Genomic DNA, 69,919 nt, shown 5'->3' with positions numbered 1-69,919 from the left:
ACAGAGAAATGTTCCTTGCCTCCAGGGAGCTTCCTATCTACTCAGGGGATCAAGATGTCAAAACACACACACACACACACACACACACACACAAGTATAATAACTGGTAATAAATGCATTATAGAAAAAGCAAAGGATGTACTGAGCAAGAATAATGGGGGTACTAAAACTGTTTCCAAGGAAGTGACATTTAAACTGAGACATAAAAGATGAATAGGAATTGGTCAGGTAAAAAGGAGCAGTGGGAGAATGTTCCAGACATAGCTAATAGCCCGTGTGAAGAGGGAAAAGAGACAAACCCAAAGCTTTCTCGAAGCTCAAAGATGAATCCTTCATCACTTGCAGCCAGAGCTCACAGGCCAGAGGCAGGAACAGCCCCCCTTCCCAAGCCCTGGGAGGCAGCCAGAAGCTCTGCCAAACCCAGCCCGGCTGCGGTCTCCGGGCACAAGGCCACCCGTGATCGATCGCACAGCCAGCACCCAGCTCAACACTGGCCCTGAAGTAGGACCTAGAGCCAAGTGGGGTAAGGGCTGGTGGGACCCACGGATGCATCCCTGAGGGGGATAGCCTAGGACGGTGGTCAACTTTAGATCATGGCCAAACCCAAATGAAGCCTCTAGAGCTTCTCTGATGTCTGGAAATAGCACCTTTGTGGCACCTGAGCAGGAGGGAAGAGCCCTGAGGCACTTAGGGCCAGTTGCCCTTCTGAGCCCAGGACCTAGTGCCAAGACCAACACCTCACTTTGTGCCCCAGTCGAGGGTCCCTGGATCCTGGTCCTGACCTGCAACCCTGACCCCTTCCTGGAATGCCAGTCTGTGTAGGATTTGGGGGATGCTCTTCTCCCATCTAGTCTGGGCCCTTCTCCTGAGCCCTCTGCCACCATGCAGTGGCGTGCTCATTCTGGGGTCCAGCACCACCCCACCACCCCACCTTGCTCAGCCCAGCTGTTCCCCTGGATGCCTCCCACCATCTGCCTAGAGGCCTGGCTGGTTCCTTGCAGACCCTGGCATTCTCCCACCTAGACTGGCACTAGCCCCTGTCTGGACTTTCAGCTTCCATCATCCTTCTTCCCGTAGCCAGAGTGACCTTTCTAAAAACACAGATCTGATGGTGTTGCTTCCCTGCTTCCAACATTTCCGTGAACTTTCCATTGCCCTTAGGGTAAAGTCCAAGCTCCTTCATAAAAGATGGACAAGTTCTGCATGTCCACCCCAGCCCCCTCTCTGCTCTCATCTTCCAGAAAGAAGACTTGTAGAGGAGGAAAGGACACAGGAACAGGCCTGGGGGTGGGGGTGGGAGAGTGGGAAGAAGAATGCATAGGCACAAGCTGGAACACCTCAAACCTTTGGCCTGAGCGCCCTCCCCCCACCCCGCCCTCAGCAGAGCTGGACGGAACCAGCAGCAGAGAAAGCTTCTCCAATTCTGATGGCCACAGCAAGGGCTGGGTAGCAACGGGCAAGCCTGGGCCTCTGCTGCCACCCAGAGGCTGAATGGAGCAGCGCAGGCAAGAGAGCCAGGGTCTTAGTCACACGGAGGCGGAGCCGGTGTCCCAAGACTCACCCAATGGTGAGCAAGGTCCAGTCAAGGGTGGGGCCAAAAGCAAAGGCCTCAGTCAGCAGTGACCGTGTTGGAATCCAGCCTAATGGGTCCTAAACACGCTTCTATTATGCATCTGTCATAATACTTCATAATTTACCTGTTCCTCTGTCTGGACCCTGTAATCTGAGGTCTCTGCTCACAAAGCAATCTTACACCCTCTGGTCAGCCCTCCTCTCCAGCCTCCCTTCCCCTTATTACTCTCCCCTTCTCCTCGCAAACCGCTGGGCCCTTAGGACATCCCAGGACAAGCAACTTCAATACAGCAATACCTTCTCCATGCACACTCTTTCTACCACCTGCCTGATGCAGTTCCTGCTTCTCACCCCAACACATTTGTTCATTCATTCATTCATTCATTCATTCGCCAAATACTTACTGAGGGCCTTGTATAGACCTAGCCCTATGCTAGACAAGCGGACAGACAAGATTCCCCTGTCACGGAGCTTCATTTTATTTGGGGCAGACAGACAATCAGATAAATGAACAACATAATTTCAGGTAGTGATACACTGAGTGATGTGTTAGACAGCACTTAGAGGGTGGCAGTGGGGAGAGAAATTGGGGTCAGAGAAGGCCTCTCTGAAGCCAGGTGTGAAACCAGGTTTTAAAATATGTCCACTGCCTTCCAAAAATAGAATCTGCTTTCCCTCCCCATAACCCCCACAAATGCAGGCTGTGCTTAGTTAGACATTTCTAATGAAAAGAATAGGGCAGAAACAATGGCATATTGACTATGTATGACTTCCAAGAGAGGATATAAAAGTCATTGTGGATTCCTCCTGATGCTCTGTCTCTCTTTTGGATCACTCACTCTAGGGAAAGCAGGTTGCCATGTCACAAAGATGCTCAAGCAGGCCCATGGAGAGGCCCACATGGCTGGGAACTGAGGCCTCCTGCTAAAAGCCATGTGTGTGTGCCATCTTGGAAGTGGAGGGTCCCATCTTAGTCAAGTCTTCAGATGACTGCAGCCTGTGCCAACATCCTGACTGTAGCCACCTGAAAGACCCCAAGCCAAAACTACCTGGTTAAGCTAGTCGGGGCCAGTTCCTCCACCGGACACAGTAAGCACACTGCCCAGGTCCCACAATACTTTTAGGAGCTACAGAAATGTTTTAATTTCTATTAAAATTCAGAGAAAGAAATTTGTCACAAATACGTGCAGATTAAACAGCATACTACTGAACAACCAATGTGTCAAAGAGAAAAATCAAAAATACCTTGAGACAAATGAGAATGGAAATATAATATACCAAAATTTGTGGTATGCAGCAAAAGCAGTTCTAAGAGGGAAGTTCATAGAGATATATGACTACCTTGAGAAACAAGAAGTCTCAAATAAACAACCAACCTTTACACCACAAAAACTAGAAAACAAAGCCTAAAGTTAGTAGAAGGAACAAAATAACAAAGATTAGAGCAGAAATAAATGAAATAGAGAATATCAATGAAACTAAAAGTTACTTCTTTGAAAAGATTAGCAAAATTGGCAAGCCTTTAGCCAGACTCACCAAGAAAAAAAGAGAGAGGACTCAAATAAATAAAATCAGAAATGAAGGGTTCCTGAGTGTTTCAGTCAGTTAAGTTCTGACTCTTGATTTCAGCTCAGGTCATGATCTCAGGGTTGTGAGATCAAGCCCCCCATCGGGCTCCATGCCGGGCATGGAACCTGCTTAAAATTCTCTCTACCTCGCCCTCTGCCCCTCACCGCTCTAAAAAAAATCAGAAATGAAAGAGGAGATACTACAACTGGTACCACAAAAATACAAAGGATCATAAGAGACTCTTTTTTTTAAGATTTTATTTATTTATTTGACAGAGAAAGAGACAGCAAGAGAGGGAACACAAGCAAGGGGAGTGGGAGAGGGAGAAGCAGGCTTCCCGCCGAGCAGGGAGCCCAATGTGGGGCTCGATCCCAGGACCCTGGGATCATGACCTGAGCAGAAGGCAGACGCTTAACGACTAAGCCACCCAGGCACCCCCATAAGAGACTCTTACAAACAATTATACACCAACAAATTGGACAATCTAGCAGAAATGGATAAATTCCTAGAAACATACAACCTACCAAAATTGAATCATGATAAAATAGAAAATCTGCTTGCCATTTGCAACGACGTGGATGGAACTGGAGGGTGTTATGCTGAGTGAAATAAGTCAATCAGAGAAAGGCATGTATCATATGACCTCACTGATATGAGGAATTCTTAATCTCAGGAAACAAACTGAGGGTTGCTGGAGTGGTTGGGGGTGGGAGGGATGGGGTGGCTGGGTGACAGACATTGGGGAGGGTATGTGCTATGGTGAGCGCTGTGAATTGTGCAAGACTGTTGAATCACAGATCTGTACCTCTGAAACAAATAATGCAATATATGTTAAGGAAAAAAAAAGAAGAAGAAGATAGCAGGAGGGGAAGAATGAAAGGGACTAAATCGGAGGGGGAGACGGACCATGAGAGACAACGGGCTCTGAAAAACAAACTGAGGGTTCTAGGGGGGGGTGGGGGGATGGGTTAGCCTGGTGATGGGTATTAAAGAGGGCACGTTCTGCATGGAGCACTGGGTGTTATGCACAAACAATGAATCATGAAACACTACATCAAAAACTAATGATGTAATGTATGGTGATTAACATAACGATAAAAAATTTAAAATAAAAATAGAAAATCTGAACAGACCAATTACTAGTATGGAGATTGAATCCATAATCAAAAACCTCCTAACAAACAAAAGTCCAGGATCAGATAGTTTCACTCGTGAATTCTACCAAACATTCAAAGAAGTAATACCAATCGTTCTCAAACTCTACCAAAAAAACAGAAGAGGAGGAAACTCTTCCAAACTCATCTTATGAGGCCAGCATTATCTACCCTGATACCAAACCCAGACAGGGACACCACAAGAAAATTACAGGCCAATACCCCTGATGAACATAGATGTAAATATCCTCAATAAAATATTACCAAACTGAATTCAACAATACATTAAAAAGACCATAATCAAGTGGGATTTATTGCAAGGATGGTTCAACAAATGTAAATTAGTCAATGTGATATACCACATTAACAAAATGAAGGATAAAAATCATATGACCATCTCAATAGATGCAGAAAAGTATTTAACAAAATTCAGCATCCATTTATGATAAAAAACTCTCAACAGAGTCAGTATAAAGAGAATGTACCTTGACATAATAATGGCAATATTATTGCCATATATGACAAATCCACAGCTAACATCAGACTCAATAAAAAGCTGAAAGCTTTTCTTCTAAGATTAGGAAGAAGACAAGGATGCCCACTCATGCCACTTTTATTCAAAATAGTATTGGAGGTACTAGCCAAAGCAATCAGGCAAAAGAAAGAAATAAAAGCCATCCAAATTGGAAAGAAAAGTAAAACTGTCACTATTTGCAGATGACATGGTATTACATATAGAAAGTCCTAAAAAAACTCCATCAAAAAACTGTTAGAACTGACAGACAAATTCAGTAAGTTCTCCGAATACAAACTCAATACACAAAAATCTGTTGCTTTTCTACATACAATAATAATGAACTATCAAAAAGAGAAATTTAAAAAAATTTATTTATAATTGCATCCAAAACAAATCTGGGAATAAATTTAACCAAGGAGCTAAAAGACCCAATATTGAAAACTACACAAGACATTAATAAAAGAAATTGAAAGACACAAATGAATGGAAAGATATTCCATGCTCATGGCTTAGAAGAATCAATATTATTAAAATGTCCATACCACCCAAAACAATATCCAATATCCATAGTCAACACAATCCCAATTAAATTTCCAATGGCATTTTCATAGAACTCGAACAAACATTCCTAAAATCTATATGGAAACATGAGAGATCCTGAAGAGTCAAAACAATCTTAAAAAAGAACAAACCTGGAGGATATCATGCTCCCTGATTTCAAACCATATTACAAAGGTATAGTAATTAAAACAGTATGATATAGGCATAAAAACAGACACACAGATCAGAACAGAGGGCCCAGAAGTAAACCCATGCATATATGGTCAACAAATTTATTACAAAAGAGTCAAGAATATACAATGAAAAAAGGACAGTCTCTTCAATAAATGATGTTGGGAAAACTAGACAACCACATGCAAAAGAATGAAACTAGACCATTATCTTACACCATACACAAAAATTAACTCAACGTGAATGACAGACTTGAACATAAGACCTGAAATCATAAAACTCCTAGAAGAAAATATAGGTTCCTTGGGTCTTGGTGATGATTTATTGAATCTGACACTGCAAACAACAAAAACAAAAAATAAACAAGTGGAACTATGTCAAACTAAAAAGTTTCTGCACAGCAAAGGAGCCTGTCAACAAATAAAAAAGGCAACCTACTGGGTGGAAGAAAATATGGCGGATTCAGTCCCAGCCCACTGTAAGAAAGCTAGTATTGCAATAAAGCGAGTCAAAAGAATTTTTTGGTTTTCTGGTGCATATAAAAGTTATGTTTACACTATAATGTAGTCTATTAAGTGTATAATAGTATTGTGTCTAAAAAAAAAATGTACCTACCTTAGTTTAAAAATGCTTTGTTGGGCACCTGGGTGGCTCAGTTGGTTAAGTGACTGCCTTCGGCTCAGGTCATGATCCCAGGGTCCTGGGATCGAGTCCCACATCGGGCTCCCTGCTCGGCGAGGAGTCTGCTTCTCCCTCTGACCCTCCCCCCTCTCATGTACTCTCTCTCTCTCTCATTCTCTCTCTCTCAAATAAATAAATAAATCTTTAAAAAAATAAAATAAAATAAAAATGCTTTGTTAATTTTATTTATATAAAACCTTAAAAGCTATAAAATTAAAAATACCTAATATCTATATTTTGTATTATGGTATATACATTCAATGAAAGTTTCTATTGGCCATTAAAATAAATTCTTTTGAAGAACATATAAATGGAAAGGTAAGCAACTCACCATCATTTTACCCAGTGAAAAAAGCAGGATATCAAATTCTGTAAATAATATAATCATATTTTTATATGTTTATATTTTTGTATGCTTAGGAAAAAAGATAGGAAATAAACACACCAGAATATTGTCAGTAGGTACCTCTATGTAGTAGGATTACAGGTGTCTTTATTTTCTTTTCCATACTTTTCTTTCTCTCTGAACTATTCTATAATGAGCATGATTCATTTTTTTGGCCAGGAAAAGTTCTTTAAAGACTATATGAATAATATATTCCTACATAACAAGTTCTGCAAAGTTGCATTTATATAGACTGCTGTCCACATGTTTCTATCCTCACTGCTTTACTCAGAGGAAATATGGCAAACCAGACCTTCTGCATAGCCTGTGTCCAAAGCACCTTTTTTTTTTTTAAAGATTTTATTTATTTATTTGAGAGAGAGAGAGAATGAGAGATAGAGAGCATGAGAGGGAAGAGGGTCAGAGGGAGAAGCAGACTCCCCGCCGAGCAGGGAGTCCGATGCGGGACTCGATCCCGGGACTCCAGGATCTTGACCCGAGCCGAAGGCAGTCGCTTAACCAACTGAGCCACCCAGGCGCCCCTCCAAAGCACCTTATACCACACACCCACTACCCATTTCACTAGGATTTTTGTGGGGAGGAGAAAAAGATGTCTTATGTATTTAAGATATGTATTTAAAATATGCTTCAGTATGCTTTTTGAAAGGATTTTAAGAATTGTTTAAACTAAAAAAAAAAACTTTGTAACTTAAATGTACACTGGTTTGGTTGACAGATTGCTTTTATTTAGTGTCTTTTATTTCTCTAGAATCTTAATAGGTTTAGTTGTGAAGAAATTCTGATGAAAAGTACAGTAAGAGCAAAATGTTGGTAATTATTAGCAAGTATACACCACTTTGAACTTATAAACTTTTATATCAAGCATATGAGGTCACACAAATATATTTCAAGTATCCAAATATTTTAATGTATGTTTGTGTATATATACATAAACAATCATTTTTTAATCAATAGAAATGAAATTTCTCATGAAATTTTTTTAAAAAATGCTTTGTTAAAAAATGCTAACCATCCTCTGAGCTTTCAGTGAGTTGGAATCTTTCTGTTGGTGGAGGGTCTTGCCTTGATGCTCATGACTGCCCACTGATCAGGGTGGTGGGTGCTGAAGGCTGGGGCAGCTGGGGCAATTTCCTAAAATAACAGAAGAATGAAGTTTGCTGCATCCATTGACTCTTCCTTTCAGGAATGATTTCTCTCTAGCGTGCGATGTTGTTTGATAGCATTTTACCCACAATAAAACTTCCTTCAAAATTGGAGTCAATCCTCTCAAACCCTGCCGCTGCTTTATCAACTCCGTTTATGTACTAGTTTAAAGCCTTTGTTGTCATTTCAACTGTCTTCACAGCATCTTCACCAGGAGGAGATTCCATCTCAAGAAAGCACTTTCTTTGCTCACCCTCATCCATTCAAGTTTTATTGTGAGATTGCAGCCATTCAGCCACATCTACAAGCTCCAACAGTAACATCAAAGATAGTGATTGTGGATAGCCATAGCAAATATAATAATAATGAAAAACTGAGATATTGTGAGAATTACCAAAATGTGACACAGAGACATGAAGTAGATAAATGCTGCTGGAAAAATGAGGCCAGTAGACTCGCTCAATGAAAGGTTGCCACAAACCACCAATTTGTAAAAAATGCAGTATCTGCAAAGTGAGGTGTGCCCATATCTTACAAGGGGCTAATATCCAAAACATATAAAGAACTCATACAACGCATTAGTAAAAAACATATATAGTTGTATATATGTAGAACATGGATAGATGGCCAACGGGTGCATGAAAAGATGCTGAACATCACTAATCATCAGGGAAACGCAAGTCAAAACCACAGTGATATATCACCTCACACCTGTCAGAATGGCCATTACCCAAAGACAAAAAAATAACAAGTGTTGGCGAGGATGTGGAGAAAAGGAAAGCTTTATGCACTGTTGGTGGGAATGTAAATTGGTGCAGCCACGGTGGGAAACAGTGTGGAGTTTCCTCAAAAAATTAAAAAGAGAACTACCATGCTATCTAGCAATTCCATTTCTGGGTATTTATCCAAAGAAAACTAAAACACTAACTCGAAAAGATACATGCACCCCCACGTTCATCGCAGCATTACTTACAACAGCCAAGACATGGAAGTATCCATCAATGGCTGAATGGATAAAGAAAATGTGATACACACACACACACACACACACACACAAAATGAAATATTATTTAGCCATAATAAGGAGTGAGATTTTGCCATTTGCAACAACACAAATGGACCTCAAGGGCATTATGCTTAAGTGAAATAAACCAGACACAGAAAGACAACAATCATGTGATCTCTGTTATACATGGAATCTAAAAAAATAAAATAAATTAAAAAACAAAAAACCAGGGGTGCCTGGGTGGCTCTGTCAGGCATCCGATTCTTGATTTTGGCCCAGGCAGGTTATGATCTCAGAGTCGTGAAATTGAACCCTGCTTGGGATTCCCTCTCCCCCCTCCCTCTGCCCCCTCTCATCACACACCCCCCTACCCCAGCCGCTTGCACTCTCTCTCCCTAAAATAAATAAGTAAATCTTTAAAAAGAAAACAAAACGAACAAACAAACCAAGCTCATAGATACAGAGAACAGATTGGTGGTTGCCAAAGGCAGGGGGTGAAGTGTTGGAGAAATGAGTGAAATTCTTTCAAATATTTTTAAATTTGAAAAAAAAAGTAAAGAGAATGTGCATGAGCCTGTGATCAAATTAAAGGGAACCATTTTCCCAAATTTAATTAGCTATGCATATTGCTATAAAAACCAAACTTTTTAAAAAAGAAATCTTACATCAAAGAATATGTCCTCATATATATTAATATCTCCATCTTTATAGTAGCACAATTATAAAAAAAAATTTTAATATCCTTTTAAGAAAGAAGGGGCCAGCAAGGGCAAAAGTACCTAAATCCCATTAAAGTCCTAACATAGTCCTGAAGCTGCTCTTGAATTCTTGAGTCACAGAAACTTTGAGATAATAAGTATTTGTTATTTTAAGCTACTAAAATTTAGGGTAATTTGTTACATGGCAAGAGAGCACTAATAATACTAGCCTCATGAAGATTTGAGGGCAGAGCACTGCAGACAGGGGAGAGCAACGCAAAGGCCCTGGAGTAGAAGTAATCCTGGAATGTTCAGAATGAACAGGGAAAAAAACTGTTACTTTACCCCTCTACACCTTGGTTTTCTCATCTGTAAAATGGGGATGATGGTCATCACAGCTCCTCACTGAATTGTTATTTGGATTAATTAATAGTATCTGGGACAAAGTAAGTACTGTGATTGCTGTTCAGCCTCCTCCTGGCCTCTCTTTCTCCTCCAGCATCCTGCCTATACCTGATATCTGAAGGCCTAAGCCTCTTGCCAGCCACCTTGGTCTTCTGACCCAATCTCCACCAACACCCCCCAGCAGCTGGGGGTCCAGAGAAGCTTCTAGATGAGATTCTGAGCCGGGAGAAATAGGTATTCCACAGACGGGGAGGAAAGGCATTCCAGTTTTGCAGCTCTCTCCTGAAATCACAGCCGTCTTTTCCCATCACCCCCCACTTGCTAACTCCCTTAGAGCCAGCAAGAGTATCCTACAACTCTAGAAGGTTCCTGATTCTCACACAAAGCCCCTACTTTCCACTGAAGCCCTCCATTTGCCCACTGTACTTGCTGGGACAGGAGAAGCCCTTCACCACTGTGAGAGCGTGAGCCCCAAAGCAGGGCCACAGACCAGGGTCTCAGCCACAGTGGGTGGGGGGAAGGTTGGAATTACTTCCCATGCACACGCGCGCACGTGCGCGCACGCGCACACACACAACCGCGCACACGCACACACACACTCCTGTACCCTGAAGCCTGAAGCCTCTCCGTGTCCTTAGGTTGAGTCCTTCGCATGGGATCACAAACAGGTCAGGTGCTAGAGTGTTGGAGTCTATAGTCCGCGGACTGGCTGGGTGTCGCACACGTGTCCATCGCCGCTTATCATACTCACTGCTCCCACCAAGTAGATGCGCCATATTCTAGAATGGTAGTAACAATAATAATGACAGTCAGTAGGAGGAGGGTACTTCCTCTGTGCCAGGCGCTGTCCTAAGACCTTTACAGCAAGCACACGAGGAGTGTACCATTGTGACCTCCAATGATGATTTGAGAGCACAGAAAGGCGAAGCAACGTGCCCAAGGTCACACAGTGGGGGTGGGGATTCAAACCCAAGCAATCGTCAGCAGAGTGCAGACTGAGCCCTACAGGCCTGTGTGCCCCACCCGCCCAGGCCTCAGCTGCCCGGATCCAAGACACTAGGAGGAGCTGGGCCAATCAGTTAGTCCTTTAGCAGACTGGGAGCTGTGGGCACAGAGGCCAAAAGAAACTGAGTGTCCCCACAAAGTACAGGGGACAGGCCAGTCTTCAAGGCCGGGTGTCAGAGAGGACAGAGCAGCAATGCAGACAAAAGCAAAGATGAAATGACCGAGAAGTTACCAGAAGAGGTTGGAGACAACCTCAATCTGCTGGCTCCCAAGCTCCAGGCTGCTGGAGACCTGGTGGTCAAGTGGTTCCTGCCCCCTGAGATCTGGAAGCCTTGTTGCATCTACAACAAGTCTCCTTTATGGGGCAAGCGTCAAAAAAGTCTCCCATTCTGGCTATCAGGAAAGTTCTGACAAGAACATACTGAGGAACTTGGGCAAGTTACCTAACCTCTCTGAGCCTCTTACTACTCCATGAACTGTGACTTTGTAAGAATTCAGATACTGAATATGCAGCAGCATAGGAGGCTTCTCACACATAATAGGCGTAAAGTAAATGGCAGAGATGATCAGGGTACTCTGGTGTTTCCCACCCTATCCTCCTGAACTAAATCCTGAGTGAGCACAGTTTAGACTCTGGCTGGGGCCCTAAGTGAGTCGTACTACCCTGACCAGAGTACCCCGTGTGCCCCAAGCCTTTGTGTGCCCCACCTGGCTGAGAAGGCTGCCATGGGGCTCCTGTGCCCCAGTGACCCTCTGGAGCCTGACCTCTGCCCAGCCCTGATCAGCCTCCTTCCCTGCCCACAACCTACAGCTGGGATCTGCTCTGTTGTTGTTCTTTAACAAACTATTTTGGGATCATGTAAAAATTACAAATATCTTTCAAAGAGCTCCCGTATGCCCTTCACCCGGCTTCCTTTGATGTTAACATCTTGCAGAACCACGGTGTAAAAGCCAGGAAATTAACACTGGCACGACACTGTAAACCAAACTCCAGCTGTACGCAGACTCCAGCTTGGGTGCTCATGCCCTCTTCTGCCCGATTGCTAAATCTCCCGAGCATCCTGTGCCAGGACAGAGATGTCTTGGCCCAGCCCTGGCCTCGAGGAGTCACGGCCTCAGGGAGAACAGATATGGAAATGAGACAATTACCCTGTGATGAGATCTAGAGAGAGGAAGAGCGTCTTGCTGGTGGGGTGCAGAAGGGAAGCCCGTCGGTCCAGCACGTCAGGGTCCCAGTCTGAGCCGAGCCTCGAAGGACCAGTACTACTTTGTCCCTCTCGGTCACCATTTCCAGAAGTCAATGGGAACTGTGCCCAGGTACCGACCGGCCCAGGGCTTACTGCAGACCCTTTCCCAGGGAATTCTCAGGGAAGACAAAGACCGAACCACAGAGTGAGTTAAGACCAGACGCTCTGGAGGCAGACAGACAGGGACCGAACCCCAGCATCAACGCTGTGCAACTCGAGGCGGATGACTCAACTTCTCTGGGCTTCAGTTTCCTTGCACTTCCCCTGCATCTCATGCTCCTCTGTCAGAGGCAGTGTCTCCCTGCCTCTTGTTCACCTCACCCCTCCTCCCTCAGCCTTGGCCCTCCCCCCATCCCAAACCCCTCGGAGTCCCATTAATTTTGAGAGGCTGTCTGTATGGAATGCCGCCTGGCCCAGTCCTGGGGCTCAGAGAACTGTGTAATTATCCACTTGGAGCTGAGGGGAAGCGATAACCGGTTCTCCCTCCCTCCTTCCCTGCTTGCCTTACGCTCATCCATTTCGCTCAAACATCCCCAGGGAAGCCAATTATGGAGGGGCCCGCTGGGGGAGGAGGGGTGGGGATCTTCATTACCTCAGACAAGGTCAGAGAAAGGGAATACTCAGGCCCTGACCCCCCAGCCAGGGCCCTTCAGCCTGTCCTAGACATCAATGCCTACTCTCTAGACCCCATTATCTCCAGCCAGGAGCTCCCTCTTGTGCCCTGGCTTTGTTCAGCCAACTTTCCCCGGGGGCACCTCCCACGTACATCCCACAGATCCTCAAACTCAACACTTCCAACCTGGACGCACCATCTTCCCTCCCAGACCTGCTCCCCCCATTCCTACCTTCCACCTCCCACACCCCACTCCTGATCTCCTGAAGCACCAGCCTCCCAGGCTCTCAACAAGACACCTGACATCGTCCCCTCGGCTAATGTGCCACCAGCAACCATTTCCGTTTACCTCAGACCACCAGGACCAGCTTCCGTGTCTTTTTTTTTTTTTTTAAGATTTTATTTATTCATTTGCGAGAGAGAGAGAGAACAAGCAGGGGGAGAGGCAGAGGGAGAGGGAGAAGCAGACTCCCTGCTGAGCAAGGAGCCCGATGCGGAACTCGATCCCAGGACCCTGGGATCATGACCTGAGCCGAAGGCAGATGCTTAACCAACTGAGCCACCCAGGCGCCCCAGCTTCCATGTCTTAAAAGTTACGTGGCAGTGGACCTTTCCACCGGGACAGCCCACAGTCCCTTCAAACTGGCAACACCCCAAGTCTGACTATCATCTTACCTCCAGTCTCCTTGCCTCTGTCTGGGACACCCCCCCTTCCCAATTACTGACACCAAACCTCTCCACCCCCTCCTGCTCCCTCTGCATACACCCCGACAGTCCCCATGCTGGGGCAGGAGGGCAGACTTTGGGGTTGGTAAGAACTGAACGACCATCCCAGCTCCATCATCCCGTGACTGTGTGGCCTGGAGCAGGTCACTTCACCTCTGGCCCTCTGTTTTATCATCTGTGAAATGGAGCTAAGGATACCAACCTTGCAGGGCTGTTGGAAGACAGGGTGAGAATATCCAGAATTACAACCTCAAATGACTAGAGCCAAGCAAGTAACATGCATGCGTGGAGAGTCCTGGTGGGGTCTAGAGCCGACTGGACAGGGGATGCCCCATCGGGGGGGAGGGGACAGCTGTCCGTCGCTCCAGCTGTTGATGCCACAAGGAATATGGGCCTCATCCTGCCAGAACCTCCTATTTCCCAACTAGGTTTCCATGTGGAATCTCCAAATTTGTATATGTTGGCAATTAATTGAAATGTTTCTTTAGCACCATGAAGGCCAAACAAAACATGTGCCCCCAGGGCGCCAGTTTGTACTTCTTGATGTATGCAAGGGGTTGGCCCAGGGCTCCCTCCTAACAGTCAATAAACAGGAATTCCCTTCTCTGCCCTTCTTATCGATTCTCTCAACAACAACAAAAGTCTCCCAAGCCATTCCTTCCATACGACCCTCATCCTCATTGTCTTCATGCAGACCCTAGTGGCCCCAGCCGCCCAGCCCTGTCCATCCACACACCTGGCAGGGCTCCGAGCACCCCACCTAAGATGCCTTGCCCTCCTCGGCTCCTCCCGGGACACCTCAGAGTCGACAAACCCTCTCCCTTTCATTTTCTCTCCTCCCTTTCCAGCAACCCATCAAGGTGCGTAAGTAGTCATTACTGACCTCCAGAGTAGCAATTATCGACCCCACCATGCAAATGAGGGAAGTGGGGTCCAAAGGGCGTAAGTCAGTAAACAAATAATTTAGTAAACACCTACTACGCACCAGGCTCTGTTAAATGGCAAACCCAAGGTCACACAGAGTATTCAACCGAAGTAACTGGGCTCAGGCAAAGGGACAATGTCATAGCTCAGTGCATACAGGAAGTGTAGCTGGGCTCCCGATGAGAAATGGAGCCGGAGGTGAGTGCCTTCTGGGCACTCGCCTCTTCTCTCTTGTTCCTGCTTCCCTTTCTGTCCCAGATCCGTCATCCCATCCAGCGGAGCAGCATTCCCACACAGCGGGCCACCAGCAGATCTGGAACCTCTCCGTGTTTACCATCAGATGGATGCTGCTGGTGTTCAAAAGCCCCAGGGAAGAACCCTTGAAAGACCAGCATGGGTTCTGTTGTCACATTGGGCCAATCAGCTGCGCAAGATATGACCGATTAGCTCAACTTGGGGCCAGCCCCAGCCCTGGGCGAATCAACAGTCAAGACAGCAGCAAGCTCTTTGAGTCAGGAGATTGTGGCTGGTTGGAGAAGGGAGAATTCCCCAGGAAATGGGGTTGCTGTCTGTGCACACAGGAGATGTCTGCAAACAGGAGAGTTAGAGCTCTCCCAAAAGCCAAGCCTGAGACAAGGATTTATGTGCAAGTTGTCTGCTGGGGCGGTGATCCCAGGAACTATCAGCGTGGGAATGGGAAGGGAAGCCAAGAAGGAAAGGGAGCTGATGAAGGGTGTGTGGTTGAGTGAGTTACCACCGTGGACAAATGAGTTTAATCCTGCTGGGGACCTCCGTGGGCCTCAGAGTTCTCTCAGCTGAAGGGTGTGGAAGATAGGGGATTTTTCCCCTCACTTCTATCAGTCATTGGTTGAGGGCTACTGCAGTGAGGTGTCAATTCGTTGGCACTTCCAGCCCACCCATACACAGGCAGAGGCCCCAGAAGCCCAGAGAGCCCCAGGCAGAGCGGCAGGTCTGCCTACGGTAAACCACCATGCTTGACGTCGCCCTCTCGGAGCAGGCCAAGGAGGGATGGGGTGGGTACTGACAACACCTGCCCCGTGTATTCACTACCTGATGAAACAAGGTTTAAAACCTAGATCTGTCTGGTTATTTGCAATAAGCCATGTGGGCTCCGCACCAGACCATCCCTGAGCAGAGGTCCCAGGCATTCCTGCCGGTGCCCAAAGAGGGGTCCCTGGCCCTGGAATGCCAGCACTGGGGTGGGCCCAGTGGCCAAAGCTGCAAGACCTTCACACGAGCCTCTCAATCCTCGGCAAAAGAAGCCCCACAGAGAGCTGAGATAAGCTGCCCATGTGCAGTAGGGCAAGAGGGTTACTGTGGGCCTGGCTGGAGGGATGGGGGGACAAGGAGGCATTGGGCTCCCAGTCTCAGGGATGGGGGGGGCTCACTGCTGCCATGAACCAGCCAGCCCACCCAGAGCCACAGACATAGTAGAGAGAGACCAAGGGTCGAGGCCAGCTCTGGCCCCACCAGGCTGAGCTTGGGAGCAGAGGCAGACCTGTGGGGTAGCTCCCGGGGCCCAGGAGGAGAAGTAGGTCATCAGGGAAGGGCATGACAATGAGTGCTCGCCTGGGGCCCCAGAAAGATAAAATAAGAATGTCCACCCCACCAATCAGAGAGCGACAGCCTCCAGAGCAGGGGAGTAAAGAAGGGTGGGGAGCACGCCAACCCGTAACTCCCATGCTTTCCATAGGTCCTCGCAGACTCTCCCACGACAGCTCTGTCACCCCCTCACCCTACAGAACAGAGACTAAGGCCAGGAAAAGAGAAAGGGTTTAGGCATGGCTAGGGAGTGGAAGTGGGATTTGAACCCAGGTCTGTGTGGGTTCTGTCTGTCACACAGCTCTCCCTCCTTCCCAGCTCTGCCTCTTCTCCACCCCACTTGCCTCCTACCCTTCCACCCCGACATCCTTCCTAGACTCCTGCCGTACCACAGCTCCCATCCTTCTGCAAAGGAATAGTCGAGAAGTTTTGCCACAAGTCTTTCCATTTCCAGAAGAAAGCAAAGCTTCTTCAGCAAAGGAGCAGGCTTTCCAGCTACCTCAGCCCAGGCCTTGAGACAGACGCAGATCATCCATAGAGGTAGCTCTCCAAGGATTGGACCCTGCGCTTCCCCCAGAACCAGCATGAATTGGTCTCCTCCATCCCCCTCGAGGTCATAAGCAAACAGGGAGCAGGAAGCCGATCTGTGCATCCCTGTATCCTTCCAGTGACGGTGAAGGAATGGACAGCTCAGGCCCGTGTGGCCGTTCACCTCCCCCATCTCCCCTCAGCGAGCTGAGACAGGCTCCTCCAAAGACCACCACCAAATAAGGGGAGAAAGAAATTGCAAAGCAGCATCAGCTTCGGCCTCATTCGCAGATATTGGTCTTAGCTGAGAACAGCAGCTGGGATTTATTAGGGATTTATGACGTGCCGGACACACGTTTTATATATTTTTTAAACTTTTTTCTTAAAGATTTTATTTATTTTATTTGAGAGAGAGAGAATGAGAGATAGAGAGCACGAGAGGGAAGAGGGTCAGAGGGAGAAGCAGACTTCCCGCTGAGCAGGGAGCCCGATGCGGGACTCGATCCCGGGACTCCAGGATCATGACCTGAGCCGAAGGCAGTCGCTTAACCAACTGAGCCACCCAGGCGCCCACGTTTTATATATTTTTATTCGTCTACCCTTCACAGTAAGCCTACAAGGTAGGTGCAACCGTCGTCCATATTGCAGAGGAAGAAAGTAAGGCCAACAGGGGCTAGGAAAATTTCCCAGGGTTGTGGGCCAGTACACAGGAGAGCTGGGGTGGGAAATTGGGCAGTATAGCTCCAGAGCCCATACTCTTAAGACAGCATCTCTATAACACCCTCCTGCCCACTGATTCCGTGGTGCTCTTGGCTCCTTTCCTCTTAATAAAGAGGAATGAAAATAAATAAATTCATTCATTCATCATCAAACACTCATTAGGCAGCTACCACAGGCCAAGTGTTGTGCCAGATGGTGGAGACAAGAGTGAGCACGATTCCCATGAACCAACCTCTGGGCCTGTCCTCTCGAAGACGACAGTCATAAGGAAGAGAGGACATGAAACACACAAGCACCCCCATAACTACAAGTGCAGTTGTGATATGGTCACAGAAGAGAAGCACGTGCCAAAAGAATGGATAACAGAGAACCTGATCTAGTTTCAGGGGTCAAGGGAGGTTTTTCTGAGAGGGACCTTACAATCAAAATCTGGAACTTGAGTCGATGCTAGCTCAGAGAAAGTGAGGAAAGATCATTACAGCATGTGCAAAGGCCCTGAGGTGGGAAAGAGATTCCTATGTTCTAGAAAGTGAGAGAAGGCCAGCGCAGCTGGAGCACACAGGCAGAAGGGAAGAGGCTGAGAACAAAGGGTGGGGGAGGCCTGAGCATGCAGGACTTTACAGACCATATTAGACCATAAAATATGAGATTTTATTTCAAGACAGTGGGAGCCACCGAAAGAAGACTCTGTTGTAGTGGCAACGTGAGGACAGGGAATGGTTACGTGTTTGGTGCACATAGAGCATTTGGCCTACTTTCTGGCACAGAGGAGGAGCTCAATAGTTAAGCTAGCATTATTATTCCATTTTCCAGCTTTTCCACCTCTCCCGAGTGGAGGGAGTAGGCACCGCCTCGGCCCCACAGGCTGGCTTCTCTTGCCAAAAGGACCAAAACGTTACTCTCCTTTGGGAACAGTGGCTTCAATAGTCACCAGTGGGGTAGCAGGCCACGGGGCCTATGTGGCCCTTTGCCTGCTGCATTTAGAAGGGAGCCTGGGGGTGAGGAGGCAGCTGGTCCCCAGAAGAGAGTCAGCTCCCACCCACCCCACACCCGCTAACAGGGGAAAAGGCAGGAACCAGGCAGAGCTGACCCTGCAGCGAGGCCAGCACTGTCTCCTGAAGTTAGGGCTGAGGGAAGGGCCAGTCTGAGCCAGGAGGACCTGTCAAAGATGACGAGGAGGGTCAGGAATGCCCGGGCTGAACACTGGGGGACCTGGAAGTGGAGCTGGAGAGCCGGGAAAGAGAAGAATGAGAGCGAAAGGATGGCAGACACAAGGCAGGAGCCGTCTGCGGGTCAAACGGCCCTCCAGCCTCCTCCCCGCCATCGGTCTATCCTTCCACAAACAATGCTATTTGCACCTGCTTCCTAAAATGTCAGTGCTCCCCCGAGCTCTGCCGGGACCCTCCTCTTGTCACCCAGCACGCACTCCAAGGCCACGTCCTGGGGCTCCCATTGCCCCCTTGGGGCTGAGGACTCCCAAAGTACATCTCCAGCCACTGTTGCCAACCGCTGGCTGTGGACAATCCACGGGGCTGTCCTCCAACCCGTCCCACTCAGCACAGGGAGCACTGAACTCACTAACTCCCAAACATCTGGAAAGAACCTATGCATCACCTTTCCCTCTGCCCAAACAACCTGCTTTTCCTCCTAGATTCCTTCTTTCTTCCTTTTTTTTTTTTTTTAAGATTTTATTTATTTGACAGAGAGAGACACAGCGAGAGAGGGAACACAAGCAGGGGGAGTGGGAGAGGAGAAGCAGGCTTCCCGCCGAGCAGGGAGCCCGATGCAGGGCTCGAGCCCAGGACCCTGGGATCACGACCTGAGCCAAAGGCAGACGCTTAATGACTGAGCCACCCAGGCGCCCCTAGATTCCTTCTTTCCATCAGTGGACCCGCCACCTGCCCAGTCACCCCAACTAGCAACCTGGGAATCATCCAGGGTCTTCCTCCTACCTGCACCTGCCCCCTGCATCCAGTCAGACCCCATACACTGGCTGTGCTTATCAACTACTTCCCAAATCCTTCCCTCTGGCTCCTGTCTTGCTTAAATCAATTGTGATAACTTTTACCTCGCATCTCGTGTGTCTCTCCTCTTGAACAGAGGGAGCTTTCTAAACGTACAGTCAATCCTTATTATTCACAGATTCCATATTTATGAGTTCGTCTATTCACTAAAATGTATTTGTTTAACCCCCAAATCAATATACCCAGTGCTTTCGCAGTCATTCTTGGACGTGCACAGAGCAGCTGAAAATTTGAGTCCCCCCCGCCCCCCCACCCCAACATTGAGGTTGAACAAGCAACACTTTGCCATCTTCTTCCAGCTCTGAGACTTTGAAAAAATGTCCTATTTGAGGGTAATTTATTTCCACATTTTCTCATTTTGGGGCTTTTTGTTGGTGATGTTGCTGCTTAAATGGGCCCCCAAGGGTAGCACTGAAGAGCTGTCTGGTTCCTAAGTGCAGGGAGGCTGGGATGAGCCTCAGGGAGAACACCCGTGTGGTCGATGAGCTTCATTCTGGTATGACTTATGGCGCCTTAGCCGTGAGTTCAACGTTAATGACTCAACAATATATATTAGATAAGGTGTCCTTAAGAAGAAACACATATAGGGGCGCCTGGGTGGCTCAGATGGTTAAGCATCTGCCTTCGGCTCAGGTCATGATCCCGGGGTCATGGGATCGAGCCCCACATCGGGCTCCTGGCTCGGCGAGGAGCCTGCTTCTCCCCCTGCCTCTCTCCCTGCTCATGCTTTCTCTCTCTGTATCTCTGTGTCTCAAATGAATAAATAAAAAATCTTTAAAAAAAAAAAAAAAGAAGAAACACATATAAAACAAGGTTATATATTGATCAGTTGACGAACATGTTGCAACCAGAGCCTCGCAGAACCTAACACTGCCTTTCTCCCACTGGTAAAGGTGCAGTATTTGCTAATTCCCTGTTTGTGGTGACTTTACACAACGTTAAGTACCACGAATAACAAGAATCGACTGTACCAATATGACCATGTAGCTTCCTTCCTTCCCTCACGCCTCCCTCTGCACACAAGATAGGTCCAAACTCCTTAGCACGGTGTTCTAGATCTTTTATGGTCCAGATTGTCCTTGCCAACCTTCCAGGCACCTTCTGGTGCTCCCACTGCCCCCCACCCAGTCCACTCTCTAAGTCTCTTCCATTATCTTTCTTTTTTTTTTTAAAGATCTATTTATTTATTTGGGGGGGAGGGGCAGAGGGACAGAGAGAGAGAGAGAGAGAGAATCTCCAAGCAGACTCTCCACTGAGTGTGGAGCCCTACTTGGTGCTCGATCCCACAACCCTGAGATCATGACCTGAACAGAAACCAAGAGTCAGATGCTTAACTGACCGAGCCAACGAGGCACCCGTCTTCCATTGTCTTTCACAAAGCTCCTCTGCACACTCTGTGCCCTCTGCCTCAGAGGCCTCTCCTCCTCGGCTCTTCTTGGTGAACTCCTATACATCCTTCAAGACCCAACTTAAACATTACCTTGTCTGGATCTCCCTTTGGCAGAATTTGACGCTCCTTCTCTGGTGTATGTCCCTTATAGCCCCTCTCACAATGCTGTACCTAATCCATCCACGTGTCTCTCCCCTCTCCTGGACTTAGTAATCATTTTGGAGGAAGAATATAGAGAGGGACAGGTGTGTGTGAATTTTTGCAGGGTGCATGCATTTCATACATCATTCATTCCATAAACATAAATGCAGCCTAACTCGGTACCAGGCACTCTCCTAGGCCCCAGGGGTACAGCAGTGAACAAAACAAAGCGCTACCCCATGTGTGCGGCACTGTGGCTGTACAGTGTGGCCTGTGTGTGGGGTTGCATCGTGCTTGCTGTGGACCTGTGGTATTTGTGGCTCCTGGACACACAGCTCCCGGAACTCTGACCCTGGGTGACCTGCTGATAAAGGGCATCTTAGGAGTTCATTAGGACAACAGGCTGTGTCTCTGCACTAATGAGAAACTCAGTGGGGGTGCTCTCTGCCCCCCCCCGCCCACCTCTCTGACCATCACTGCCTGGCCTGGGTTTTGGCTTTCCAACCCCAAGTCAACATTCATCCACATGAGACTTTCTCTAGTGTGTCTGTCTGTCTCCCTCTCCCTTCTCTGCCTTCCCTATGTCTCAGAGAGAAAAGGCCTAGGGAGAAGGGAAAGAGGAGGAAGTCACTTTTTGTACGTGCCCACCATGTGCCAGGCCTGTGGGAGGCAGTTCCATTCACATATATCAGAGGTAGTCAGAAAAAGGGCTTCCTTTGTGCCAGGCACTGTTCTAGGCTGTACCTCTATGAGCTGGGTTAATCCGCACACCTACCAGGTAGGCGATGTTACTGTCCCTCTATGCAGATAAGAAACTGAGGCTTCACATGGAGAGGAAGAGACGGAAGTGGGATTCAGGCCACGCAGGCTGCGCTCGGTCACCGCGCTGCATCGTGCTCACTGTGTGCACAGGGCACCCCTCGTGGGCACGAATCGTCTCTCTGTACTTCGGAGGAGAGGGAAATTGCCCTGATCTAAAAGTACCAGAGGTGAGAGATTCCAGATGCAGGGGTGTAGGTCCAGATGCAGGAGTGTATGGGCTCCAGATGCAGGGGGATGAGGCCCAGATGCTGGGGTGTGAGGCCCAGATGTGGGAGTGTAGTCTCCAGATATAGGGGTATATGGGCTCCAGATGCAGGCGCGTGGGGTCCGGATGCAGAGGTCCCTTGCCTTAAGGCAGTTCCCTGAAATGCCTCCCCCATCAGACAGCGAGGTACCTGCTCTGGGCAGGACTTGTCCATTCCCAAGCCCTTCCTGCTGCGGCTCACCCTGGAGGCCCTTCTGACGTCAGGGTATCTCCGGTCCCCCATCTGTGTGCCTGCCCAGGCTCTCCGGATCCTTTCTTTATCTGGGTAGCCTCACACCAAACATAGCACCTGGCACACAGCAGTGTCTCAGCAATGATTCCTGAACTGAAAACAAGGGTTGGTGGAAAGGCCAGTATTGCGTGTGGCATTGGGGGGGGGGGTTCCGTGTATGTGTCTGTTTTGGGGAGGGGGCGGCTCTCTGCCCAATCCCTCACGAACCCAGCGTAGGGTACAAAGACCGAGCTGGATTCCAGCAGCCACAGGATGGGGGGAGGGGAGCCTGGGCCCAGAAACCTGCTTCGTGGCCCGGCGGCAGTCATGAGAGGCTCTGTGCAGCTGGTACTAGACTTCTCAGCAGGTCAAAAGGGCCAAGTGGGTGAGTTCCTGGGGGCCAGGGGTTGGTCTGCTTTATGCCCTGCTCACAAGTCCCTGTTGGTGTGGATTGATTTGTTTATTCAACAGATAGGTCCTACCTGGAACAAGCTCAGTTAAGATCAACTATTCCAGTACAGTCATGATGATTTGGAAGTTCGAGGCCATGAAAGCCCAGAGGTGGGGCTCTAAGCCACCTGGAGTGGCAGTCAGGGAAGGCTTCTTGGAGGAGTGCCAGGTGATGAGAAAGGCGAGAGAAGGGCATCCAAGAGTAGGCAATGGATGGGGCAAAAGCATATGGGCTGGAGACAGAGTCTGGGAGTCACGGCGTTATGGAAAATAACTGAAGCCGGAAGAATGGAAGGCCAGAGAGCAGCCCCTAGAGTCCCAAGAAGTAGCATGGGGACTCTCTGGAGAAGGATGAGAAGGCAGGACAGACCTCAGCTCCTCCCACAGCAGGCCAGGGATGAGAGGACAAGCAGGGGCTCAGAGTGGACCTGTGGTTCTCCCCTCAGAGGATGCCAGGATTCTGGGCTCAGCGCCCCAGGAAGAGTGAACCATGAACCCTTAAGTGTCTGGGCCGCAGCAGAGGCTGGCTAGGGAGGCTGGGGCCCAGCCAATGGCAGGGTCAGGCGCAGCAACTCCTCCTCCTAGGCCAGAGGCACACCCAGGCTGCCTGCCCGACTCTGCAGGCTCTGTCCCGGGAATGTGCGGCCCAGACACCCTCCCTGGTTCTGACATGAGTTCCAGCTGCCTGCTGAGTCTGACTTCCAGCTACCAGGAGCCATTACACAGAGGGCCCTGAGGAGTAGCCACCCAGGTAAGGTCCCCTGGGTCCAGATGGACCCTGGCATACCTGGCAGAGGGAGACTTCTCTGGTGGCAAGACCAGAGAGGTGGCCCGGACGTATCTACCACACTGTGTCAGATGGGAGAGGAACGGAGGGCTCCTCCCTCCTCTGCTCTGCGTTCTTCCTGCTCTCCCCAGCTGAGCAGAGGTGGGAGCCAGGGACCGAGTGCAAGAGGGGCTCGCAGGGGTTCCAGGACCTGAGCAAGCAAAGCAGCTCTGCCTGGGCTTGCTGAGTCCTACCCACCACACCCCAGGAGGGCTGGGCCAAGAGCCTCTGGGGACTGAGGGCTGGAGCCTCCCAGGCAGTTCCCTGTCAAGTTGCCAGGAGTTCCGCCCACCTTACGCAGGACTGAGCAAAGACAAGCTGATGATTCACGACCAAGCAGTAGGTGGTAGAGACAGAACAGTGGAGAGACAGGGTGAAAGCAGAGACACCTCCAGTCTCCTTTACCTGGCATCCACCTGGTGAAGGAGAGGTTGGGCACAGACCAGATGGGCAAGCAGCTTCCTGCAACTTAAAGACAGGGGCCCAGGCCCAGAGTGTGGTTCAAATCCCAGCTCTGCAGCTTCCCAGCTGTGCAACTATAAGCAAATTAATTAACCTCTCTGTGCTCCACTTTCCTCATCTGTAAATTGGGAATAAAAAAATATCATACCCTTTCATACAGTTGCTGTACTGGTTCATGCAAAGTGCTGAGAACAGTGCCTGGTGCCACATAAATACCCAGTAACCGTCGGCCCTTACCACTACCCTGTTCATCTGTAGCAGATCCCACCGGCGTTCAGGACGGCATGGTGACCAGTGCCTACACGGGCACCGGGAAGGGCATCAGGAACCCCTTAGAGCGAGAGGCAGTGCAGGCTCCCTGAGGTCCCAGGGGAGCCCACAGTGCCTGGGTCTCAGGGGACACCCCAACCTCCCCGTCACAGCCCCTCCAGCAACCAGGCAGAAGAATTCCAAGAGAGGAAGTGGTAGTCTCTTGCTCTGAATGGCAGTCACGTTCCGTAAACTCACCAGCGAAACTGACCAGAGCAGCATTTCCCAATTTGCTGTTTTGACAAGGCTGTTCCACACAATGATTTAAAAAAAAAAGGGTTTTGTGGTCAAAGGAGTTAAGACAATGCTACATTTTCCTTCTCTTTGGGGGATTCAAGTGTCAGTGTATGAGCTTGGTCAAGGAAAGAGACCTATTGAACTCTGCTGAACCTATGGTTGCCTACCTTTCTTGAACACAGAATCCCTTTCTCTCACTGCGCTTGTTGCCAAACCATGGGGCAGGGTTCCACTGAACACCAGTTTGGGAATCCCCAGAATACCAGGATAAAGGATAAAGAGAACCATTGTCCCCTACTTCATCTTTCAGCTGGATTGCCACTGGCCTTGCTTCAAGTGAGCTGCACCTGAGCAACACATTACCTGGATATGTCCTGAGCGTTAGACCAGACGGGAGTTTGGGGACAAGGTTCCAGCAGCCTCTCCTGCCCAAGTGAAGGGCAAGGAGCAGGTTCCCCTTAGGAGGGGCTAAGAGGAGAGAGCGGAGCTCAAAAGGAGAGAAGTCTTCCCAAGGCTCCGCGCCCTGAGGAGGAGGGCCAGGGTTGGAACAGAGGGAGAGGGCAGAATGTCCCACCTACTTTAGCCTTCACTCTGCAGGACCACAAGACCAGAGCCTCGGCCCCGGGAGGAAAGAGTGGCTCCCTGGACCCACCTTCCCCCACTTTTATGGGTTCTGGATTTAATTACCTGGGTTCAAATCCCAGCTCCGCACCTAAGAGTTGTGCAACCTTTATAACCCCCCAAGCCCCCCTTTCCTCCATCTGTAAAATGGGGACAGTAACAGAACCTAGCTCCTCTGTGACTGTGAGAATTGAATACAGATGATATATTTCCATAGGTGCTCAGAGTCAGTATTCTAGAAATGTGGGAAATTATGATTATTTCCCAGCAGGAACAGCCAACACCTGGGTCCACTATGAACTGGGGAATCTTCGAAGGGCTCCTGAGCGGGGTCAACAAGTACTCCACAGCCTTTGGGCGCATCTGGCTGTCTCTGGTCTTCATCTTCCGCGTGCTGGTGTACCTGGTGACGGCTGAGCGAGTGTGGAGCGATGACCACAAGGATTTTGACTGCAACACCAAGCAGCCAGGCTGCTCCAACGTCTGCTTTGACGAGTTCTTCCCTGTGTCCCACGTGCGCCTCTGGGCCCTGCAGCTCATCCTGGTCACCTGCCCCTCGCTGCTCGTGGTCATGCACGTGGCCTACCGGGAGGCTCGGGAGAAGAAGCACCGAGAAGTAGCGGGGGAGGACTGCGGGCGCCTCTACCTGAACCCCGGCAAGAAGCGGGGCGGGCTCTGGTGGACGTATGTCTGCAGCCTGGTGTTCAAGGCCAGCGTGGATACTGCCTTCCTCTATGTGTTCCACTCATTCTACCCCAGATATACCCTCCCTCATGTGGTCAAGTGCCACATAGCTCCGTGTCCCAATACGGTGGACTGCTTCATCTCCAAGCCCTCAGAGAAGAACATCTTCACGCTCTTCATGGTGGTCACGGCTGCCGTTTGCATCCTGCTCAACCTCATAGAGCTGGCCTACCTGGTGAGCAAGAGGTGCCGTGAGGGCTTGGCAGCGAGGAGAGCCAGGGCCACCGGCGTGGGCCATTGCCCGGACTATGCCACCTCATCCTGCAAGGGGGACGACCTCCTCTCAGGCGACCTCATCTTTCTGGGCTCAGACTCTCACCCTCCTCTCCTACCAGACCTCCCTCGAGACCACGTGAAGAAGACCATCCTGTGAGAGCCGCCTGGTCAAACCTGGTGGAGAGGGCCCAGCATGTCCCACAAGTGCAGCCTTGGGGGCAGGCAGCAGGGAGGGTCCGGCCCCTGCTGCAGCTGTGGGGCCTTGGGCAAGTGACCCCTCTGAGCCGAACCTTCATTTCCTTTTGTGTAAAATGGAGGTGAGGCCCACGTCGCAGGGTGGTTGCTGTGAGGAGGGGTTTATTTAGAGAAGGGATGTGCAAGTACCTTCGGGGGGGGGCACGGTCAAGGCTTAATAAAAGTCAACTCATCCACTTGATTGAAGGTGCCCTTCATTCCTTCAGCCTTTGCGACCCTTCTCAGGTCACTGGGTCAACTTCTCTGCCCCTGCAAAGGGCTGGACCTGATCCAGCCAGGTGAGGGGACCATCCCCTCCCCTGGAAGAGGGTCCCCAGCACTCCTGGGGGTCATGCCACCTGCTCATGCTCAAGACAAGCCTTTATCCCCAGTTGCAAATTGAGGTCCAAGGGCTATCTGCAAACATATGGGACTTAGCCTGTGGAGAACTGTGTGTTGCAATGGAAAGTTCATGAACTTTTGAGTCAGAACACTTGGATTTGAACCCAAGCTCCACTGGGACTCTGGCAAAGGGACTTCAGCTCCTCTCTAAAATGGGTTAATAATACGGAGACTGGGGTGGGGGGGTGGGGGGGGACTGGATGAGCTCATGGCTGTGGATGGGGTAAGCCAGCTGTAAAAGGCCACATAAATGTTAATCATTGCTATTAGGAAGTGCTCAATAAATGCTTGTGGGAAATGAAGCAGAAGAGCCCCTCCCCGGCTGCACTTTAACCTTCACTATCCCAGCCACCAGGACAGCCAAGACGCAGGCCCAAGGCCCCTCTGAAGCCCCACTGGGAGGTACCCTGACTTCCCTAGAGGCCCAGGTCCATAGAGGACGGACAGCGAGGTTGTGCCTGGCCCCGTGCCAACTGGGGCATTTCATGCTGCTGACCTGCATTCTTCATCTCTGCCAAGGCAGCGGGTATCCTTGTCGAAAAGAACCATAATCATCCCCTCCCATCCCCTACACAGCTCACCAACAGCCCAAGCTCTAGTCCCCAGAAATGTCCCCACCAGGGTGGGATGTGATCCCGGGCTGGATCAAGTTGGCCCCTTTCCATAGATGTCAGCTACTGAGGACCTCAGGACCATGCTTCCGAAGAAAAGGGCAGGAGAGAGGCCTGGGGATGGAGGGACCAGGGGCAATAAGGCAATGGGAAGGGGCTAGGGGCAACAGATAGGGGCCACTGGTGCTGACCTGGGCCCTGGCATAAAGATACCAGGCTCCTGCACTGTCCGCCCCCTAAAGACAACTTCACCCACATATCTGCCAGCTCAGGGAGCCAGACCCAGCCCAGCCCATCCAGGCTGGAGAGAAGGCGTGGGCCAGGGGAAAAGAGCCACAGGTGTTTGCTCTGAATCTGTGCCCGGGGAAGTTCACCCCCCTGCCCACCCGCTCACTCTCCCTTGGCTCATTGGCTCAGAAAGCTCCACCCAACAGAGGCGTGAGGAACAAAAGCTGCCTCCGGGAGGCCCCCGGGCAGACAGACCAGGGACCGGAGAGTCGGCTAGACCCAGGAAAGGTGAGGACCAAATTGGGCAGGAGACCGGGCTGGGAAGCAGGGACCAGATGGGCTGAGGATTCCTGAGAACTCGGGCTGCAGGCTGGGCTCCTGGGAGGAGCAGAGGGGACAGAGGTTCCCTGGAGAAACCTCAAGGAGGGAGAGGGATGTCCTGCCAGACCAAAGGGAGGACAGAGGACCAGAGAAGAGACAGGAAGAGGAGGGACCAGGAAGAAGGAGTTTCAGTTCAGCAATATCTACCATGTGTTCACCAGGCCAGGCCAGGTGCTGAGTGCTGGGGAAACGGATGGATGAGCTGTAGAGGCTGGCCCTCCAGGTGCTGACAGTCGCACAGGAGACAGGAAAAGAGACCATCTGAGTACCAGTGATCTATTCTGCAGAGGAGCGTACTCGGAAAATGTCCCAGGGTCACAAGCTCTGAAGATGCTGAGGTCTGAGTCAGGGACAGGGGAGGGGCCGGGGCCAGAGATGGAACCTGATGGCGCCCCAGATAAGGGGGTGTGGAGGACAGAGTACACAGGGCAGGGGCCTGACCGGGAATAATAGGAGAGCTGGCTAGCAGAGAAGGACAGTGTTCCTGAGAGCAAAAGCAAGTGTTGGGGGGAGGACCAAGCCAGAATCCTGCCTCTGTCCCTTCCCCAGTCCCTCCCTAAAGGTGAAATGGTTGGAATTCCAGAGGAACCCAGTGTGGTCAGGACGGTCGGCACCGGTGCGGGGGAGGGGTGGTCGATGGTGCCAAACCCCCACGGTTCCAAAGAGCCTGCTTAGTCTGGGAGGAAATGTCAGGGCTGGGGATGTCCTGGGCCTCTCCATGAGGACGGATATCACTCAGGGGTCTGCCAAGAGGCCGATAGGAACACGCCCAGCACAGGGTCTGGCTCCCGTTGGGTGCTCAGTAGAAGTCGGAGGACGATAAAGACACACCTCCCTCCCCTCCTGCAGCTAAAGGGAGGGCAAGTCATCCAGTCCACACCTTCTTGCTGTTTCTGTAGAAGTCGTGTGATCCGCAGGGCTCAAACTTGGGGTCAAAGAAGTTGGCGGGTGCGTTGGTGTGAGATGATTATTGTCCCATTTATCCATTGCTTCATAGAATAAAATCTTCCCTGATTTTGGAACTGGAAGGTGGGGGTTCAGCACCAGCTCTGCCACTTCCAGCTGGGGAGCCTTGGGTGGGTGCCTCCCTGGGCCTTAGCTTACTCCCCCGTGAAACTGGGTAACGGCCATGCCGACCCCACCAAGTCATTGCAAGTGAGGACGTGATGACAGAGTGTTGGTGAAAGGGTTTTGCCAATTGCACCTTTAATAAAGGGCACCCATTTCCAGGCTCTCCCGGCCTCGCAGCCCCCACGCCACGAGTGGGTGCTCACAAGTGCAGACGGTCCACGTGAGGAAGCCAGGACACTATCAGCATGAACTGGGCATCCCTGCAGGCCCTCCTGAGCGGCGTGAACAAGTACTCCACGGCGCTGGGCCGCATCTGGCTGTCGGTGGTGTTCATCTTCCGCGTGCTGGTGTACGTGGTGGCGGCCGAGGAGGTGTGGGATGATGAACAGAAGGACTTCATCTGCAACACCAAGCAGCCGGGCTGCCCCAACGTCTGCTACGACGAGTTCTTTCCCGTGTCCCACGTGCGCCTCTGGGCCCTGCAGCTCATCCTGGTCACCTGCCCCTCGCTGCTGGTGGTCATGCACGTGGCCTACCGCCAGGAGCGTGAGCGCAAGCACCGCATGAAGCACGGGCCCGACGCCCCGTCCCTGTACGACAACCCAAGCAAGAAGCGGGGCGGGCTCTGGTGGACATACCTGCTGAGTCTCATCTTCAAGGCTGCTGTCGACGCTGGCTTCCTCTACATCTTCCACCGCCTCTACCAGGATTATGACATGCCCCGAGTGGTGGCCTGCTCCGAGTCACCTTGCCCCCACACGGTAGACTGCTACATCTCTCGACCCACGGAGAAGAAGGTCTTCACCTACTTCATGGTGGCCACAGCTGTGATCTGCATCCTGCTCAACCTCAGTGAGGTCACCTACCTGGTGGGCAAGAGGTGCCTGGAGACCTTCAGTCCGAGGCGCAAGCGGTCTCGGCACCGGGACCACCTGCCCGACACGTGCCCCCCATATGTCCTCTCCCAGGGAGAGCACCCCCAAGATGGGAACTCTGTCTTAATGAAGGCTGGGTCGGCCACCGTGGATGCAGGTGGGTTTCCATAACCTGTGAGGTCGGTAGCAAGGACCACCAGGGCCGTGGTCTGTTCCCTAAGGCCACGGCAGGGTGGTGGCATCTTTTCTGCGGCAGGGCAGGTGAGGAAGACGGTTGCAGGGCTCGGGAAGCCCACCCAGGGGCCAGTGCTGGAGAGCAGTTTGGTCTCTGGGTCCTGAGCCTCAGGGGAGGGAGGTTGACGGCTGGTGGGAATTTTGTATATGGTAATGGCATATGTGAAAACCGTTAATAAATATGATTTTCCCAGTATGTTGTAGACCGGGTGGGGCGTGGTGGGTAGAAGTGTCAGGGGGGTTCACCATGGACCTCAGAAAGGAGGCCACAACCACTCAGTGAGCACCTGAGCCCCGGGACCTCAGATCCAAGCTCATCCATCACACACACCACACACCACACACTACACGCCACACACCACACGCCACACGTCACATAACATACGCCACACATACACACACACACACAGTGCACCCCCAGGACTTGGTGGGAATGCCAAGAGGCTGCTCCAGGGGTCTCTGGACTCTGCAAGCAGCTGGCCAAGGCAGAAGGAGTGAGACCCCAGGAGACCCCGGGCCCAGCGTGGCTCAGTTCTCAGAAGGAGTCCCTCAGGTGAATGCATGTAGTTCAGGAGACCTCCGCCTCCACCATGCCAGCCTCCCTCACCCTGTCCGGCCCAGGTCTCAGGGAGGCGAGTCTCCTCTGAGGGTGGGAGGAGAAGGCCTGGAGCGTGTGCACGGTGCTGAGAGCAAACCCAGGACGGGGAGTCTGCCAGGACGTCCAAGAGGGCTATCCCCACAGGCCAGGGACCTGCTGAGAGCATCCGAGCTAAAGGGTCCCTCAGAGAGCCTCACGTCTGAGGAATTCCCCTTCTCTTCCCCGGACACACATCCCCTCCCCCTCCCACCCCCTCCCCCACCACTCAGACCCAGACCACTCCCAGAACCGCACGCCCAGCCGGGACCTGCCCCTGAGTCCCCGAGCCTCCCACCATCTGCCCAGGGCCCAACCCTCCGGGAGGCCCCCAGGTCTCCTCCAGTCAGCAGCTCCCGAACAGACCGCACCCACCCTTCCTCACACATCACCCACCCACCCCACCCCAGGAATGGCGTGCCAGCCACCCAGCTGTCTGAGCCAGGAGCTGGCCTGACTTCCTCGTGCCCTCCCATCTTCCAGCCTCTCACGGTGCACAACCCAGTACAGTACCACAGTCGGCCAATTCCAACCCCAAACGTCCCGAGTCTGCCCTTCCTCTCCCACCGCTCTTCCAGCACAGGGACAGAGTGGTCTTTCTACACACGCACCTGACTGTGGCGTCCCTCCTGCTTCAAAAATTCTCCCGCTACCACCACTACTCCCCACTGCCCCTCCATCTGGTCCCTGCTGACCTCCCCGACGTCACCCCTGCTTCCTCCCTCCTTGTACCCACCAATAAAACCAAAGGCCTTATGGGTCCCCAACCAGACACATCACGCTGCGTCACAGCTCGGGCCTTCGGATATGGGTTCCTTCTGCCTAGAATGCCCTTCCTTCCTCCCCTGGGACCCCTCCTCAGACCCCAAGGTTCGAACCCTTAAGCCTAGCTTGTGCCTCTGCCATTCTCCCCATCAGTCCGTGAGCCCTTCATGAGCAGGACACTGACTCACCCAGGTCCCCAGCTACCTTTAATAAATGTTTGGTAAATGAGTAAATGGCCTATGAGCTGCTTGGGGGAAGGGACTTGTCTTGTTTACCTGAATCCTTCACCACACCTCGGCCAGGGATAAGCTGTCCTCCCATTTGTTTGTAAGTTGCATCGTTGTTGCTGTTTTAACTAAATCTAACCTAAACGTTTCATTGATAGTTGAGGAAACTGGCCTAGAGATGGGGTGAGTCTGCAGGGGGCTGTGTCTCCTGTGGCCCCTAGAGAGCCTCTGTGCCTCCCCCTCCCCCCAGCTATGGGATGAGATCGGGCATCACGCGCATCTTAGGTCAGGGCCCTAGAAGTGGGGCCAGTGGCCAGAATTCATGCTCACGCAGAGGAAGGAGCGAGGGAAGCAGGCTAGGGAGGAGGCCGAGCTGGGTATGGGCTCAGGGAAACTTAGCCTTGACCCCAGTGCGGCGAGGGGCCTTTGGACCGTACATCTCACCGCTGAGTTGTCCCCACTGGAGGAGAGGGCATCAGGCTTTGGAACTCTTGTATCAGTCAGTCATTGGCTTCAGGCCAGTCCGTGGGCAGGAAGGCTGGCAGGAAGGGGTAGGTGACTCCTATCCAATCAAGGTCAATTCTCCAGGGGCAGCTATAAGCCACGAGCACCCTGTATTCCATAGCAGCTAGGGAATGGGTGTCCCCCGGTAAAGGGGACATGGGCAGGGCACAAATACCATCCACTGAACTCCTGGTCCCAGGAAATAAGGGTGGCTCTACCTCCAATCCAGACCAGAGCTGTGACCACCCAATCCCAGAAAACAGGCTGGCGCTCTCAACCCATTCAGAACCAGATGGCCCCATACTACTCAAACCAACGTAGCTCCCATGTGCAGGCCAGCAGACCAGCCATAGCCCATTCCCTGTGGGAGTCCAGAGTCCCCATTCCAGTGTCCGCTGCAGGGCCAGCATAGGGTGAGGGCATCCGGGGACCTGACTACTCCTGTGGCAGCCCTCTTCGTGGGAGCTGTTCCCAGAGGTCCTAAGTCCCGAGCCAGTGAGCCAGACAGAGCCAGAACACCATCTGAGCAGCCCGAGGCCCCAGAGGAGCTGGAAGAATCCTCTGGGAAACACTTGAGCTGGGACACTTTTATCCTCAGCCCCACCCACACTCTCAAGACCCCCCCCACCCACCCTCACTACCACTCTCAGACTTTCCACCTCCCCCTTCTTGAAATCTCTTCGCTCAGCTGGGCCCCTGCCATCTCTCCCCTCCACCTTCGGCCCTGCCCCCCATTGCTGCCCCCTCATTGCTCTTCCGCTCATGAAAGACTTGAGGAGTCAGGGCCTTGGGTATTCTCTCACAGCCCAGGGCTGCGGGGACCATCTGGGCGTCACTCTGTCCTTTTCATTCCATGCCCTCTGTGTCTCTCATGACCTCCCCCTCTGCCCCATTTAGCTACGCACTCACAGGACCACACCTGGGACTTTGTCTTCACCCAGAGCTGCTCCGCGTTGAGAATCTCCCATTGGGTTCAAATCAACAAATATTTATTGTTCACTTTGATGTGACAGGCCCCATGCTAGGTCCCAAGGATTCATCTGGGAAGAATCAGATACGGTCCCCGATCTCATGGAGTTTACATGCCATGAAGAGGACAGCTCATGGCATGCTGGGGAGCACGAGGTAGTGAGGGGAGGGGGAAGGTGGGGCCAACATCCAGGAATGCAGGAAATGCTTCCTTGAGGCTTCTTTTTTTTTTTTTTTTAAGATTTTATTTATTCATTTGAGAGAGAGAGAGAGCCCACACTTGCAGGGTGGGGGAGGAAGTGCAGAGGGAGAGGGAGAAGCAGGCTCCCTGCCGAGCAGGGAGCCCAATGAGGGATTCCATCCCAGGACCCCGGGATCATGACCTGAACTGAAGGCAGACGCTTAACAGACTGAGCCACCCAGGCGCCCCTTCCCTGAGACTTCTTAAGGTGACACCTGGAGAAAGAAGAGAATTTTGCCAAGCAGAGCAGGAGGGGTTGCCAGGCGGAGGGTGAGCAAGCCTGATGACAAGGATGGGAAGTACGCCAGGAGGGCTGGAGCTTGGTGGGGGGGCTCATGGGAAGAGTCAGGCTGAAGTAGACAGGGGCTCCATCAATGCAGCACTTTCTTGGTAAAGCCCTGTTAATCATCTTGGACTTTATCCTCAGGACAACAAGAAGTCACTGGAGAGACTCAGCACAGAAGTGATGTGATCTAAGGCACAGTGCCTCTGGTTAATGTGCAGAGGGGCCAAGGCAGGGTCACCTATTTGGAAACTCACATAGCAGGCCAAGAGACAAACAACAATGGCATCAACAAGGGTGTGTGCAGTGGTGATGAAGAAGTAGCTGGATTTAAGAAAGACCTACGAGATAGAATCAGATCGATTTGGTGATTTGAGTAGGTGTGGGGACCAGGTGGAGAGGCACCAAAGTGACACCCAGGTTTCTGCTCTGGGTGGTGGTGCCATCTCCCCAGTGGAGGAGCAAGTTTGCGGGAGATCCGGATAACCTCAGTTACAGACACGTGAAGTCAGAGAAATAGATAAGATAGCCTGCTCATCCCCTCTCTTTGCGGGACCAGCTCAGCCCCTGGATCGCCTTCTCTCTTTCTCTCTCTCTCTCTCTCGAATACTGTACTTATTACCATTTCTGGTGACTTCACCTCTAACACCCACCTCTCCGTGCTTTGACTTCCTTGTTTCCATGGATCTTTATTCATCTGTGAAACCCACCCACATATGTGCTCACACCCCAGACCGGGTCAGTACCAAGGGCTCATCACCACCCACCTATCTGCTTCCTGCTCCAGCCCTTCCTCTGCCACATCCATGGGACCTCTCCCATGTCGCTGTCTATCACCCCCTCGGTGACCTCTGTCCCTCTTTCCCCAGCTTAGACTCCGAGGGCCCTTCGTAGATGTATCCGCTGCTGCCTGCCTTTGCCTGCTGCTATAGTTACTCAGCAGGCAAGACCCCAACCCCAGTACAACCCCACTCTCCATGTGGCACCTGTTCCAGAGCACCTGGAGAATAACACAACTGGACTGACTGGTTTCAATGGAAACTTCTGACCACAAACCTCAGGTGGGCACTCAGCCTCTCTAGCAAATTCTACATTTTCCTAAAACTCTAACCCTAGTCTCCGAGATGACTGTATCATACCTTCTCTTCTCTCCCCAAGGCTCCAGTCCCCGTTCCCCTAAACCTCCTCGGCTGACAGGCAGACATTAGGTTCCCATTCACCCTGCCTTCTCCCCTGGGACACAGATGAGCATCCCTGCTCCTGGTACACCCTCCACTTGGACACTGGAGCCCTCACCTCTCACCTACTCTGGACTGTGCTCCACACTTGTTGCCCCACAATTCTGTAAATATGCTAGAATGTCCTCTCTCTTTTTCAAATTCCCTCTTGACACCACATCCTTCTCCAGCTACCACCCCCTTTACAAAAAAACAAAATTCTCTAAAGGTTGTCTACACTTGTTGTCTCCACTCCCTTATTGCATTTACCCATTTTAGTCAGGACTATTCTTGTCAAGGTCACCAATGGCCAACAAGTTGCCAAATCCAGTGGTCAGTTCTTCATTCTCGTCTCCCTCCCTCAGCGACATTTGGCCATCGAGAGCTCCCTCCTTAAACACCATCTTCCGTGGCTTCCAGGCAGCACGCTCTCCTGGCTTCCCTCCCACCTTGCTGAGGGGTCCTCCTTGATCTCCACCGATGCCTCTTCTTCCTCTTGCTGATCTCTAAATGCAGGGTGCCCTCGGGCCCAGTTCTCTACCCTCCCTTCCCCTCTGTGATCTTGTCCAGTACCATCTATAAAGCCATCTATAAAGTGATGGCTCCCACATTTATACGTTCGGACCTAACCTCTCCCACGAGTGTTAGACTCATGCATCCAACTTCCTATTAGTCATCCGAAACAAAACTCCTAACCCCCTACCAGAGAACGGATTTACGCCCTCTCCCAGTCTTCCCACCTTGGAAGGTGATATCCCCCACCCACCCAGCTGCTCAGTTCAAAAATCTAGGTATTGCTTTCCTCATAAGCACATCCACACCACTAGTAAGTTATATTGGGTATAATTCCAAGTTCAAAGTTCATTCCCTTCCAATCATCTCCAAGTGCCTCGTCCCCCAGGCCAAGCCACCTCATTGAGCCCCAGGATAGCTGCAGCAGCTGGCTCCCTGCCTCCTCCCTTGCCCACGGCAGCCTGCAACATCTTCTGCCAAGATCAGTCAAGTCACTCCCTTGCTTAAAACCCTCCGGGTGGCTTCCCATAATGGCCATAAAAATGAAAAGAAACCAAACTCATTGCTGTGGCCTGCAAAGCCCTACATGGATAGGCCCTGGCCGCCTCTGCAAACCCCTCTTCTTTGGCTCTCCCCTCTGCACGCATGCACCCACACTGGCCTTCTCTCATCTCAGGGTCTTTGCACTGGCTTCTGTTGGCCACACTCTTCCCCCCGCCCCCAGGGCTTCACATGACTTGTCTCCTTGTCATTCACATCTCAACTCAGAAATCCCCTCCTCCAGGAGGCCACTTCTGACCAGCCCTCCCCAGATGAAGCACGTGCGCCACAGGCACTCTCTACCACGTGACCCCATTTTATCTTCTTTGTCGCATTTACTGGTACATGAAATGTTATTTGTTTACATGTCTGTTCTCAGTACCATCCCACTAGAATGGACTCCTGTCATGTCCATCCATTTATCCACCAGCACCTAGAACAGTGCTTGACACATAGTAGGCAGTCAATAAAAATACAGCCAGGTGGAGAGACCTAGTAGGCTGTTGGATGCCGGGAGTGGGGGGGTTGGGGGGGAGGGAAGGACTGGTCCAGAAATATTGACTTGGGAATTGTCAGCAAAATGCCTGAACACAGCATAAGATTTTGGTCCAAAATTATCGCTCAAGTAGGAAGGATCTGTCTTATACCCAAATCCTTACAAGTCTCCCATGTTGTGGAGCATGCTCTCAATTACTGCATTTTGAACAACAGAATGCTCTTTGGGGGAAACTCATTAGCCTGAAATAACCCCAATCAATGAAGTCCTGGATATTCGTGGCAGTCACTGGGTGGAATCAGAAAAAAATGGAGAGAAAGATATTTCACACAGATTCAATCATTACTCCTGGTGCTATGACTTTACAATAGCAAGTATTGTCTTTCCAGGCAAGCCCTTTATAAAAAAAAACAAAACAAAACAAAAAAAAAAAACACTTTAAGAACAGTAAAGGAAGTGGTTATGTTGTGGCGATGACAAATACACACCTACCAGATGGTTTTTTTTTAAGTTATGCAACCTAGTATTATGCAACCAGGCTTTAAGGCAGAGAATAAAGTTTTCCATTATCATTCACAGATTTAAAAAGCACTATGTCACAAATAACTTGGGCAAAAATAAAGTTTGTGCATTCTGTAAAAGGCTAGTGATAACAAACAAAAGGCAAAAATAAAGTTTGTGCATTCTGTAAAAGGTTAGTGATAACAAACAAAACTCTAATGATGTTAACCCAGGTGTTACGGAAAAATGTTCGAAGTTTAAATAAAATTGCTTCATAAACTGTTCAGGGGAGGAAAAAATAATAGGTTTACTACATTGTTCTACATAATATGTGATCTTAAAATAGGTAGCAAATTCTAGAGAGTATTATATCAAGTGAAAGAAGTCGGTCAGAGAAAGAGAAATACCATATGATTTCACTCGTAAGTGGAATTTAAGAAACAAAACAAACGAACATGGGGGTGGGGAAAGAGAGAGACAAAGCAAGAAACAGACTCTTAGCTGTAGAAAACAAACTGCTGGGGGCACCTGGGTGGCTCAGTCGATTAAGCGTCTGGCTTCAGCTCAGCTCATGATCCCGAGGTCCTGGGATGGAGCCCCACTTCTGGCTTCCGGCTCCCTCCTCAGCAAGGAGTCTGCTGCTTCTGCTCCCTCTGCCACTCCTCCTGCTTGTGCGCTCTCACTCTCTTCCAAATAAATAAATAAAATCTAAAAAGAAAAGAAAAAGAAAACAAACTGAAAGTTACCAGAGGGGAGGGGGGTGGGAGGTTGGGGCGAATAGGGGATGGGAATAGATGATCGGTAGATGATCGGTAGATGATCGGTAGATAGATGATGGATGATGGGGCTTAAGGAGTGCACTTGTTGAGATGAATACCAGGTATTGTATGTAAGTGTTGAATCACTAAAATCTACACCTGAAACTAAATTTACACTGTATGCCAACTAACTGGAATTTAAATGAAAACTTGGAAAGAAAAAAAATAGGTAGCAAACTAAGTTAATAGAGTAAATTATTATTTCAACCACACTGAAAGTTTATGTATTCAAATCAGCTCCCAAACTCTTGAGGGTCTCCTCACTGGGAGTATAGGGGGTTGCAGTTTATTTGGAGTCCTCTTGTATCTGGGCTTCTATGGTAGGTGGTAACTCAAGCCGTGGGGGTGGCTGATACTGTACAGAGTCTGTGGGGGTAGAGATGAGAAGATCCCCTAGGATGGAGGCTTAAAGGCCAAATAGAATGGGGGAAAGCCAGCAAAGGGGACTGCAGGGTAAACAGATATCATAGAAGCCAAGGGAATATGATGTCACAAAGAAGGAAGATGAAGTCACGGAAGCCAAGAGACAAATGTTCTAGAGAAGTTTCTAGAACTTCTAGAATTTTCTAGGAGAGGACTCTCTAGAGCAGGAGAAAGTGATCACCAGGGCCAAACGTTGCCATGGGGCAAATTAGATAAGGCCTGAAAAGTGTTGATTCCATTTACATGGATATCATTGGCACCCATGGGAGGAGCATCATCTGTAAAGAATGGGGTGCAGAAACCAGATCCCAGGGAAGTGGAGAAGGGAGAACAGCAAGGACCAAGTACACGGAAATAGCAAGTGTGGACAACTGGTTGGAAAATGGTGGCTGGGAGAAGAATAGAAAGTGAAAGGGTATTTTTGCCAAAGGATAGGAGCAGTCAAGAATTTATTTTTATAGTGAGAGAGACTTGAGAATATTTAGATAATGATGAAATGAATCCAGTAGAGGGGAAAGTAGGTCAAGGTCCCCCATAGAGCCAGAGGGAATGGGACGCAGAGCCCAGATGGAGGCTCAGACTTCAACAGGAAAAGGACAGGTCAGCCACGGTAACAAGAGGGAGGGAGGGTAGGGTGAGACAGGCAGGTCACCCCCCCTCTAACCACAGCCTCCCCCCGGCTGTCTCACCTAGCTTCCCCTCAGCATCTGTTCACGTTTGCTCAACAGACCCACAGGGGGACACATAGGCACCTCCAGACCTGACCCCCTGACTTTCTCCCCATTTCCCAGCCCTTCCTGCATTGCCTTCCTTCTGCATCCTGCCTAGGCCTGGGATCCGCCATCTCTCCCACCACCCTCATGTCACATGGGAGCTCTTAGACTAATGTCTCCGTCCTTCTAGACCGCAGTCTCTCTGAGGGCCAGAACGGTATCCAGCTGGTTTGCCAATGTACCCTCGGGCCCCGCACGGTGCCTGGTATACAGTAAAATGGTAATCAACATTTGCTGAGATAGTGACTGGAATGAACTGCTGTCCAACCAATACCCCCATCATCCCTCTGCCCTTCCTGCTTAGCCCGGATCAGTCCGGCTGTCCTTGCCGTGGCTACACCCTGTGCTGGGCTTTGCGCCAGTGAGCCCAGGAGCCAACCAGAGTGAGGTCACTGCAAATCCGCGTTCTCCAGCCCCACCTGACAGCCCTCCGTCTTCTCTGCTTCGGTTCTCTGCCACTGTTAATGGTGGTGTCTGGCCTTCTCAGGCTTCTCCACTCTCCTCGAAACTCCTAGCCAGTTCTATCTGATCTTCATCCCAGGTCTCAGAGAAAGCAAAAGCTTCCAAGAACGCTCTCCCACTGACTGACCCCAGACCTGCAGACCAACCCGCATCCACACCGGCCCTCCCTCCTTCCCTCAGCATGGTCAATGAGGTGAGCTCACTCCTGTTACTGCTTTAACCTCCCTTACCCCACCACACCCCAGGCTCAGGACCCCTGCTCTCCCACCTCTTCCTGCCCTCCTGCTTCTTCAACCTCTAGCTCTCTCCTGGCTCCCCAGCATTTCAGCAGACTCCTATCTCTCCCATCCAAAAGCCAAAACAAAACCCTTCCTCGACCCCATGTCTCCCACAACCACCTCCTTATCTCTCTCTTGACTTTCTCAACTGCACCTCCCAGAACAGGTCTGCACTCACCATCTGGACTTCCTCAGCTCCCACTCCCTCCCACCAGCTGTGATCTGGTCCCTGCTCCATCACCCCACCCAAGCAGCCCTGCCCTTACCGAGCACACGTGAGATTCCTTCACCACCAAGCCCAGTGGATGCTACCAGTCCCTGTGCCATGAGCCATTTCACAGGGTAAACCGCCTTCCCTCTGTACCTCATCCCATACCACAGATACCTTGTATGTGCTGCCCAGCCTGGCCCCAAGTGGAGGAGCTATAGGCAACTGTCGGTCATGCAACCGGCCCCTGGACCTCATGTGGATATGTGCTCCAGGTGGGGCCACTCGAGCTTCCTCCCCAGATTATTTGAATCCTTTCTAAGGGAAACTTGGGAAGGTGTGAGCTTCGAGCTGGTGACCCTGCGCAAAAGCCTGTCAGCATGTGGAGAGAGAAGCCAACAGTCAGAGAGGAGCAGAGGTGAGGCAAGCAGGAGAGACACACGGCCAGACCTGGCTCCAGCTGGTGCATCTGGGGCTCCTAGGCACCCCTGCCCTCCCCATGTTTCTACAAACCATCAATTCCCCTCTGTACCCAAACTCATTCAAATTGGATTTCTGTCATTTGCAATCAAGAGCACTGACTAATACGCCCAGGCTTCTTCTAGTTTTCCTGATGCTCCAGTCACGCCCCGTCAATGTCCTTCACTGCCCCCCACCCCTGGGGGGGGGTCCTCGGGGCTCTTCCCAGGGGCTCTTGCCATTGGGTCTGCTCTCCCGGTCTCCACTCCCTCCCTGGGTGAGCTCCTGGGCTCCCATGGCCTTCATTACCATCTGGTCACTGCTGATTCCCAAATCCCTATCTCCTCACGGATTATTTCCTTGTCTCCTATTTTCCCCTAAAATCCCTAATTTTCCTGAATATTTTTATGGTGATAAAATATACAGAACATGAAATTGCCATTTTAACTATTTTTAGGTGTACAATTCAGTAGTGTTAATTCCATTAACAATGTTGTACAACCAACACCACTATTTCCAGAACTTTCTCATTACCCCTAACAAAAACTCTGTACCCGCTAAATAATAACCCACACTCACGCCTCCACCCAGCCCTTGGTAGCCTCCAGTGACTTACTATCTCTCTGAATTTACCTATTCTAGGTATCCTAGAAATCATACAATATCTGTCCTTTTGTGTCTGGCTTATTTCCCTTGACATACTGTTTTCAAGATTCATCCACACTGTAGCATGTATCAGACTGGATTCCCTTGAATGGCTGAATAATACTCCATTGTATGGATATACCACATTTTGTTTATCCATGCTTCCTTTGATGGACATTGGGGTTGTTTCCAAACATTTGCTCTGGCTATTGTGAATGGTACTGCTATGAACATTCATGCTCTCTTCAGATCTTCTGGGTATAGACATAGGTGTGGACTTGCTGGCTCATGTGGTCATTCTCCATTTTTTTTGGAGGAACTGCCAAACTGTCTTCCATAGCAGCTTCCATTTTGCATGGGCACCAGCAACGTACAGGGTTCCCATTGTTCTTCTCTTTCCTGTCCCATGCACCCTGCTGCCCCTGAACATCCAGACATGTGTGTTCCACAGACAACCCAGCAGGGCATTTGAATGCAGAGGAAAACTTGGTTGTGTGAAAACAGCCAGCACTGAGCCACATCCCATCCCCGAGGCTCTGGGATGGGCTGTGTTGGGCATTAGGTGAAGCTCAGGGATGGAGTGTGGGATGGAGTGACACTGTCTGATGCACCCTTGCATCATAGAAAAGGGGCTTTTACAAGTCATGTCAGAGTGTTCTGATGGCCTTGTCAAAATGGCAGCACTGGAATCTCATTTACAAACACACATACCACTTAGCCAACTCCAGACACAATGACCCTATCATTTCCTTCTGCTTCTCCCAACCTGGTTCCCTTCTTGTGCTTCCCAGCTCAGCCAATGGCAAATCACCTACTCAGGTGCCTATGTCAGGACCTCCCCAAACAGCGAGTTCAGGAACCATGACCCTGCAGCCCAGAACCCATCTAGGCTCTACTCCCTGATGCCCAGTGCTCAGCACCTCTTTGACCCAGAATCAAGGCACCGGAAGCTCCCACAGTGCAGGTGGCAGGCTGATTTCAGGAATCTGGCACATGCCTCACCCCAGGCTGGCTTCCCCAGCTGCCCCGATGCCCACACCCTTGCAGCTCAAAGGGTAGCTCAAGCGAAGAGCCTCTTCCTATGGGAGAACAGAGGCTGGGTAAAGACAGACAGACCCAACCACGCAGACAGCCCACTTGTCCCTTGAGTACCAGACCAGGGATTTGGGCCTGGTGGCAGAAGGGAGGGGAGAGAGATGAGGCTCCGTGAGGGAAGGCTTCCTGGAGGAGGCAGATGGTCAGGGAGGGACTTCTAAAGGGTAGGTGGGTGGGATGCTAAGCTAGAAGGAACTGATCAAACAGCCACTCTGTGTCAACATGGGACGGGGGCTTATTCTGCGTGATGGGTTTATTCACTCATTTGGCAAATACTTTGTCTACAAAGTGCCAGGCACTGTTTTAGGTGCTGGGAACACAGCAGTGGACACAACAGACCCCCAAAAATGGCTGTCCTCACAGATTCTAGAGATGGGAGAGACAATTAATAAGAAGAAGCTGCAGGGCGCCTGGGTGGCTCAGTTGGTTAAGCGACTGCCTTCGGCTCAGGTCATGATCCTGGAGTCCCGGGATTGAGTCCCGCATCGGGCTCCCTGCTCGGCGGGGAGTCTGCTTCTCCCTCTGACCCTCCCCCCTCTCATGTGCTCTCTCTCTCTCTCTCTCTCATTCTCGCTCTCTCAAATAAATAAATAAAATCTTTAAAAAAAAAAAAAAAGAAGAAGCTGCAAAATATAGACTATAGTACATGATCATAGTTGCCAAGGAGAAAAATGAAGCAGGAGAGAGAGTGTGGGGAGGGAAATTTGTAGCAATTTTAATGAGGAGGCCAGGGAAGGTAAGGCAGCACACCGTGCAGAGACGGGGGGAGATGTGCCAGAGGAAAAGGTGCGCCCGCGAGCACGAAGCCTGGGGAAGAGCCCAGGCACGCCCATGGACGGCAAAGAAGCCACCGAGGCCAAGCAGCAAGAGAGCCAAGAGGCCAGAATGTTCAAGTGAGGCCCGAGAAGGACCAGCTGACACGGAGTCCTATAAGCCATTCCTATACCTCTAGCTGTCACTCTGAGTGATCCACAAACCAGGGGAGCCCTTTGGGGAAAAGAAGGGGGGGCATGATCCCCTGGATGGCTGCGTTCAGGACAGATGCACGAGAGCAAGGGATAAAGAGGGTGATCAGTTATAAGACGCCTGCAATAATGCAGGAAAGAAATTATCTGTGGCTTTGATGTTACCAGGATAACATCAAGAGAGTCAGCAAGAAGTGGCCAGATTTCAAAAACATTTTGAAAGTAGCACCAAAATGATTCGGTGGCAGTGAACATGGGGTAAAAACAAAAAAGAGAGTCAAAAATGACTCTTTTTTTTAAGGCTTTATTTATTTATTTATTTGAGAGAGAGAGAGAGAGAGACAAAGATAGCCACAGAGAGCATGAATGAGAAGAGCGAGCAGGAGCAGGGAGGAGGGGGAGAAGCAGACTCCCGCTGAGCAGGGAGCCCGATGCGGGGCTCGATGCGGGGCTCGATCCCGGGACCCTGGGACCATGACCTGAGCCGAAGGCAGACGCTTAACTGACTGAGCCACCCAGGCGCCCCTCAACAATGACTCTTGTGTTTGGGGCCTTAACGAGTAGATGAGTACAATTGCTATTTACTGATCTGGATGAGTAAAGGACGGAGAAGGATGGAGAGGGACATATGTAGGGAGCAGGGTGTCAGATAAAATCAGGACTCCTAACTCAATTTTAATTTCAAATAAAGAATAAGTAAGTTTTTTTTAGCATAAGTTAGTCCCATGTACTATCTGAAATTTAAATTTAACCAAGCATGTGCTTTGGGATTTGGTTTTGTTTTGTTTTGTTTTGTTTTGTTTTGGGGGTTTTTTGTTTGCTTGCTTGCTTTGGTTCTAAAGCTGACAATCCCAATAAGGAAGGAGTTTAATGGGGGACCTGGTGAGTTAGTGATACCTACGGGGTGCCCATAGGTGAAGTGGAGTAGAAGCTGAGCCCGTGAGCCCAGAGTTCGGCGGGGATAGCCTGGCCGCAGATCAGCATTTAGGCGTTGTCAGCCTAATTCTAATATTTTAAATCCTGAGACTGGATGACATTGCCAAGAGAATGAGTGGGGACAGAGAAGACACAGAGCCGAGGACTGAGCCCCGGGGCACCCCAATACTTCAAAGTCAGGGGGATCTGGAGGACCCAGCGAAGGAAACAGAGAAAGGAAAACCAGAAAGGAAGAAGTCAGGAGAGTGTGAAGTCCGGGCAACCAAATGCTGCCGGGAGTGCAGAGACCTAGCTGTGGGCGCCCCAGCAAGAGCGTCTAGGCGGAACGCGCTGAGCAGGGGCCCGAGGAGAGTGAGCTCAAGGGGGGTTCAGGGAACAGCTGGAGATACGGCATCAAGACAACTCTTCGGAGTCTGACTACAAAGGACTGGAAAGAGATGAGGCAGATGCTGGAGAAGTGGGGGGAGGGAGGCTTGTTTGCTCTTGAAGACAGGGAAATACCAGCACATTTACTGTAAAGGGAAAGATCCAGTAAAGAGCAGAAAGGAGAAGGTGGAGAAGAAAGAGAGGGGGCGTGAGGTCCAGGGTGGGTGAGAAGGGGTGGGATTCAGGGCACAGGTAGAATGCTTGAAGCCTAACAGCAACTCAGAAAAGCCATGTGTTACCTCCACTAGAGGATGTGTGGGCAGAAGTTCCAAGTAACTCTCGGCATCTTGGAAGGAAAGCAACATTCTAGCCTGGATCCTGGGATATCTCTTCTTTCCTACCCACAGCCCCGGACATGCTGGAGCCTGACTGGAAAGCCCCATCCGTCCACCTGACCTGCTTCCCAGTGGGTTCTGCCTACCCCACTCTGCTCAAGGGAGGAGAGGCCCTTGAGGCCCAGGGAGGGCCTGAGCCCCTACTGCACATAGACAGACACAAGGAGAACCCCAGCCAGAGAGGGAAACCCCTGCCTGAGGCCTGGGCAGAGTTTCAGACACAGGGAGCTACCTGGGAATAAGACCAGCCTGTGCCAAGGCTTGGGCCGGAAGAAGCACAGGGCCAGGCTTGGGGCCTGCCACCCCCAGAGAACAGGTGTAGGCCCTGAAGGGGGTGTGGGTGGCCCGGGCAGCTTCCAAGCCCTGGCACGACACAGCCTTGCCCCGAGGCGAGGGGATGGCCTACATGGCCTCCCACACATTCCCTTGCTCAGGGAGCAGGACTTGGAAGTGGGACAGCCACTTCACAGCCCCTTTCTGAATGGAGTCTCTTCCAGATCCCTCCCGAAAAAGCGAAGGCCAGTTGATGGAGGCACTGCCTGATGTCAGGAACAAGAGACAAGGCAAGGGCAGAACAACAGGACCTAGGCCATAAAGTCACCCGGTCAGCAGAGCTGAATAACCCAACCACACACAGAGACACCACCTCATACACAACCGCACATGCACACAGCCTCACAAAACCCTACCAGCCACCTCTGCAACATCATATCCATTCACAACCACATGCACCAAACATACCTACCTACTCCCCACTCTACCCCGCTTACACCCAACAAGCCAACTGCACACACCAAACAGACAGTTCTCATGCATAACTTTATGTGCACCCAAGATTAACTCTGCAAACAAGCACTGAGTGTCTGAGGCCTGGAGCTGCTGCAGGAGTGTCCCCAGCAAGCTCGCTGCACCCTTAGAGAGAACTTCAGGGAATGTTCTGAGCACGACAGCTGAGGAAGTGGGTGAGGTGGCTTCAGACGGGGTGCCTAGGGAATACCAGGTGAAGAGCAGTCCAGGCAGAGGGAAAAGCAATTGTAAAGGCCAGGAGGCTGGACTGGACGTGGCGTGTTTGTGGAATAGAATGAAAGCCAGTGTGATTGGAGAATAATGACCAAGGGGACGTGTGATAGGAGGCAAAGCAGGAGCAGGTAGTTTGGAGCTTTGTAGGCCAAAGTCAGGAGAGTGGGTGTTAGTATAAAAGTAATGGTAAGTCACTGCAAGGATTTAATAAGGGAGTGAAAATGATCTGATTTATATCATTAAAGTACTACTTTAGCTAAGAGAAACCATGGGAGGAAAACTTTTTCAGCTCTCAGAGTGGGGAAGGCATTTCTAATTAGGATCAAACCCAGAAGCCATAAAAGATAAGATTGATACATGTGACTACATCAAAAATGTTTTAATTCTGCACCGCCAAAACTCCATATACAAAGTCAAAATACAAGTGTGAAACTGGGAGAGAGAGATTTTTTTTCTTTGTATCATAGACAGAGGGCTTCTTTCTTGAATATATAAAGAGCTCCCAAGAAATCAATAACTTAAAAGGTAACCATCTGGTAGAAAAATGGGCAAAAGCAAAGGACAGTTGACAGAAAGACAAACGAAATGGATGTTGAGTTCATCAAAAGATGCTCATCCTCACTCATAATAAGAGAAATGCAAAACAGAAGTATAATGAGATACCACCGGCAAAGGTAACACAGGTGGACAACATGCCACACATTGGCAAGGAGACAGGGAAACAGGCTCTCATGTCTGGTGGTAGCATAAACATCTTTGGAGAAGATTTGGCATTATCTGTCAAAATTGCAAATGAGCCTACAACTTTAACCCAAAAATTCCACTTCTAGGAATATATCCTATAGACTTAATTTTAAGATGCGTTAAATGATGTTTGTCCAAGGATATTTATTGCAGCGGTGTTTTAAAAAAGAAAGAAGGAAATATACAATTAAAGCTGCCTTAATTTTCATCCATATGGGACTGATTAAATATATTATAGTATAGATACTATTTAGCTGTTTGTTTGTTTCTCTTTAAAGAGACAGCTCTACATCTACTGATGGGGGAAATGGAATACTAGGCAGTTGTTTTATGAAAAAAAATGAGGTAGTTCTATGTCTATCAATAGAGGAAAAATATCCTATATTTTGTTAAATAAAAATAGCAAAGGGGGCGCCTGGGTGGCTCCGTCGGTGAAGCGTCCAACTCTTGGTTTCAGCTCAGGTCATGATCTCGGGGTCACAAGATCGGACCCTGCATAGGGCTCCATGCTCCGTGTGGAATCTTCTAGGGATTCTCTCCCTCTCCCTCTGCCCCTCCCCCCCAAATAAATAGATAAATCAAAGCTCTTTAAAAAATAGCAAAGAGCAGAACCGTGCGCATAGCATATCTCCCTCGGGTAAAGGTCAAAAGAAGAGTTTCTATACAGTCAAAGATGGATAGTTGACCTCAGGAAGGAAAAACAAGTAACTGGAAACCTGGTGGTCAGATGGGCAGCCCTGGTCACGCAGTCTGGTGTTCGGGGAGAAGTCAGGAGTAGCACTAGAAATGTGGGACTCGTCAGTGGTGGAGAGTATGGAAAGCCCCCAGACTGGATGAGTTCACGCAGGAGAAAAGAGGCTAAGTCCTGGGACATGCCCACTCCGGACACTAGCGTGTGAGGCCTCCAAGGCGCAAGGAAACTGGTGTCAAGGAAGCTAAAGGAAGAAAGTGTTTTGAGAAGGAAGCCGTGGTCAGCGGTGTCAGGTGCTTTTGTAGACCCAGGAGGGTGGGGACAGAGACATGACTGTTGGATTTAGCATCATGGAGATCCATGGTGACCTTGATAGGTCCGCCTTTAGGACATGCTATAGGGATGGAAACATTGTTCAAAATAAGAAAGTGGGGAGCGGGTTTGCTCTGAAATGCTGGAGAGCAACAGGTGGTAGGGGGCAGATGGCAGAGTCCTGGACCCTCACAGGACACTGTCAAACTCACACATCCCCCTGCACTGACCCATACACAGAAGCACCCGGACCACCCCAGCACTGAGCCTCAGCAACGATTTTCAGGGGCCAGGACCCAATGAGTAAAAGATGGTGTCTGCCCTGTGGCTTTGCAACTATCCAGAAACCACATGGCTGAGACCTCCAGAGCTGGCTCTGCTCCTATCATCTGTATGCTCCTGGGCTAGTCACCGAACTTCTCTGTACCTCGGTTATCTCATTCTTAAAATCAGGAAGGATCATGCTTTCCTCATCCGCGGCTCTGAGGATGAAATCGTCTTCCAGCCATGCCTGGAGCAAAGATGTCTCTGAGCATCCAATGCAGGGTTAGCTGTCTATCAAAATGAGTAGTGGGGCGCCTGGTGGCTCAGTTGGTTAAGCGACTGCCTTCGGCTCAGGTCATGATCCTGGAGTCCCGGGATCGAGTCCCACGTCGGGCTCCCTGCTCAGCAGGGAGTCTGCTTCTCCCTCGGACCCTCTTCCCTCTCGTGCTCTCTATCTCTCAAATAAATAAATAAAAAATCTTAAAAAAAAAAAATGAGTAGGAGGTAGGGTGATCATGTTACTGATCTTCCCAGGTTTGGGGGCACTTTTGAGAGTAAGGTGGTGATGTTAATTACATTGGGGCCACAGGTGTGAACCGGAACAGTCCTGGGAAAATGCCATGTATAGTCACCCCTGTGTTAGTAATATCAGTTCTTTGGAGACAGTGAGGGCTCAGGCCCTGGGGTGACTAAGATCCCAGGACTCCCAGGGAGGCCAGAAACGCTGGGGGTTCTCCAAGGAGGCTGGGAAGGCTCCTTGTCATAGCACACTAATAACCATGACAAAGCGTCCTTGTGCCCAGAGCCCAGCCCCCTGCAGCCCAGCTGCAGGCCCTCCTCTTTCCGCAGAGCGTCTAGGGCCAGGGATCTCTGCCCCCAACACCCCCACCCCCACAGGATCAGCCCCTGGGCATAACTCAGGCAACAACCTCTCCCTACCAGCCCTCACCCCTAGACAAATGACCCCCCATCTCCCTTCCAGGCTCCGGATTCGCCGTGCCCCTTCCCTTGTGGACGCAGAGTCTGCGCCCCACTTGGTTCTCCAAAGGGCACGTGCTTCCTCGGAGGACGCAGCGCCCGAGCCGGGCGCTGCAGTGGAGGGCCGTTGTGCCGGGAGGGCCGACCCCCACAGTGCCCCCCCCCCCCCCGCCTCCAGCCGGGTCCAGGCCCGGGCGCCGGGCGGGGACAGTGATGCGCAGGGCGCGGGTACGGTAGCCGTGGTAACGCGTGTGGGCGAGTCAGGATTGCAGGCCGTCCCGGGCCACGGCACTTCACAGTTTAGAGCGCCTCCCGCCCCTGATCTCATTGGAGCCTTGGCCATAACCCTGCCCATGGCCACCGATGCCCCCATTTCCCACATGAAGAAACCGGGGCTCGGAGCAGCGACGGGGCCCTCGGAAGGCCGCCCCGGCAGCGGGTGGCGGCGGCACTAGACGCGGACCCCCCGCGGTCTGACGGGCTCCCAGGCTCCTCCCGGACCTTCCCCTCTCCGCACCGCCCCGGGCTGCGCCCGCCTCCCCGCCGCCGCGCGGGGCTCCCGGACGCGGGCTCCCAGTGAGTGCGGGGCGGGGGCCCCGGGACCCGAGCGCTCCCGGGCGGGGTTGGGAGGGTGCAGGGGTCTCCCCTAGCACCCCCACTGCCTTCTCGCCGCTCGATTCTGGGCGGGGTGGGGGCTCCAGGGGCTGGAAGGCTCCGGGACACCCTGCCCTCCCACGTCCGCAGGCTCGAAAGCTGCCGGGGATGGAGGGGAAACTGGGGAAGGGGGTGCGGCGGGTGGAGGAGGAAGGTAAGTTGAGGGGGATGGTCGCGGCGGGGGCATTGTGGAGTGTGGCGGCAGCTCGGCCAGACTTGGTCCCCGGGCTAGGAAAAAGCGGATGGCTGGGAGGTGGTGTTGGGCGCCAGCCGGGGGTGATCAGACTGGCTCCACCAGTCCCGGTTCTGGGCTTGGAGGGAAATTCTTTGCAGGTGAGTCGAGTCCCAGGGGTGTGTCAGGCGGGACTGGACAGACAGGACCGGAAGGTGGAACGTGAGGACCCAGAAGGGGGCTGCACCCTGATGGGTGTCCGGTGACAGGGCCCCTCTTCTCTGAGGGCTGGCAGTCGGGGCTCCAACCACCACTTGAGTTTTTTTGAACTCCCACCAGGTGAGTGGCGGCTGGCAAAGGAATGGTCTTGTGATTCTTACAACAGCTCAAGAAAGTAGGAAATCTTTCCCTTCAGAGAGAAGGAATGGAGGTTCAAACTATCAAGGGATTCTTGGAAGTGACCGGGCTAGTAAGTGGCAGGGCTGAGGCCTCGGTGCTCAATGCACATTCCACTGACCCTCCCCAAAGGCCAGGTCTCATAGGGGCAAGTGGGGGAGAAGAGGAGGGTCTCCTGGGATGAGGTCTTCAGTCACACCGTCCTGTTGGAGATTCCCAGAGAAGAGGCATCAGGAGAGCCAAGGTGTTGAGAAGCAACTGTGCCTTCTCCTTTGGGGCCGGGGCGGGGGGGGGGGGGGGGGGGGGGGGGGGAGTCCTTCCCGCGACCTATCTTGTCCAGGTCGTTCCTGGGGGTCCCTGCCTACACTTCACAGCCCTTCCCTCCAAGCTGCCTCTCTGAGAAGTCAGCATGCATTTGTTTATTCACCCAGCCTTTATTGAGTATCTCCAGTGTGCCAAGCACTAGGCATAAGCTTGGCAATAAGCAAGACAGAGCTGACATTCTAGTAAGGGAGACAGATGATAAATAAGAACAAAAAAAAAATAACATATTTTACTTTGAAATGGTGATTAAATTCAAGGAAGAAAATAAAGGGGATAGGAGTGGAGTGACCTGGAAGGCAGGGGCTCCTAGATCCAGAGTAATCTGTGGAGGCCACTAAGATGATGTTTGAGCAGAGACCTCAGTGATGAGAGAGACCCAGCCATACAGGGTTCTGGAGGAAGAGCATTCCAGGCAGCAGGAATAATTGCAGAACCCCCAAATCTCCCAGTGTGGCCACAGCAGAGAGAATCGGGGTGAGAAAATACGAGAGGAGGGCAAGAATGTAGAATCTGGGGTTTAATTCTAAGCGTAACGTAAAGCTAGTAGAAAGTTTTAAACAAATGAGTGACATGATCCAATTTCATGGACTCTAAGGGCCCAGGACCGGATGATGAAAGGCCAGTGAGGAGGCTGTGGCAATAATACCCGCAAGAGTGATGGGGGCTTGAAGGAGGGCGGTAGCAGTGGAGGGTGAGAAGCAGTCATGCAGGGTTTGGACCCACAGGCACTATGCTTGCTCAGAGTCACAAACCCAGCTCCAAGAGCGCCCACATGTGCACACAGGCCCACACACGCACATGGGGAGACACGTGTTCCCACACCCATGGCACTAGACACTAGATATACTCATGCAGACCCACCCGTCCACACCCTCTGAGTCATTCCAGCACTGGGAGAAAAATGTGTCATTCGGGGGCCTGAATACAGTATGTCTCCCTACCGTAAAGCCCTGGCATCCGGCATGCCTGGGGGAGCTGGCGCTCCCCCCAGCTCTGGCACGGGGAGGGGAGGTTGTCTCTAGAGTTTCCCTGGATCTGGTGTGCCAGGAGCCAGACCATTATTACATCCCCCATTCACCCCCAACCTGAGCTGGTCTCCCAACTTCACCACCTACTGACTGTGAGACCCTGGGGGAGGTTATTTCTTCTCTCCAAGCCTGTTTCCTCTCTGTAGAATGGGGCTTATCGGGGAGGAAGAATTTCCTTCGCCCTCCAAACTCCTTCTCGCTGGACTACGAATGAAATTGACATGAGACAAAGTAACAGGAGAAAATCTAGTTTAATTTCATATGTATGGGGAATCCACACGGATAGGAAATTCCAAAGACAGGCAAAATGAGGTATATATGTCATCCTGAACTAAAGAGAAGGGAATAGGGGTCAGGGACTTCAAAGGGAAGGAATACAATTCACAGAAGATGAAAATGAATAAATATTTGGGAAACAAATGTTTGCCAGGCCACTCAGAAACCATGGGATGTAGAGGATTTTGATCAAATAAGCCTTGCTAGGTTCCCCCCTGTCTACCATACCTAGTTCATATAAAAATGTAGTTATCTGTGGTGATAACTTATCTTCCTGGAGCTGGTCCTCTATATGAATTCTTTTAGGCAGTTGAAAGAGAGGTAAAGAGCTTTTCCTGAATCTGATGGGTTTTGATTGCTTTTAACTCAAAGCAATCTACATGCCAAAGTGGCCTATTTTGGGGTGGCCTGCCCTTGGCCCCTACAGGCCCATAGCCCCGCCCTCACAAGACAGTAGCAAGGCATGGATGAAGTAAGTTGCAAGAACCTGGCCTGGGACAGGCATCCAGCAGGGAAGGGGAGAGGAGGTGGTGGATAGCATAGCCTGGCACCAACAGCCCAACCTAGAATCCAACTGTAGTTTTAAATGGGTGACTTGCCCTCTCTAGATTTCACAATGAGTGGCCAGCATTTATTGAGCACTTACTCTGTGCTAAGTGCTTTACAACTGTTCTCTTCATCTGTAAATGAGGAGCATAATACTATCTACCTCGTGGGGTCATTGTAAGGACTAAAGGAGATAATGTTGCACCAAACGTTTAGCTTGGTGGCTGGCTCACAGTAAATGCTGCATAAATGGCCATTGTTTATCAGCGTGCACATCCCCTTCCTTCCCCGCATACAAGCTCTGTGACTTTTGGCAGGTTACTTAACCTCTCTATGCCCGTATCCTACCTGCAGCTCGGGAAGAGTAACAGTGCTCATCTCAAAGGGTCATTGGATGATCGCATGAATCCATCCGCATAAAGAACTCAGAACAGCACCTGGCACGTAGGCAATGCTCAACAAATGTCACCTGGTCGTGAACATACAGCTTCTCCTTTTATTCTGTCAGGCAGGCACGGCCCCCAGCACCCCCGCCGGGCACCATGGACTGGAAGACGCTCCAGGCCCTCCTGAGCGGCGTGAACAAGTACTCCACGGCGTTCGGGCGCATCTGGCTGTCGGTGGTGTTTGTCTTCCGCGTGCTGGTGTACGTGGTGGCCGCAGAGCGCGTGTGGGGGGACGAGCAGAAGGACTTTGACTGCAACACCAAGCAGCCGGGCTGCACCAATGTCTGCTACGACAACTTCTTCCCCATTTCCAACATCCGCCTCTGGGCCCTGCAGCTCATCTTCGTCACGTGCCCCTCCCTGCTGGTCATCCTGCACGTGGCCTACCGCGAGGAGCGCGAGCGCCGCCACCGCCAGAAGCACGGGGACCAGTGCGCCAAGCTGTACGCCAACGCGGGCAAGAAGCATGGCGGCCTGTGGTGGACCTACTTGTTCAGCCTCATCTTCAAGCTCGTCATCGAGTTCCTCTTCCTCTACGTGCTGCACACTCTCTGGCACGGCTTTGGCATGCCGCGCCTGGTGCAGTGTGCCAACGTGGCGCCCTGCCCCAATGTCGTGGACTGCTACATCGCCCGGCCCACCGAGAAGAAGGTCTTCACCTACTTCATGGTGGGGGCCTCTGCGGTCTGCATCGTGCTCACCATCTGCGAGATCTGCTACCTCATCTTCCACAGGGTCCTACGGGGCATAACCAAGAACAAGTCCCCCAAAAACCGCAGCCTCCCATCCTCCACCAGCCGGGCCTCCACCTGCCGCTGCCACCACAAGCTGGTGGAGGCCGGGGAGCTGGGCTCCGACTCCGGTGACGACAAGAGGCACGCGTCAGCACCCACCATGACCCCTATCTGACCACAGGCTGGGGAGAGGCCCTGGGTGCCCCCCCCCCCGCCCCGTTGAATTCCCTAATCTATCCAATTTCATTTCTGGCAGACTTCCTGAGCACTGGGCACTGCGCTGTCTGCCTGGGTGTAAGTCTCCTACCCCAGAGCCGGCCAGCCCTGGGTGGGGACGGACACTGAAACAAGCAAATTAGCTACTGCATGCAAAGGGACACTGAGGGGACTTGCACCTAACCCAGGAGGGGGTGCCCAGGAGAGGCTTTGCTGAGGAAGTAATGTTTGAGAGAGGTGGGAAGCGCTTCCCAGCGGAGACAACAGCAGGTGCAGAGGCCTGGAGGCCACAAAGCGGGAGATACTTGCCCTGGTTGGAGGCACCAGATCAAAGGGAATCTCCATTTCCTTGGAGACTTCTGGGGAGGGAAGGAAATAGTCGCTAAGCAGTGGGAGGTCTGAGGCCTGAGAGTGAGCCTGTGACGAGGAGCAGGAGGAGGCGACTCGAGCCCCTGCCTGAGATATGCAAGGACCCTCCCAGTCCCCACTGCCTTCAGGGGAAGCCCCCCTCTGCCCAGTCCTCCTCCCCCCAGGTTCAGACAGCTTTGCTCCCATCTTCTCCCCATAAATGTGCTCAGCCTGGTGCCAGCCTCCCAGACCATGCTCCCAGAGACTCGAGGTAGATGTTCCTTGAAATCAATAAAGGCTCTGTTTTATACAGGTTGGCTCCGTCCTCTGTTCTCCACTCCCACCCACGAGACCTGAGGGCAGGGAAGGTAGCCCTCAGGAGGGGAGAGAGCTATATGTCTGTGGGTGAGGCTAGGATGGGGCTGTGGCCAAGGCTGGAGCAGAAGCTGGGCTGGGGCGGGGGTTGACCCACGTGGGGATGTGGGACGGAACCTCCCAATATATATGTTGTGATTATAGGTATGGTCACAAGAGGGCGCTGTGCTCCCTCTGCAACTGAGCTTCTAGCATTTATAGTAAGACCCTGCCCTGAGCACGCGCAGGATCAACTGTCCTCTCTGTAGACAAGTCACACCCCCTCCACCTTTATAACCCAATCACTGCCATCAACAACCCACATCCCCACCCTGTGTACACAAAACTCCTGTTATTCATACTCTCACTCTTTATATATGCTCACAACAGCCGGGTTTTCTCCTCTAAAGATGTGAGTCTCAGCGTCACTCAAGCATTATTCATCTCCTTCCACTTTCCCTGAGCATTTTTGGCACAGGAGGGCGCTGGCAGGATGTTGAGACTGCACAGGGGAATAGGAGCTGAACTCAAACAGCCCAGAGCCCGGGGGGGGGGGGGGGGGGGGGGAGAAACAGACTCATCTTCTGCACCAACCAACTGCTCGAGTGGTTCACAGCCCCACTCCCAGGACTGTGTGGTGACCTGCAATTTAGAGGACACCAACATCCAGGCCAGACCAGAGTGGGAAGCAAAAGGGGGTGCAGGGCTCTAATAATCCAGAAAAACACCTAGTGATCAGAGGCCAGGAGCCAGAAATCTAGGAGCAGTGTGAGCCAAGAGCCAATGCAGGCAGGGAGAAAGCAGATCACCGCGTCCACAGAACTGGCTGTGGTTCACCTTTGCTCTTATGTGCGGTCATTAGTGGGGTGGGTAAGCCAGCCAAGCTTCAAGGGCCTGGGGTTGGGCTGACACCCACCCCCCAGGTCTGAATCATAGCTTAACCACGTCATGACCACTGTCACTACACTGCACCGTGGGCAAGCGTTCAGGATTTCAGTCTTGTCATCAGTACAGCAAATTGCATCAGTCAGGGGCCCAACAAGAAACAGATGGCACAATCAAACCCAGTAACTTTCAAGAGTTTCCTTGAGGGATTGTTTTTAAAAGGTATGGGCATGATTGGGGCGCCCGGGTGGCTCAGTTGGTTAGGCGTCCAACTCTTGATTTTGGTTCAGGCCATGATCTCAGGGTCATGAGATCGAGCCCCATATCAGGCTCCATGCTGGGCGTGGAGCCTGCTTGAGATTCTCTCTCCCTCTCCCTCTGCCACTCCCCCTACTCGTGCTCCCTCCCTCTCTCTCTCTCTCTCAAAAGAAAAAAAAAAATCGAAAGGTATGGGCATAATTAAGGAAACCCACAAAGACCACTTCAGCGCCCTGGGGCTAGTGACAGGGTTGCCAGACAGGGACCACATTGGAGTTGCAAGGATGCATTCAACCCGGCGACCAAATAAATCCCCCAACTTCACTTTTGCATCTCCTGCTCACAGGCCAGTGGCTCCCACCGACCCAGCCCAAACAGAATCCGGAGGGCAAGGGAGCCCTGTGAGGCAGTCGGTAGGGCTCGGCCTCCCGGGGCACAGAGCAGGGTGGAGAGTTGATCCAAGGGGCAAGGGGACCATGTTCAGCCTGGCACTCAGAACAGTACCTACTCCTAGGATGGTTGTAGAGATAAAAGGAGACACTGAAGGTAACACAGCAGTACGGTGCTAATATATCTAGTAAATATCCTGACACCAGCATGCCTGCTGCCCAGACCACAGCACAGGTCAGACACAGCTCAGACTGGATGGTTGTAAAGGTCTCAGGGAAGGGTGATGTCTCCTACTTGCTGCCAGACACCCCAGCATCTTCCAGGACGGTTTCAGCCGCCTGATCACTGGTGGCTTGGAGGTCAGAGCACCCGGAGGATGTCATCGGCGATCCCAGCACAACTGATCTTCTCCAGGTTGTGGACGAGGACCGTGGATGAGGGAATGTCCCCGCTCTGTGTGTCCTACCTGTGGCCTGAGAGCTGTTCTGAGTGGGGCAGCTCACTCCTCCCATCCAGGATGTGTTCACCATCCAGAGTCCCCAGCACACCAGGCTGTTACCACAGGGTGGCTCTCATGTCCCCCGGCCTTCTGTTCTCGGGGCCCACACTTCTATCTCCTCCTTCCCCATCGCATGAGGATTCACTTGCAAGCTTCCTTCCATCATGGATAGGATAGATTTAGATTTCAGAGACACAGCCCTCACAGCCCCACCTACTGCAGGAAGCTGCCCCACCATGCAGCCCAAGGTAAACATCTCGTATTCACCACCCTGGTCCAAGCCTCCTATTACAGACTGAATGTTTGTGTCCTCCCAAAATTCATACGTTGAAATCCTAATTTCCAATGTGATGGCATCGGGAAGTGGGGCCCTTTCGAGATGGAGCCCTCAAGAATGGGATTAGTGCCCTTAGAAGAAGAGACACACGAGGAATGAACTTTCTCTCTTCACCATGTGAGACACCATGAGAAGCCAGCCCTGCAGAAACCGGGAAGAGGGTCTTCACCAAGACCCCAACCATGCCGGCACCCCGATCTTGGACTTGCAGCCTCCAGAACTGCGAGAAGTAAATTTCCATGGTCTGCTCCCTGCCCCAGTCCGCAGTATTCTGTTCTAGCAGCCTGAGCTAAAACAACCGCATCATCTCACCCCTGGGTTACTACAACAAGGCCCCTGCTTCCTGCCCTGACCCTGGGGAACAGAAGAATGGGAAGGGGAGGGAGCAGAATGGAGGGACAAGACATGTGGCGGGCCGTAGTGTCCATTCGACAAAGATGGTCCGTGAGAGGAGTCCCTGACCCCCGCTTGGCTCAGTCCCTGCCTGGGGCCACCCCACGGCTGGAGCAGACCCAAGAGAGCTAGCAGCTGGAGGCTGTCAGCTGCCCAGACTCCCACAGCAGGGCAACAAGACCTGCCATGAAGGCGGAGGGCCACCTTCGCCACTCACACCCTCAGTCTACTCTCCGCACCACAGTCCCGGTGAGCCTGTAAAACCCAAGTCAGGCCATGTTGCTCCCCTGCCCAAACCTCCTGAGACACCTCACACGGGCCTTGAGGGGCCTCTAAGATCTGCCCCACCCCACACCTTCCATGTTCTCCAGCATACTTCTTTTGCTCACCTCACTCCAGCCACACTGACCTCCTTGCTGTCCCTCGAGCAGGAAACACCAGGCACACTCCTGTCTCAGGGCCTTTGCACTCTCTGTTCCCTCCTCCAAAAGGCTCTCCCCCCCCCCCCCCCCCCCCCCGGAGAGCCACAGGGCTCCCTCCCTTCCTTCACATTATGCATCAGATGTCAGCCCCTTAGTGAGAGTATCTCCTCTCTTCTATTCAACATCAAAACTGCACCCCCTGCACCCTCCACCCTCCCTCCCTCCCTGCTTTCCACACAGCATTTATCACCATCCAGCAGGTTCTGTGTTCTGTCTCCCCATAGCTAGAGTATAAAATCCACAAGGACAGGGACATTGGTTGTCATCCCCTGGATGGTCTCCAGTGTCTAAGACAGTGCCACAGCACCCAGTGGGTGCTCAGTTCACATTTGTTGAATTAGTAAATTCATACATGGGCCTGGTGCCTTGCTAGGTGCTGGAGATGTAAGCAAGACCCAGCTGCCTGCCCTCAAGGGGGCCCGCAGTCTAATGGGGCAGGATGGGAGGGGGTAGACACAGGTAAATGATGCACCTAGGGTAGGAGGAGGGGAAATGGGGAGTTGTTTAACTGGTACAGAGTTTCAGATTTGCAAGATGAGTAAGTTCTGGAGGGGCGCCTGGGTGGCTCAGTCGTTAAGCGTCTGCCTTTGGCTCAGGTCATGATCCCAGAGTTCTGGGCTCGAGCCCCGCTTCGGGCTCCCTGCTCCGCAGGAAGCCTGCTTCTCCCTCTCCCACTCCCCCTGCTTGTGTTCCCTCTCTCGCTGTCTCTCTGTCAAATAAATAAATGAAATATTCAAAAAAAGAAAAGGAAAAGTTCTGGAGTTCTGTCCCTCAGCAGTGGGAATGTACTTAACACTACTAATGGTACATTTTTAAATGGTTAAGACAGTAAATTCTATGTTGCATGTTTTTTACCACCATTAAGAAAAGAATTTTAAAAAACAACAACAACAAATTCCCAAAATAAAACAATGGACCCAGGAGCAGTACCTGAGCCGCGGACAGCACAAAGGCTCACCTAAGCCGGTGGAGGCGGAGGCCGGCAAGGGGACTTGTGGGAGAAGGCGACATAGAGCAAAATCCTGGAAGCCTCCCAGGTTCAGCGTGTGAGGGTGCTCCAGGCAGAGGGAACATGCAGACACAGGCAGAGTGCGGGGAGAACCACAGTAAGGAGGGCAGCTGAATCACAAGAGTGAAATGGGGAGAGGGATGAGGCTGGAGAAGGCAATGGGGAGCCACAGAAGGGTTCTGAGCAAGGCAGTGTGCAGTCAGATCTCTGGGGAAGGGTGGAGACTGGAGGCCAGGAGACCAACTAGGAGGCCATTGAGACAGTGGCCCATAAACAGGATCAGGGCAGTGGGAAGAGAGGGAGGTGTGGGGTTCCAGGGATGTCTCCCAGGTGGAGTGGCCAGGTTGTGGGGATTACTGTCTCGGCTGATTCTGCTCTGCTTTTCCTTAGAAAGGGGCCTGGTCATTCAAACCCTGAACCCCAGAGTCCCTGAGGAAGGGCTGAGAATAGGGTGAGGGGCCTTGCTGTCTCTACCTGCTCCTCCCTCGTTCCAGTAGATGGGATCAGAAAGGCTTGGGAGGGCCTGGGCGCAGCAGCAGGAGGGGAACTCTGGGAGCCTAGGCTGTCTTGGGGGCGTGGTAAGAAGCCGCCTCCAGGGACCTCCGTTCTCATGCCCTCAGGGGTCAGAACTAAGTGGGCGCAGTTGTCAGCTTTGGAAATCCAGGAGGCTCTGCTCAGCCTGGCCCTGAGGGACCAGCCTGGAGGGGAAGCCAGTTCAGCCTGATCCTGAAGTTCTGAGGTCTGAGCCAAGCCCACCACACTTGCTGCCCCGGAAGTCTCCCTACTATTGCTGAAGGCAGGATCCTCAGGGCCCTAGCCCTGGGGCACCGGGAGTCCAAGAACTGAATCCTGTTGCGGAAAAACAAGGACCTTTCTGCCACCTGCCCCAGGTCTCAGCCCCCACCTCCCACATTCCCTTTCCTTTAGCTGCCCCGTCCCCCCACCACTCCACCCCTGAGCTTCCTTCCCCTCAGCCCTGTATGCCCCCACCAAGACCAACCCACAGACCCCTTTTGGCCACAACTGTTTTGTCACGTTTTGAGCCACCACTCACTTGAAAACTCTCTGTGTACCTATATTATGCTATGTGCTGATTGGCTCTCCTATCAACCCTACACAATAGGAACCATTACTATCCCCATTCTACAGAGGAAAAAACTGAGGCACAGGAGTCAACCACAAAGTCTCAACTTCTAGGCTCTTCTGCCTCTGCCCAGCAAAGTCTCAGCAGCCTAGGGGCAGCAGCCAAGGTCTTTGCAACCCTTGGCCTTTGCTCACGTTGCTCCTTCAGACTAGAACAATCCCCCCAGCTCCCTCAACCGGCTAATTCAGTCTCCTCCAGGAAGTGCTCCTAACCAAGTCCACTCTGAGTCACCCTGTAGTTCTCAGGAAAACCTTCCATATTCACAACTTTACCCTTACCCAAGGGCTGAGATGCTCAGTTCCTGCCTCCTGTACCAGCCAGTGCGAGCCAGAGGCCAGAGACCACACCTGGCTGGTTTATGGTCAAGTCCCCGGCTCCATTTAGAATGCCTGCTACAGAGCAGACCCTCATCACTGTTCATCCACAGGGTGATGCCTGAGTGAACGGGGGCAGTTCCGCCCACCTCTTTAATTGCTTTGGGTGCCCCCACATCCTTTAGAGGCATGAGAATGGGATCCAAACTCAAGGTGGGGAGCCCCTCCTCTTTGGTCTCCAGTGACTTCTGGGAGTTGCTTAGTGACCTCTGATCGCCTGCCCAGGAGTGAGGACGTTTGAGAATTCGGCAAGAATTCAGGCTGGGTTGAGAGCCCAGCTCCACCACAGATGCTAGGGAGGGCAAATATGACTCCTCTCTCCCAGTGTGGTTCCCCAGGTCCTGATGAGCCTCCATTGCCAAGTCCTGGCACAGTGCGGGGCACACTGAGGTCACCTAAAAAATGAATGGCCTTCTCCCTCCTTTCTTCCCACCGAGGGCAAGAGGCCCCCAATCAAGGAAAGGCCCTTCCCTGGAGGCCCCCACACCCTCATCCCCATCTGCCGGTCCCTCACAGCCCTCAGGTCAGGTGCAGGATCAGAAAGTTCTTGCTATGATCCTTTCAAATCCAGCCACCCTGAAAATACTTGGCCCCGGAGAACTCCTGAACTCCCTGGAGAAACAGGCTAGGAGGGTTACCGGCCGGAAGACGGCGCCAAGGGCGAAGAAGGGGACGCCAGAGGCTTCTCGAGCCCCCTCCACCCCCCGAATTCTCAGTGTCACCTCCAGGGCCCCTTCCTTGAGCGCGGCTTCACGGAGTCTGCACCTCCTCGCCCCCGCCCCCCGCTCCCCGCTCCCCGCTCTGAAAGGAGCCCCGCCGCCCTCCCGCCGCGCTTCCTGCCCCCACCCCGCCCCTCGGCGCTATTTAAGGCGCCCCGGCCGCCAGCGCCGTCCAGCAGGGCTCCCGCGGGCGCCGCTCCGCCGTCGCGCTTCCCCGCCGCCACTGGGCCGCCAGGCAAGCAGGCAGGCGGTGAGTGGGGCTGGGGCGGGGGGGAGGGGGGAACCGGGGCGCCACGTGCCAGCGAGCGAGCGGGGGACACGTCCGCCACCGGCCAGGGGCTGAAGGTGGCTGCGGGCTCCAGGGGGAGCCCCAAGGGCTAGACTCACCCAGGCTGCCTGTGGCCAGGCTCTCTGCTAACCCACGTTCCAACCTTCTTTCAGTGTGTTCTTATTACCCTAGGAGGTAAAAGTATTATTTCCATTTTACAGGAGAGGATGCTCAGGTGCTAAGGTTGACACTTCCCCAAGGTTAGTTCACAAGAGTGAGGACCGAAGTCTGATTCCACAGCCTGGCTCTAAACAGCCTTGCTCCAAGGAAGAAGCACCTCCTCTGCATCCTTCCCTGCATTTCTCCCCCCAACTCTCCCCTCCCCTTCCCCAGTGCTCTGGGAATTTTGTGGCATGTGCCTCCACTCTGCTACGACAATTCTTTTAAGGGTTAAGAATTTGGCAGCAACAGCTTGGGGGGTGGGAGAAGGATGGAGAAAGGTGATAGGATCAGTGTCCATGCTTAAGTGGCAGGTGGTCCCTATTGCTGACAGGTGGGACTATTACAGGATGCTGCCTTTAGCATCTAACACCCCTTCCACAAGCTCAAAGGTTAGAGTGAGGGCAGCTGGGTGAGCGACCATGGGCAGAAGAGTGGGGAGCTGAGGTTTTGGGCCCCCTGAGAAGCTGAAGATAGCACCACCACCACCACCCCCACAATCTGCGGACAGACAGCCTGTCGTGAGCAAAGGAAGGAGGGGCATAGCACAGCTGTGTGACCTTAGGTAACTTCCTCAAGTTCTCTGTTCCCATTAGCTCAGGAGCCTCAGCTTGATCCAAATCTTGAGCTGTGTCATCCTGGGACGATGGCTGGGAACAAGAGGGGCACAGGTGTATTGTCATACACCTGTGTCAGACGAGGACCCTAGCTGTATTTTGTCAGAGCTTAGTAGCCATCGTCCAAAGATCGGCTTTTAGTCCTGACCACCCCGCTGGGTGTGAGCCCCCAGGCCAGTCCCTCCCCCTCCTTGAGCCTCAGTGTCTCTGTAGGCAAAATGGGCATGGCCAACCTCCCCGCAGGCTTGTTGCTAGGACAACTGAGGAGGATGCCACGCTGACAGCATCCTCTGTCTCCCTGCAGACGGAGGCCGGGGAGCCATGGGCGACTGGGGCTTCCTTGAGAAGCTGCTGGACCAGGTCCAGGAGCATTCCACCGTGGTGGGCAAGATCTGGCTGACGGTGCTTTTCATCTTCCGCATCCTCATCCTGGGCCTGGCTGGCGAGTCAGTGTGGGGCGACGAGCAGTCCGATTTCGAGTGTAACACGGCCCAGCCGGGCTGCACCAACGTCTGCTATGACCAGGCCTTCCCAATCTCCCACATCCGCTACTGGGTGCTGCAGTTCCTCTTCGTCAGCACGCCCACCCTGGTCTACCTGGGCCATGTCATTTACCTGTCTCGGCGTGAGGAGCGGCTGCGGCAGAAGGAGGGGGAGCTGCGGGCGCTGCCGGCCAAGGACCCACGTGTGGAGCGGGCACTTGCAGCCATTGAGCGTCAGATGGCCAAGATCTCGGTGGCGGAGGACGGTCGCCTGCGCATCCGAGGGGCACTGATGGGCACCTACGTGGCCAGCGTGCTCTGCAAAAGTGTGCTAGAGGCTGGCTTCCTGTACGGCCAGTGGCGTCTCTACGGCTGGACCATGGAGCCCGTGTTTGTGTGCCAACGGGCACCCTGCCCCTACCTCGTAGACTGCTTCGTCTCTCGGCCCACGGAGAAGACCATCTTCATCATCTTCATGCTGGTGGTCGGCCTCGTCTCCCTGGTGCTCAACCTGCTGGAGCTGGCTCACCTGCTGTGCCGCTGCCTCAGGCGGGAGGTGAGGGCCCAGCGGGGCCAGGATGTCCCCCCGACCCAGCGCACCTCCTCGGAGCCCTACGCTGACCAGGTCTTCTTCTACCTCCCCATGGGCGAGGGACCCTCATCCCCGCCGTGCCCCACCTACAATGGGCTCTCATCCAGTGAGCAGAACTGGGCCAACCTGACAACAGAAGAGAGGCTGGCTTCTTCCAGGGCCCCCCTCTTCCTGGACCCACCTCCCGAGAGTGGCCAGAAATCCCCCAGTCGCCCCAGCAGCTCTGCTTCCAAGAAGCAGTATGTGTAGGGGCCTGGGGCTCCTGTCACCCAGCAGAGGGGCCCCGGGAAGTCTGGCTGCCTTGGATGTCCTCTCCAGGAAGACTGCAGGGATGAGGGGGCAGGGGAAGCAGGTGCTTGCTGGCCACGGGGGCCTCATTGCAGCCTGTTTTTGAACACCTGGGGACTTCCTAGTGAGCAGAGCGCACCATGGTTTCCCCTCCAGAACATGACTTTGCCCCAGGCATGGACCGAGCCAGCTTGGGGTACTCTTGGCCAAGGGTGTTGTGGTGCCTCTGGACTCTTTCACCTGGTTCAGAGCAAACTCGGAGCCAATTTTACCCCACCGTCGTGGGAGACTCACCTCTACCCACGTTGCCCTCACAGGAGAAGGCTGGTCGAGGCTGCTGGGTCGGCCTTGATCACACGCACAGAGCCTGTGCCGGAGCTGGCCCTGTCAAGGGGACTGGCCTCTTGTTCTCCTCACTCCTTCCTAGTTCCACTGTTTATGCTTCTAAAATAAACAAGACTTGATCACAAGCTAGGTGTGTACCGATGCTGTCGCGGTGTGCCTCCGAGGGTTGGGGGGCAGTTGCTTTGCCCATCTCCCTTTTCTTTGCAGTCGTGCATGATCTCTGACCTCTGCAACCCCAACTCCACCCAGCACCTTAAACTCTCACACCCCTACATCCTGCTTCTCAGCAGCCCTGAGTCCTAAACACTCATGTTTTTAAAAGCCTCTGCCACGGTCCTCCTCTTTCCATCCCCACTACCTAGCCCCCCAAAACAGCCAGAGCTGTGTCAGTCCCCACCCCGCCCCATGGCCATCCAGTGCCCTGGCCCACCCTGTGTGCAGTGCACCCCCATACTGGACACTCTGCTACCCAAGCATGCCTGCCAGCCACGCCCTTCCCAGTCCAGCTCAAATGGGCCTTGCACTCTGTCCGATCTCATCCTGGACCCCTGGGTATTTGGGGAGGCAAGCTTAGATCACTTGCCCCCTCCTACCTTGGCCCTTTCTAGTCTGCCCACCAGAAGGAGCAACTTAACGGCCCTGCATCATATCTCCTCCCCATGCACTGAAAACTCAGTAAGAACAGACGACCGGCAGTACAGAGAAGTGGAAGGGACTGTGAAGGGACCAAATCTTGCCCGAGGCACAAGGTTTGCAGAAAAAGAAACAGTGGAACTGGATATTGACAGGTGGATTGGAGTTCACTGGGAAGGTGAAGAGAACACAGAGTATTTGGGCAGAGAAAATTGTTTCTGCAAAAGCATGGAGAAGAGGAATGGCCAAGGGGTTCAGGGCTTGATGAGCCAACCAGAATGTGGGAGATATGGCTGAGGATGAGCCCAGTGTTGGCAGAGTTGACTTTTCATGGAAGGTGACATGGGAGGAGGAGAGCACTCAGTTCGTAGCCCTCAGAAACAAGCTGGTTGTCCTCCCCTACCCAGGGAGATCTGGGGCTGGGGCTGGAGGGGGGACTGGGTCCAGGTCAAGAGGCCACATACCTCTCCTTGAGAGCCTTTGCAGCAGATTGGCAACTTGTCCCCACTTCCATCAAAATAGGTCTCCAAAACACCAGCTCTGCAGCCCTCACCCTAGAACTAACTTATTCACTACTTACCCATCAAGTCTGAATGCTCAGCCTGAAAAGTTACAGCCCTATAACTCCTTCGGCTCTAGTTCCCATTGTTGCCTCTGAATCCCAGAGCCCTATTAGACCAGCCTCCTCACAGCTCCCCAGACTCATCTGGGTGTGCTCCTACCTGGTCCTTTGCCAGCCCAGAGTGCCCCTTCCCCCCACTTCCTGAGTAGGGAAGACTACACCACCCTGAAAAAGGCAGTACCTGAGTGTGGAGAGAAAGATGAGCTTTGACGTCAGAGGGTCCTCAACTTCAGTGCTGCCTCTGACATGTACAAAGCCGTGTGGTCTTAAGTCAATCATTTCACTTCTCTAAGTCTCTGTTCTATCATCTGTAATATGCAGATGGCATTGCCTGCCACACAACAAGACATAAAAACAAGAGAAAGCACAAGACTGTCCCTGGATCCTAGCAGTCATACAATAAAATTCAGCTCAGCCTCCAGCAAGGCTATCATATGTCCTTCTTCCTCAAGGAAGCCCTCCTGGATTTCTCCAGCCAGTCCAGAGTGATGATCTCTACCTCAGGAAACTGAACCACTGCTTAGTATGAGCCTATTTCATCTCCCCAGTGAGTCTCTAAGGATCACCATGAAGTCACTTTTATTCCCCATGGGCCTAGCCCATCATTCACTTTGTCTATGAAACGAGGGACTGAGTTAGACTTGGCAGAAAGTAGGCTATTTGTGCATAAGAAGGGCATGATCCAAGAGGCTGAGGTCCTCTTCCAAGGGAGTGTCCCCCAGCCAGGGTGAAAGGGCAGATCTGTGGGTTAGAGGGTAGTCTCTTATAGCCAGCCCAACCTGAAAGTTCTAGAAGCCTGAGCTTCCAGTAGGTATTCCCTACCTGTCCTAGCTTGGAAAGGTGAAAGAAGAAAGGTTTAGATGAGCGAGGAGAGTATCCTTCCCTTCCCTCGAAGTTCATCCATTCTGAGCTTGGTCTGGGGTCTGAGGTCAGGCCAGGGACTTGGCTCTTGGGCAAGACTGGGGTTGGGTCCTAGGCTGGTGACCACACAAACACAAAGGCAAATGGGCTGTGGTTTAAGGATGAGAACACTGTCATGGGAATGGGGCCACACAGAGTGGGGTGGGGGCAGGGCAGTAGGGTGAAGACTTATGGAGGAAGAGTGGCTATAAGCTCCAACCCACCTGTACTCGTTTCCTGGGCCTTTCATAACAAAGCACCACAGACTGCGTGGCTTCAACAGAAACCTATTCTTTCACAGTCCGGAGGCTGGAAGTCCGAGATCAAGGTGTCTGCAGGGTCGGTTCCTTCTGGGGGCTGTGAGGCAAAGTCTGCTCGAGGCCTCTCTCCCAGCTTCCGGTGGTTTGCTGGCCATCTTTGACATTCCTTGGCTTATAGAAGCATCACCCCCATCTCTGCCTTCATCTTCACATGGCATCCTCCCTCTGTGTGTGTCTGTCTCTGTGTCCACAGGTTTTCATAAGGACATCAGCCATATTGGATTTTAAGGCCATTCTAACGACTTCATTTTAACTTGATGACCTCTGTAAAGACCCTATTTCCAAATAAGGTCACATTCTGAGGTACTAGAGGTTAGGACTTCAGCATACCTCTTTGGGGGGAACACAGCCCACACTGCCACCCCACCAGCCCCACCGCACCTCTAAGCACTAGTGGGGCAAGGCCAAGGAGAATGTTCAGTACGTATTGGACTCAGGCATCTCCTTGGTGACGTGGGCCTGAATGGAACCCAGCACATTCCACCTCACTTCCTCACCACCACCAAAATCTAAGATGGTAACAGGAAATTCTCAGTCACAGAAAGTCATAGGAGGCTGGACTCCTGCCTCCCACTCCTCACACTGACTTGACTCTGGCCCTTGTCCCTCTCTGGGCCTCAGCTGAGAAACAGGTAAGTGGCAATTATGTATGAGGAGCATTGCAGGAAGGAACCTGTGACTAATCACTGGTCTAAAGCTCATGAGTGATGTGCTATTTTCATCAATCAGAACGGATTCCAGTTTGTTCCTATATAAGATCAGTTCCAGTCACTTGAATTCACATTGCCTTCCTGAGTAGGAAAGAGAGGGACGGGGTTATGTGGAGTGCAGTGGGAATTTTGCATAACCCAAGGTCATCTTATCTATGACCCACGGGAGCATGTGAACGTCATGGGCTGCACATAAACAGAGCTGTCGGGCTGGGTGATGTCAAACCCCTTCCCAACCTAACGTGCTGGCTCTAACGTGCTGGCTCACTGGCCGCTGGGATACTGACCTCATGATTCTACCACCAGCCTCCAGTGCCTCCGCTGAGGATCCTTTGTTGCCTTTTTACACCAACCTCAGCATGACCGCTGACGTTTGTAGGAAGGGATCTCCATCATGGGTTGTTAGAACTTCTTTTTCTACCTTACAACTTCCCCCACCAGCCCTGGCTCTGACCCCAGTGCCACACCAGGCTCAACCATTCTGTCCTTCCCGTGCAAGCACCGTAACCACAAACAGACAGCCACCAGGCTGGGCCTGAGTCTGCTCTTCTCCTATTCTTCTAGCTGACTCTGATTTCCCGAAGTCCCTGGCCAATCAGCATATCTGTCTACTTTCCTCTTAAAATGCACCTCATTCTCCTGGGTGCCAGACGTGATAGTCAAGGTGGTCAGGGTCCAGATTATCACCTCTCTTGACTCAAAACTTCTACCTCTATTAACGCAACGTAGGATTATATTAACTTCTCTATTTTCTTCTCTTTTCCATATATAGAAATTTTTTTCAGATTATAAAAGTCATGCATGATCATTGTAGACAATGAGATCCCACCATGCAGGCATAATAACTATTAACATTCGGAAATAATTCCTTTCAGGCTCTTCCATGAATATTTTCAAATAAAATCTAAATAAAGGTGTACTTACAGTTTTGTATTCTTTTTTCATTTTACATAAATCATAAGCCTTTTCCCCATGTCATCAAGTTGGATACACTACTTTATTGCTTTATCATTATCTACTTAACCGTGACCCTGATATTGGATCTTTAAGTTGTTTGCAATTAATTATCCTCTATTATAAATTATACTGTGATGTAGACGCCTGAACATAAGTGTTTTCCAAATTGTCTATTTCCTTAAAAGAAAGACATTCCAAGAAATGAAATCACTGGGTCAAAGGTATGGTATTTTTCATTTTTAAAAAGGTAGGGGCTTTTTTTCTGATTGTGGAAGTAATTCACTGTGGATGATTCAGAAATGCAGAAAGGCACAATCAAATCCTAAGAAGGAAAGGCAACAGCCACCTCTGTGTGGGGGAGAAGGTGGAGCTGAAAACAGGAGAGCTGACTGAAGGCCCAGGGCACAGAGGAGCCTCCTTCCCCCACCCTTAGAGAAATGGGAGCCTGTTCTCAGGAGACAACAAAGCAGAGATGGAGGAGGAGACACCTTGCAGAATGCAGGGTGGGCGTAGCATAAAGGACACAGGGGAATTGAATGGAAGTTTACATACTCAACGGTGAGACCCTCTTTCCCCCCACAGCTGGCTCCCAGAATGCTGGTTCTAGATGAGGCTAGAAAAAGAGAACCTGATCTAGACAGCAGGCCCTGGAAGGCTGCCTTGAGGAAGTGAGCCTCAGCACCTGAAAGGTGAGGAGGGATGCTCAGGGAAGAGATGGGGAGAGCATCCCAGGCAGAGGTAACAGCATTCTCCAGGCTCCGAAAGAAGGGGGCTTGATATATTATTCATTGCTCAGGACTTTTTTCTATATGACCTGCAAGTTACTTTCCAGAAAAAAAAAAAAGATTTATATATTCAATTGCATTGTATGAAAGTGCCCAATGCAAGGCACCCACACTAACATTATTAAAAATTTTTAATTCCCCTGTTAATTATTAATCAGAAAAAAAATATGATATCACCTTTTAACACATAAACCCTAATTACTGGTGAGGCTGGACATTTTAAAACTACTTCTTCAGCACTTATGTTTCTTCTGTGGATTTTCTTTGCCCATTCTTCTCTCGGGTTTTGGTGTGTTTTCTGATCAGTTTTTTTAAACTCTTTATAGAGAGAGGATATCAACTCTTTATCAGGCATGTTGGTTATAAAAAATTTCCTTAGTGTGTTATTTTGTCCTTTCTAATCTCTATGTAGTCAAATTTATCAATTTCTTCCTGTATAATAATTTCAAGTTTATACTGTTTCCCCTCTCTAGAATTATTTTTCAGCTTCTAATGTTTGACCTGTCTTGAACATAATAGGAGACAAATAAATAATTGTTGAATAATATAAAGAATGAACAAATAATTTTAGCATATAAGGTGAGGTGCTAACTTTTTTCTCCCACTAAGTAATGATTCCAGCAGCACTTACTGAATGATCCTTCCTACACTAATTTGTGATATCAGCTTGACCATACACTACATTTTTATACATGAAACAATCCATTTCTGGACAACCTAAAATGCCATTCCTTTGATTTATTAATTTATATGATACTAACACTCTTTGCATTAGTGTAGCTTTGTCACACATTCTAAAATCTGGTAGAATACCTTCTCTTCTTATTTTTTTACTTCTCTTCAGAATCCTGAAATCCATGTATAAATTCTCTAGGCAGGTGTTTGGAAGATCTGCTCAGTGGAATCTGACAGACCCATAAGAAAAGACCTAAAGATGTGGCCAGTAAGGGTTGCCGAAGGAAACAGACCACTCCATGGCTGTGAGATGAAGAGCAATCAGAAAGCCCCACCCATTCACTCTGAGCATCCCAGGTTTTTTTGGTGACCCTTCCTTAATATGAGCACACAGCCAAGAATGCCAAGCATTTGAGGAAAACACCTTATATGAAAGAGTCTGAAACAAACTACTGAGTGCCCAGCCCAATGGACAATATAGGGCCACACTACTGAAAATTTTCAGAACACAGGAGACAAAGAGATGAGCCTACAAGTCTGCAGAGAGATAACAGCGTTCTGTATGTGGTCTCAAGAATCAGAATAGCATCACACTTTGCAACAACACTGGAAGCTACAGGACGATGGATGTCTTCAAAATTCTGAGGAAAGTGAGGAAAGAAAATTCACCCTGGAATTCTATACCCAGGCCAACGACTGAGTTAGGTAGACTATACACTCTGCAATTGTTTTAATAGCATGATTCCTTGAAGGTTTGAAAAAACTTGCCTTTAAAGCCAGTTGGACTCGGTGTCTTTTTTTTTTTTTTTTGCCTTCACTTATTATTTTTTTAATTCC

General features: G+C 51.5%; 4 protein-coding genes across 8 annotated transcripts; all 4 read left to right on the top strand.

Moving 5' to 3' along the window:
• Positions 1 to 23,129: 23,129 nt before the first annotated feature.
• Positions 23,130 to 26,680, top strand: GJB5 (gap junction protein beta 5). 2 transcript variants are annotated; one of them, XM_073903599.1, is made up of 2 exons: positions 23,130 to 23,263; positions 25,236 to 26,680. In XM_073903599.1, the coding sequence occupies exon 2, from the start codon at positions 25,263 to 25,265 to the stop codon at positions 26,082 to 26,084; it is 822 nt and encodes a 273-aa protein (XP_073759700.1). In that variant the 5' UTR covers positions 23,130 to 23,263; positions 25,236 to 25,262; the 3' UTR covers positions 26,085 to 26,680. The 2 variants fall into 2 exon arrangements, with proteins under 2 accessions (XP_073759700.1, XP_025712952.1); XM_025857167.2 differs by having other exon boundaries at positions 23,150 to 23,263; positions 25,239 to 26,680.
• Positions 26,681 to 27,465: 785 nt separating this feature from the next.
• On the top strand, positions 27,466 to 52,570 carry GJB4 (gap junction protein beta 4). Its single transcript, XM_025857169.2, has 3 exons — positions 27,466 to 27,690; positions 29,014 to 29,886; positions 52,436 to 52,570. Exons 2-3 carry the CDS (start codon positions 29,100 to 29,102, stop codon positions 52,447 to 52,449), a joined length of 801 nt encoding a protein of 266 aa, XP_025712954.2. The 5' UTR covers positions 27,466 to 27,690; positions 29,014 to 29,099; the 3' UTR covers positions 52,450 to 52,570.
• GJB3 (gap junction protein beta 3) lies at positions 48,971 to 54,118 on the top strand. 3 transcript variants are annotated; one of them, XM_025857168.2, is made up of 2 exons: positions 48,971 to 49,261; positions 52,590 to 54,118. In XM_025857168.2, exon 2 carries the CDS (start codon positions 52,624 to 52,626, stop codon positions 53,434 to 53,436), a length of 813 nt encoding a protein of 270 aa, XP_025712953.1. In that variant the 5' UTR covers positions 48,971 to 49,261; positions 52,590 to 52,623; the 3' UTR covers positions 53,437 to 54,118. The 3 variants fall into 3 exon arrangements, with proteins under 3 accessions (XP_025712953.1, XP_073759052.1, XP_073759051.1); XM_073902951.1 differs by lacking the exon at positions 48,971 to 49,261 and adding an exon at positions 49,461 to 49,493; XM_073902950.1 differs by lacking the exon at positions 48,971 to 49,261 and adding an exon at positions 49,500 to 49,850.
• A 6,727-nt stretch (positions 54,119 to 60,845) lies between these two features.
• GJA4 (gap junction protein alpha 4) lies at positions 60,846 to 63,605 on the top strand. 2 transcript variants are annotated; one of them, XM_025857165.2, is made up of 3 exons: positions 60,850 to 60,919; positions 61,159 to 61,197; positions 62,078 to 63,605. In XM_025857165.2, the coding sequence occupies exon 3, from the start codon at positions 62,095 to 62,097 to the stop codon at positions 63,094 to 63,096; it is 1,002 nt and encodes a 333-aa protein (XP_025712950.1). In that variant the 5' UTR covers positions 60,850 to 60,919; positions 61,159 to 61,197; positions 62,078 to 62,094; the 3' UTR covers positions 63,097 to 63,605. The 2 variants fall into 2 exon arrangements, with proteins under 2 accessions (XP_025712951.1, XP_025712950.1); XM_025857166.2 differs by lacking the exon at positions 61,159 to 61,197 and having other exon boundaries at positions 60,846 to 60,919.
• Positions 63,606 to 69,919: the final 6,314 nt, after the last annotated feature.

This window comes from Callorhinus ursinus, unplaced genomic scaffold (genome assembly GCF_003265705.2).
Source record: "Callorhinus ursinus isolate GAN/ISIS: 27379988/994484 unplaced genomic scaffold, GSC_fseal_2.0 scaffold18, whole genome shotgun sequence".
Lineage (NCBI taxonomy): Eukaryota > Metazoa > Chordata > Mammalia > Carnivora > Otariidae > Callorhinus > Callorhinus ursinus.
The sequence above is the reverse complement of the archived record's forward strand: the minus strand, read 5'-3'. Positions and strand labels throughout refer to the sequence as shown.

What these genes read in the sequence shown, in the direction of transcription:
- GJB3 (XM_025857168.2), top strand. Translation starts at nt 52,624, where the DNA reads ATGGACTGGAAGACGCTCCAGGCCCTCCTGAGCGGCGTGAACAAGTAC.
- GJA4 (XM_025857166.2), top strand. Translation starts at nt 62,095, where the DNA reads ATGGGCGACTGGGGCTTCCTTGAGAAGCTGCTGGACCAGGTCCAGGAG.
- GJB5 (XM_073903599.1), top strand. Translation starts at nt 25,263, where the DNA reads ATGAACTGGGGAATCTTCGAAGGGCTCCTGAGCGGGGTCAACAAGTAC.
- GJB4 (XM_025857169.2), top strand. Translation starts at nt 29,100, where the DNA reads ATGAACTGGGCATCCCTGCAGGCCCTCCTGAGCGGCGTGAACAAGTAC.